We start from the raw sequence: 72089 nt of genomic DNA, 5'->3' as shown, positions 1-72089 counted from the left end.
GTCAAACTTATCCATATTTTCCGTGTTTGATGTCTTTTAATGATTTACTGACCCTGAAATAGTTTGGAGTATTTGTAACTGCTTGGTGTAGATTTGCAGGTTGGTGTTCGAGTGGAATTTCAAAAATCTGCCCATCAAATGTAGCTATTGGGGTTATGCATATGGTGTTTGATTTCCCATCTGCTGTTGGTTTCACAGCAAAATCAAACCTCAATTTTTCCATGTTTCGTGAAATATTTGCAGAAAATGTTGTTTTATAATAATGTTTCACTCTTGGTTAATTGGCAAAATGAAACAAAGACGTAATTGTGTTTCTCTATTCAACGAAAAAAACAACATTTAAAGCCCTTATTTCAGGTTTTTTTCTTCATATTTTTACAAATATAGATATCTAATATTTTCTTCAAGAAAGTATATTGTTCACAATAATCATAACCAACTCTCATTTTTCATTTAATTTGTCACAATATTTAGTAGGCTTTGTTTATAACGCGCCAAAGACAAACTGAAAGAAAAGAGTTCGCACATGAGCGAAATGGTTTTCTTTACAATGTGCGAACTCTTTTCTCTCAGTTTGTCTTTGGCGCGATATAAACAAAGCCTACTAAATATTGTTAAATGATATAAATTGACAAAAATCTTATTTTGCAAATTGAATAATGGAATAATCTTATCAAATTAGTGTATTGTCATCGGTACTCGATAAATCTACAAAGTTTGAATGAAATCTGGCCGTTTAAAGTGGGTCAAAATCGCACCAAAGGAGTCGGTTACAAACATACATACAAACAAACAAACATACAGGTGAAGCTAATATAAAGCGTGTAATAATCAACGTTTCTGTAGATTACTTGGCGTAATATTTGCATCGTCAGGTTTAGTAATGTATGTATCTGAAATTTTTTTAATTGGCATTTTCCTTATTTTCTTTGTTAGTGCATAACTTTTCTAATTTTCATATATATTGATTTTTTTATGTTTGTATTAGATACAAGGACCCATTTAAAACTTTGCAAAACTCAAAGCCAATTCTATCATAACTGGTGATTCGTGGCTTCTCTTTTACTTTAAATGGTACAAAACAAAACCACTATCTGCGCCTGTTCACTTACTTCTTCCAAACTACTCAATAGATTCTGATTTGGTTTTCGCCATCAGTTAGATAATTTCTTTGGAAGATTTATGTGTATAATAAATTCATATTTAATTCAAATATAGTAGAGAAATATCTAAAATTTGTAATCAATGCGTAAAAAGACGCTTTTAGGGCGCTTACATGACCTATAATATCAAATTAACGTACTAAAAAATAATTAAGGTCTTAAAAAGGCCTACAGAAAAGTCTGCGATAGCATAAGTCTATCTTCTTTTCGGCTTCGTTATAGCTTATAATGAAATTTAATTGTTTTGCTGAATGCTGATGAAATTTTTTTACCCTTATAAGTAGGGACACCTGTATTTCGCGATTTCATTTCATGTCAAGGTATTTCACAAAACACTGTAACTTTTTCTAAGAGTCATGGCAAATTGTGAGGGTGCAGCAGTACGGTGACCACATTCTCATTGGCCCCGTCAAGAGCGGGACGACACCTCTCACCGACCTCAGCCAATAACCACGGGAGAAAAGCTACAGTATTTTGTGAAATACCTTGACACGAAATGTATTCGCAAAATACAGGTGTCCCTACTTATAAGTTATAGCCATTTAATATTTAAAATTTTCTCCTGGGAATGAAAACTGTTATAAACATCAGTAGACACTGTTTGTTATATTTATTTTAAATTCTCCCATAATCCTATCTATGCTTTAACGAAAGAAATTTTACAAGAGATAATTCAAAAAATTTCTTATGACATGAAAACTGTTGAAACTTATAAAGCGTACATAACCGTGTTACTCCTGAGAAGAAGAAGCCATTTTTGGTGTTGTGTCAAGGTACTTTCTGTGATTACGAAATAAAAAATAATGGTAATACCATCCCGAAATTACCAACAAAAAAAAAAGCTTTCCTGGGAAGTCTAACTGCGTCAGCGAATAGACGGAAGCTGGCACGGGCTCTCCTTGACTCTTTCGCCATCGCGATGAATGCTCAGTTAACATTGTTATGACCATCAGGAGAACAGAAGGTGCGTCATTAAGGTTGATTATCTCCCCTGTTCACAGCAGCGGAGCGCGTACTCGCGAAGCAAACAACCCGCCTCACAGTTGGCCATCGTGCTTGGATTGATCGCCTCCAGCGTTCCTGATGGTGCACGATGATTAGAGACCGGAAAAATTCGCAGATTCATTTCGCGATAGTCTGAAATTCTTATACACGTACCTATACCTTTAAGCTGCTCTCGCTATTGGCTCACTGTTCGTCTGGGCGACTCTGGGCCAATGAGAAACCCTTCAACCGAAGAAGTGACGAATCTCGGGCAATAACAGTTGAGACGACTCACAAGTCAGCAGCCAACGAACTGGCCGTTATTTGACCGAGTGTAAAGAGGACTGTGTAGACTATCCTGGAGGTCATCGAAACCGCGAATTTTTCAGTTCCCTAACAATGAAGAATGCCACAGTGGTAAATTAGATGACAACTGCCAATTTCACGTTATTTTCTCGTTTCAGGGTACACTCCACACACTTTTATATGGAACATCCTTTTTTTATTGGCTGTTTCCACATGTTTACCTCCTTTCCGAAGTGTATTAGACTGGATAATTTTTTTAAAATTTATTTTAGCTATAATGTCATATATTTAAAAAATTCGAAACAAAATCTGTTAAATTAATTTAACAATTTTAATAAAATATTTTTTATGGTTCAAATATTTTAAAAGTACGTATTAATTTACCTATTTAAATGGTTCTGCATTTCCGTCTTAGCCAACATTTCAATGACAAACGTACCAAGAAAATGTAAACGACGGACGACAGACAAACACACACACCTTATTTATTTTATGATCTAGACTGTCATTAAAGATTGATGTAGGTCCCCGTGGGAATAGTCACACGGTGATTTATTTTCTTTAATTATCACATGTAATAAAAAAGGTTATCACCAATCGTGAAATATTTATTGTTTGTGATAGAATAAATATATAAGATTGTGTATGTGGTACATAGTGGTATTGATAGAAGTGGGTGTTGGTAGAAATGGAAGCTCACCTTGTATTGGTTGCACTTGGTTGTGAACAAAATGTGGTTTCATTGTTATATCTCCGGCTCCAGTCATCGTAACGAAATAAAACATACACCAGTTTTTAATTCTAATCATAAGCTTTTAAACACAAAAAAGGTTTCATCAAAATCGTTCAAGTAGTTTTCGCGAGATCCTCGGACAAACAAGCAGACAAACAGACCAATGTTCAATGATAATATAGAAATTCAATAAGAAAATAATTCAATAATAAACTATTTAAATTCAAACCATATTTTAACTCAAGAACAAAAAAAATCTATAAAATGATACCCGATTTATATGTATTAACTGCTTGGTTTTTGCTAAAAAGGGGTAAACATATTTGAGTTCTTATTGTGTGTGTGTGTGTGTGTGTATATAATGTTATGTGCGTAACCGCGCGACGTTTAGACTTATTACAACACGTGACTCTCGCTCCGCCTCGTCAGGGGCGTATCTGTGTTAGTGAGGCGACGCTTGCTGGTGTAGCAAGCGCGGTATCGCCTCTAAGCGCAAGGCTCTTCTCGTCGTGCACAGGACAACTGTGAAATTTGAGCGGTGACCGTAACATTTTATGACGTAGAAATGAAGATAAAGGTGTAATGCAAGTCCCTTAAGTGCTTTCAAGAATCTGTACCGTTTGTTTTACGCCTAAAAAAATTACTCCGAAAACACGCCTTTTAGCCATTTTAACTCTTCTAAAAAAAAATTATAGTTTGAAAACTTAATCCGAAGTCAGAAGTACTTTTCGGCCCTCAGCGAACTCTTAAAATGCTTTTCGTAAGCAGTCCCCCACTGGGATATCTTGAGTAGTTTTGGAAATCGCGTTGTTTTTTCCTGAAGCTCTGCGCACCGTGTGTGTCCCTGGGAATGAAGCAACCCCCAGCGGTCATTTCCGACTGACCTGACAGGGACATCATCATCGCCGATAGCGGACCCCGGGGGCCGAGCACCCGAACTTGGCATCGAACCTCCGAGACCCGCAATGGAGTACCAGGTCGCTCATCTCGACCCCATAACCTCCTGATCCGGGTCTTAAAAAAACCATAGTTTTGACGGATTTTGTGAATAAACTGACTTTGGAAAATTTTTCCAGAGAAACATTGATGACTGCGACTCTCGCGAAAAGTACGTCTGCCTGAGCCAAATACGGAGTTCGCGGGGAATTTCCGAGCCACTGCGCGCGGCCTGTTCTGGGAAGCAGCCAGAAAACCCACAACAACAAAAAAGAAAAAAAGGGGTTGAGAGGGCGAGCGGATGGAGCAAGGGGAAAAGAAGGGGAAGCGGGGGAGTTGTTCTGGTTCTGCTATCAGGTTCTGAAGTCTCGACCTCCGCCGGCGAGTGGAAACGTACCTCCGCTGCCTTCCCTGTTACACGATTTGTTTCAAAATTGGTTCCAACGAATCGATTATATACACATGACATAATCCCTGAATTGTTTACGCAAATAGCAGGGAGTAGTTTAAATTTTTCACTTTTGAAGCTTTTAAAACTTTCCAAAGCCCCTTTCTTGTTCACACTTAAAATGCAACATCGAATAAAATTATTTATAATTATTAGTACCTACACATACATCATCTACGTAGTACATCTGTTCATATAATTGAATATGCCAGTTTATTTGTTAAAAATTATTACAATATTTAAAATCAAATAAAGCAATAAGAATGTCCAAATAAATATATTTAAAAAAAAATGATAATTTGATTTATGGGTGACTCTTTTATTGCCACATAATATATGTGGTGTGTTGGACAAGCTACAAACAACCACCACATTCTAATTTCTAGAAGTGCAGTCGATGTGACGGTTACACAGAGATTAGGAGAGGATACAGATAGGATTGCAAATCTCATACAATAAACTAAAGACTCTTCATATAGAAAAAAGATCTACAAACAGTGACTTATTAAAGTTATGTACAAAGAAATATGAGAAAATTTACCATAAACTTATATTGGAAGCTAAAAAACAGTACAATAGTAAAAAGCTACTGTATTCCTCTAATAAAAATAAAGAAATGTGGAAATTAATCAATAAGGAAACTAAACAAAGATTAATACATAAAAATATAACTATAAATGTGGATGGCATGGAAATTCGTAATGGTAACCAAATAGCTAATGAATTTAATAATTTTTTTATTACCATACCAAATAAATTAATAAAAGGAGTGAAGACCCCTGATAATCAGCAAAAATTATGTGAAGAATTAAATTTAGAAATGAGGAATACAAATTCCTTATATTTCACCCCAATAACAGAAAAAAATATTTTAGAGACTATTGCAAAATTAAAAAACAAAAACTCTTGTGGTCTTGACGAAATACCAACCTCACTACTAAAAAAAAGTGTTCTCATTTTATAAAACTTCCTTTGACATATGTATTCAATCTGTGCTTAACTGAAGGTGTTTTCCCAGACAGACTTAAATGGACAAAAATAATTCCTGTATATAAAAAAGGTGCAATAACTGATATGAACAATTACAGACCAATAGCATTTCTATCATATTTTTCAAAAATATTTGAAAAAATAATCTCAAAACAACTTATATTATATCTAGATAAAAATAACATTATATCTCATAGTCAATTTGGGTTCCAAAAAGGGAAATCTACAGAACAAGCAGTTTACAAATTCATAGGAAATATTTTAAAAGCTATTGATAAGAAAAACCATATTATGGGCATATTTGCAGATCTTTCCAAAGCATTTGACTGTGTGGACCACTATTTACTATTAAAAAAACTTGAGAGTTATGGTATAAAAGATAAACATTTAAAATTATTTAAATCATATCTACAATATCGGAAACTAGTAACATTAATACGTCAATGTGATGATAAAGGTACATATACAAATGCTATATCAAAACCTATGACTATTTCAATAGGAGTACCGCAAGGCTCGATCTTAGGTCTCATATTATTTATAATTTTTATAAATGATCTTCCTACATCAGTAATAAATGGAGACGCTATCATGTTTGCAGATGACACAAATATATTAGCAATAGCAGAAAATAAAAAAGAACTAATAACTAAAGTAAATTCTATACTAGAGGAAGCAAATAATTGGTTTATAAAAAATAAACTAGTACTAAATTTATCAAAATCCACTATATTATAATTTACACGAGTAAATAGTCTAGCCAGTAAACATGATTTTGCTACTGTAAATGGTAAACAAATTAACATGACTGACCATATTAAATTTTTAGGGCTACAGATAGATAAAAATTTAAATTGGCATATACATATAAATGCCATATACAAAAAATTGTGTTCAATGTGCTATGTTATACATACTATCAAAAAAATCTGCTCTTTAGAAGTTGTAATGGCATTATACTTTGCAAATGTACAGTCTATATTAACATATGGAATTATTTTTTGGGGAAACGCATCACTGTTCGAAAAAGTGTTTAAAATTAAAAAAAAGATAGAATAATAAATGGTAAGACACAAAGGACTCACTGCAAACCATTGTTTAAACAATTAAATATTATGACTTTTCCTTGCCTGTACATTTTTCATACTATACTTTACACAATGCGTAACTCCACAGTAATATCAAATAGTAATATACACAGTTATCAAACTAGAAATAGATGTGATTTACATTTAATCACACATAGAACAAAACTATTTTCACAAGGACCCTACTACAGTAGTATCAAACTAATTAATAAATTACCAACTGAAATTAAGGAAATTGTCCATTTAAATAGGTTTAAACAAGAACTAAAGAAATATTTGGTAAAAAAATCCTTTTATTCAGTTGAAGAATACCTTAGGGTATAAGCATATTAATATGTTGGTTTTTGTATTTCAGCAAGTATGGTGGTTAGGATGTATCAGCAACCTAAATAATATTGCCAAGACAAAGATTGTAGTATCCAGAAGTGTGGTTATGTTTTGTATTTAAGATTTGTGTTTGTCTATATGTTTTAATTTTTTGTTTGTATTTTGTATATTGACAACTCCCTTCTAGTATGTAGTGGAGAAAACAGGAGGCAACCATATAAAAAAAATAGAGCATTAGCCGTCAGACTGAGCCTTTTTTCCCCACGATTTTTGTTCTTCTGATTTGCACATACCAATATGGCGGATATGTTTGTTTGTATTTGTATCAGCTGTTCTAGCCTGATTTTATTAACGACTGTAGTTAAGCTGATCGAAAAGAAAATTGGTTCAAAATATTAACGGTCCAAAGTCCAAAACGAATCTTCCTAATACAAATGTGATGATATGAGTTGACATTCATCTCCAATTTAACCTCCAGTGCAGGTACGGCTGATACATCTGTGAACAAACGACCGCCACATTGGTACGTGCAGCACACTGAAATCCCTCTCCACTTTTGGCTTCACCCCCCTCTCGTCCTGATTAGGACCTTATGCTTCGTCTGTATATTTCCCTAATCTCTGGCATAGCCCCATATGTACCCAATAAGTGTTTAAAATCCGACACGATAGATAGCGCTACTATAGTTGTCTAGTTCTTCCGTTAATACATAGAGAGCGTTGATATTTATAATTAAATAATGATTGAAATATTTATGACGAAATTAAATGTATGACTTAAACAATAAACAGTAGTAAAATACATAAACTATTATTTAATATTACGATTTGTTTTATGAGGTTTTTTTTAATGGTAATGTGTAACTACCTGATCACTTCTTTATTAACTGATGAAATATAAATTGGTAGGTATAAATTTAAAGTTAAAAAAAAAAGTCCTTTCTGCATTCTGAAATTGTATCAAGCATCATGTAAATAAAACAAAACCTGTCGAAAATTCATTCTAAAAACACGCGCTTTAGCCCTTGTCAGTCTCCTAAAAAAAAAAAAAAAAAAAAAAAAAAACGGAAACAGAGAACTACCACCCGTCCTCAATACAATCTTAAGGGGGATTATGCCCCGCCATATTGGATTTTTTTCATATTTTTTTTCCTGTAATTATAATTTTGAACTACGTATCCTAATATTTATCATGTCAAGGCATAAATCATATCTCCCAGAACTTCTACACATTTACCACGTTTACATGTCGGGTTTAAAACGTTTCGGGTATCTAATTTAGTTTGTGTATGATACCCGTTTCCATGCAATAATTAGATCCAGTTAAAAACGACTTCGATTCGATCGATATATTTGCTTGTTTTATGGGTGGCGACATTGAAATTTATGTTGGCTCAAATGAAATAAATAAAGACGTAAGTAAATAAACACAAACAGGTGATTTGTCATTCTGCTACGTCCTAAATACTTTCCGTACGAAAATAGAATGGATAAGCAAAACTAACACTTCTTCTGTTGTCCATACATTCCTACTAACACTCGTCATTTTTAAACAACAACACACTTTGAAGTGTTATAAACAACTGCCGTTGGTAACAAATGCTGTGCGTATTTTCTTTCTATCCGTTTCCAATACGATAACCGTTTCCATGCCATTTTTCCCTCTGCTCAATCCCATTCCATCCCACAATTTTGGTGTATCGACCTTGAAACTCATAACGTTTTGGAACCCGTTTCCATGGACGTTTTAGAATCGGTAAGTGTTCTTAAAACGTTTTAAACCCGATATGGAAACGTGGTAAATGTTGCAACCACGTGTTCAGTAACAGACTCCAGTCCGTAAGCACCGCGAGGATATAACCTATTATTTCACACGGGCGACTACAACTGTATTGATAACCACGTCAGTTCACAAGTGTTTACTTCAACAAGTAGCCAAAGCTAGGTCCTATGCCATGTCAAACCAAAACATTTATCACGGAAGCTTTATTGCAAGCTGTATCAAAATATTTCAAATTCCAAAAGGGAGAGGCCTAATCCCCTTTAAATGCTTTTCTTAAAAAGACACCATCTGGTGGCGGGAGCAGTTTTCACAATTCAAAAGTCTTTATTATACCACATTAGGTACATTACATACATTGGGGAAAGTGGAACTCCAGAACACAGTGCTCTTTTGCCAGTAGAAACAAAATTCAAGACGCTTTACATGATCAACAAATGCACATGTAATATAAAGGATATTTACAAGGTGCTAAGTGTAAATATGAAGGGAAAAAAGGGAGCAGTTGTTAAATGGCGGGATTTTCATCTGAAGCCCTACGCTCCATAGTTGTGTGTGCCTCCCATTTCAGGTCAAGATTTTATATTTACAGTAATTGCATATACACTTGTAGACGTAGTCCCCCCCCCCCAACCCCACCCGAAAAACTAGTTGTCTGCTACATTAATATTGCCGACAAAAATGATTGTTTCTGAAACCAATAAAATATTTTAATATAATTAATGAATTTCTTGTAGAATCATAAAATCTGGTGGTTGGATGTTATTGTGTAGTGTGAGTAGATTAAATACAAATTTAGTAATTTTAAGACTTTTTTTCTCTGGCTATTCTCTGAAATCCTAGAGTGCCCCCCTCCGAGGTGAACCTCTGGATCCGCCACTGGTAACCCTATAATTTAATGGTGGCTACTTACACTTCTTTGTACCAATTCCAACATTAATGTTGTATTTATATCCGTGTAAAACCCCGTTTTAGCGTTTTTAACTTTTCAAAAGTGCATGTTACAGACAAAACCATGCAACGAAACTTGTATACACATTTGCAATGGCTCTTAAATGATTTTGGTAATGAGACACTTTTAATAAGTGTTGAGCTTTTCGCAAATGGCGCCTTTAACACCTCGAGCTCTGCCTTCACATACGGCCACACAGGGCGCTGTGCTCGCTATGTTCGCGAAGTTCGCTACTCGAGTGAAATATAGCCAGCTGCATCTCAGGCGTCACTGGCCGCACCAAGCCCTGTTCGCTATGTTGGCTATGTTGGCGACGTTGCCAGGTGTTTGGTTCTCGGCTAGTTTTTGACGTGACAACGTCTAATAAATCGATGAACGCCGGCTTCACGCACGAAAAAGTGTCCCATTACGCGCGTTGTCCCGTTACGCTGTGTCCCGTTACGCTCATTGTACGCTTGCGCCGCATCTATCTCTCTTCCACTCGATTGGAACAACCATCGATTTGATATTTTCGAGGCACATTAAACTTGAAACACTCCCATTCGTTTCCTACTTTTCCTATCATCGTCCTATCCTTAACAGAATAACACAGATTGGAAGAAGTAAAATAGCAAACATGTATAAAAGTTATAGTTAAAATAATCTGTTCGTTTAAGTAATAAACATATTTGAATTAATGAGTGCAAATAAAAGTAAATTTATCAATTAAATTGTAGATTTCATTTCACTCCTTTGTATCCATACAAAAGTGATAATTCAATAAAAATGATTCAATTTTATTCATAAAAGTATGCAATCATTTCATCAATGTTTTGTTATGACGTTGTCACGTTAAACTATCGTCCGTAAACCGACTTTACCAATTTTTTTCCTTCTAAAACGTCACTGACTTCGCTCATGCGCAGATAAACAATTATTTTGGCGCGCAATTGTGCTGGACTTCTGTGTTTGCTTTAATTTAGTATCATGTCCATGGAAAATTTTTAATTGCAGTACGAAAATATCCATGTTTAGGGAATACATCGGTAGGAGGATATAGAAAGCAGGATATGCGGGATAATGCCTGGGACTTTGAATCCAGCGGGAATGCTATCAAACTGAGTTGTATTTGTTGTGAAATAATCCACGAATTTGGCTTCGTCCTCACGCAACTGCTTCATAAAATGATGAAATTCTTCAAATATATATATTTTTATTCACTTCATGAACACATTTCTTTTTTACGTTTACACACTGTGAGAGCCAGCAGAATGTCATCCTCGTCAACTCGTCGGAATTATCACTGGAATCCCACGGCATGCGTCTCTCCGACATCGCGAACTGGACTATCCTGTCTGGCCACCTGGCGCAGTGAACATCGCCAACATCGCCAACTTAGCGAACATAGCTAACTTAGCGAACATAGCGAACTTAGCTAACTTAGCGAACAAAGCGAACTTAGCTAACTTAGCGAACATAGCTAACTTAGCGAACATAACGAACTTAGCGAACATAGCGAACTTAGCTAACTTAGCGAACAAAGCGAACTTAGCGAACAAAGCTAACTTAGCGAACATAGCTAACTTAGCGAACATAGCGAACATACCGAACTTATCTAACTTACCAAACATAGCGAACATAGCGAAGCTCTCTGCGTAGCCTCGGCTTCAAAAATTAATGCGTCGCGATGAGACACGCTTTATGGGGGCGGGAGTTAATGGGCACGTGACCTTACCGCGAGGTTTAGATCTTCAGTCACACACTCGTCACGGACCAGTTCTCCGTCTGAGAAGTCCATCGTGACAGCGGGGCCACGCAGTCCTTCACCCAGAACGAGACTAAGAGGTAGCTGTCGTCGCGCCAAGTAGAACAGCTGTCATTTCGTTAGTATCGAAGATAAACTCGACATGATTTATAAATGAAATATGTAAAATGCTACTCAAATACACAAAATTATGCTTGAGTTTAAAACGAATCCTATTTAATACATCCGAAAATAAATGAATACATTCATTCTAATTAAAATATAATATATTTATTATATTAAATATAATAATTTATTATATATAAAAAAATAACGTTCTTTTTTATTTCCATGATGCATTTTTTTCCCAATTTTGTAAAGAGAGATCAAAAAATCACTATGCTAATCCCTCGCAAATAATATTTTGTTCAGAAATTGCTTCAGCGTTCTTAAGGGCGCCGTCTGCCCGGGCGCACATGCGGTGCGCAGAGCTTCAGGAAAAACAACGCGATTTCAAAACTACTCGAGATATCCGAGTGGGGTCTGCTTACACAAAGCATTTAAGAATTCGCTGAGGGCCGAAAAGTACTTTTGATTTCGTATTAAGTTTTTAAGCTGTGCTATTATAAAAAGTGAAAATGGCTGAATGGCGTGTTTTCGGAGTAATATTTAGGCGTAGAATAACCGGTACAGATTGTTGAAAGCACTTAAGGGACTTGCATTGCACTTTTATCTTAATTTCTCCCCCATATAACGTAACGGTCACCGCTCAAATTTCATAGTTGTCCTATGGACGACGATAAGACTACGCGCCAGTTCAGAACCTTGCGCTTAGAGGCGATACCGCGCTATTAGCACCAGCTAGCGTCGCACTGATCATTGCGTCTCACTAACACAAATACACCCCTGGCTAGGCGGGCCCCTTAAAAGGGATGTTTCGCCTTCACCTTGGAGTTATCAAATTTAAGCCACAGGTCGCCTTACAATCTCAATTTTACAGTTTATATCTCGACAGGGAAAAGTGTAGGATAATTTTGTGGACACTTGTAATACACCAGTTGTGAAATAGTTATTTCCTCTCAACGAACACAGACTGGGGCCTGCTAGTAAATATCAAACTTAACAACTTATAAAGCTCGGGAAGTTTTAATTTATGTAGTAAATATTTTTGAAAAATAAATACTGAAAAATTTAAACTAGACTGTAACTCAAAATTGAAAACTTCAAGAGAGCAGAAATGTAACTATAATTCCATTATTATTTTTTTCACGCAATTTAGTTAATTATTATTCTAATTTTTTTCAGGAAATTTAAGTCTATCAAAAGTAAGCTTGTATGCGAGTGTTACGCTACGTGCTACGTGTGGTATTTGAACTGTATTAACCAAATAATAAAAAAAATTACACAAAATTAAATATTTACCACAAATACCTTTAATTATTTTAAATTACAATTTTTTTTTAAAAAAAAAAAGCAAATAATAATCTTTTAGAGACACGAAGTATTACATATATTCAACATACATAAGATTAAAAATTACGACTGTCAGGGAAAGTCTCTATACAGTATACAATTTATATTTTCCCATTATTATCTCATGTTACATTTTTTTATTACAGTGTGAAGGTGTAAAATGAAATGTTTCACGATAGTTTTATTTTAAAAATAATTTTAAATGCTCGCAAAATATTTAGAGGCAACTACAAAGAGGGGCGTAAAAAGCACACAAAACTTCCATAATCACAGTTCAAACGCAAGTATAGTGTAAAAACATGTTGCGAAATTAAACCCTCGCTTCTCTTACCGTTCTGCAACCACCCCAGCCGAAAGTTGACGTTGGAAAATTCCCAGTGATTTGCAGAAGGAGGCATCGGCGTGCCAGGCAAGCCAACACACAAACGACGAACAACACACGTATGTGTTCTGAGAAATGAATTACAGAACACACGTGACGCAAAAAAAAAAAAATATTGGCGAAAGAGTCGAACATAACAAAACCTCGTATGCTCATGGAAACATTATTTTCTTTCCTTTTTATTTTTTTCCTGTTACCTTCGCCGGACGTGACGTCAAGGTATGAGTCGCCGATACTCGTACCCCTTCTCTGGTGCGTAATCAAGATCTCGCTGGATGGGGGCATGGTTCGACAGTTCAAATGGGAGAAAGAAAATAAGGGGGAGGGGGGTGGTCAGGGCACTAATGAGTGGTGACGTCAGCGGAATCTCACCGCGAGTAGTCGGAACGAAAACGCAAATGCTCGAAAAACAACGATTAAAAAAAAAAGAAACAGAGAGAAAAGAAAAAAAAAGAGGTTCCTGGCAATCGTGATGGGAATGAACAGGTCTTGGAAGTGTTGAGGTACAGATAGGTGGAGGGAGCGGTTCAAGGTTCGGGTTATTTTGTTTTTTTAATGTTGCTTTTCCTCCTCGTGGGTTTAACAACCTGTTTCTTTTTTTGCCCCTCCCCCCTCTCGCCATCCCGCCCGCGGAGCAACTGCGCGGCGGAGGCTTATAAAAGTCTCGGCGCGGCCGTCCGAGGGCATCACAACTCTCACCCCGCCGACCGACTCAAAGACGAGATGAGGACCTTCGTTGCTCTGCTCGCCGCGTGCTGCCTGGTGGCGCTGTCCGGCGCCGGCCGGGTGGTGCGGGAGGGGGAGAAGTACTCCACCCAGTACGACAACGTGGACCTGAAAGAGATCCTCGAAAACGACCGGCTGTTCACCAGCTACCAGAAGTGCATCATGGACGACGGTCCTTGCACCAACGACGGCCAGCTGCTCAGAGGTAAGAGGATGATGAGGGTTTCCGTCCTTCAGAAAGCCCTTGGGAACTTCCCACTTCGCCGACGAGGTCGCCAGCAACACTTCCGAGGCAGAGCCTTTGCAGTGTTGCAAATGCAAACTGGCCTTGCGGTTTTTTTTTTTTTTTTTTTTTTTTTTATTTTTTTTTTTAAACTGGCGACATCTTCGGCAAATGAGTATTCCAAGGACTTCCCTTTCCAAAAGTACAATTTTTAATTTTACTCTGCAGCCTGGGCTTTTTTTTTTTAAGTCTTGGCCTCACATGCTGAGTTCAATTTATGGGGTTTTCTGCCAATGAGTTTATAGAAGCACTATTTGCATGCGTTACCAAGTTGGTGGAATACCCTAGATGATGAAAAATTCTAATAAGTAGCAACAGGAAATACTCATGAATTCATTTCTGTGCCTGTTACACGACAAACATGTTTACATTTTTCCTGCTTCTGCCAATTGGCTCACAGATTATCAGGGTTATTCGACCAAAGAAGTATCCAATCACATGCTGCCCTGTTCGTACGTCTCACAGGTCAGCAGCCAATGAACATTTTTTACTTTCACCCAAGAGTACAAGGAAAAATATTCTATTGATGAATGTTTGCCTGAACAATAGCTTATAAATGACGAAACATATTTTATATGCAACAAAATAAAATGCATCGCTTAAATTGTGAGAACATTCGAGTATATTCTGCTTGATAAAAATATCACGGCGTGAAAGCGCAACAAACACACCACAGCGGTCGGAGCCATGCCGCAAGCCTCGTGATTTGCCTTTCGATGGTAAAATTTGTAACGATGTATCGTTAACGACTATGACTTTTCTGTCTGCCACCCCCACCCCGTCCTTACAATTCTTTACATAATCATGAGCACGGGAACCGCCACATTGTGTATTCAAACATACTCTAAACTTCGTGCAAGCAACCAAGTATTTGCGACTGCATTGAACTTGCCTCCCATGATATGTCAAAGAGAGACAGATTCATGTCCCATAGTCGAACTCTGTTCGACGAAACTAGGCTTACGTGTTTAAGAGTTTTCCTCGATTCTGCTAAAGGTAAAGAACCATTGCACGTACGTGCATATAATTACTTAAAAATTGATAGAACGACTAAGTAGGTTTCGAACCGTTTAGTAAAACAGTTTTCTGTAATCAGATAATCATCTGGCTGAATAAAACAAAGCCATCTAGGTCCAGAGGCCTGACCACTGGTAAATAAAAAAAAATGCGCATATTTGTCCCAAAGAAAAATAAAATCACTGCATCATGTTCCGAAAGTAATAACTTTAAATAATCGCGGTAGCGCTTTTCCTTCACTCCACGTTCTAGCGGTTTCCTTAGATAGATTTTTGGTATATTTTTTTAATATTTTCGAATATCGATATACAACAATAAAATAAATACTATATTTGTTATTGGGTATAGTATTTAAAACATGTTTATATTTTTTAAGTCAATAAAATTAAAAGCATTAAGTTAAATCATTTCGTACAGAAAAAAAAAGAGACAATAAATATTTAAGGTTAGATTTGGTTTAGGCTGACGGGAAAGTATTAGTCTACGTAATACTTATTTAACCGCTATGGCATACACTCGGGGATTGTTTATTCTGCTGCGCTGAGGGTCACTGCAATCAGGAGTGGGCTCAGTCGATAGGTTAACATCAGTTTCGCACAAAGCTACGTGCAGAAAGGTTCTTTGGTGGCCTTGACAAGACCATTCGTTCCATGTCCGAGTGTGGAAGAGCAGGAAAGGCAGGTTTTCATCCGGCAAGTATCCAAGCGAATGCAAGAGGTGATCAGCTTCTTATGATTACCTACTCCGTAAATCAACGCTGTCCAGCAATAAATATCTTCATAATTTTATTTAGAAATGCAACTAATTCGAATGCAACACGCTCTGAAAGAAGTATGTCTTGTAGGTTTTATATTGCAACCAAATCATAAGATGTCATTCAGGCGTTAATGCTGTAAATTTATTACCAAAATGTTGGCCAACTATAAAATAATAACAATATTTTTTTCTACAACGTTCGTTAGCAAAAAAAACTCTTAGTGCTTCAAACTAAATCAAAGCGTAAAATATGTCAAATTAAATGTATAACTTAGCCATTTATTTATAAAATATCAAACTGTTGCGACACATCTTGCCACTACTTTTTTACCACATTATGTTTTAATTTGTTAGAGTATTTTTTATGACTAATGATGGATGCCTACCGATTATTGTATTACGCGCATGAGACTAGCATTGGCTTTTTTTTTAAAGGAACTATCTAATTCAATTGATGTAAACGTGCACATTGACATTTTTGTCTAAGTTATTCAACGTAAAAGCGTTAATTGATATATTCCAATGACAGCATGATATTCCAAGCACATATGCATACACCAATAAAACTCAGACATACACATGGTTATTTAATTAGTATATCCTTGACAATGTAATGGCTAAACTCCATATGAGACACATTTTTGACGGTTCTCTTGACAAACAAGACATTGCATGTTGGGCGTTGAAGCCCTACTGAGCAGCTTGGATGTTCGATCTAAGTCCATATGCAGTCTACGGCACACAGAGAAAAAGATTTGTTTCATTCAAACAAATAACTATTTTGTATGGCGAAACGAATATTTATTTTTTGTAACAAAATATTAAGTCAGCCTAACCAAATTTTACGTGTTAAAAATTTTATTTTGTACACCAAACAAAAAAAAGTACAATTTTGTAGACAAAACCAAATTTTTTGGTCAAAATATTAATTTAACTGTACATAGTTGTTTCGCCATATAAATCAAATACATTGTTCAGGCTAACAAACATTTTCTCGGTGTAGGTACGTTCTATTGTTTTTTTTAATGAAACAAAAATTCATGTCAAATTGCAGACAGTTGTAAATTTGTACATTTAGATGAAAACAGCTGGATCACTACAAACTATTTGTTCACTGTTATATGTACTGGGTTCGGATTCTTATCGGGGACTTTATGCCTTATGTTGTCCCAGTACATCAAAAACTTAAAATTAATTGTAAACGCTTCCCTGAATTGCTTTCCAGTATTAACAGCGCACATTAATAAGTATGTTACAACAAAATAAAGTCTGATTGTCGAATATTCGATTTTCATTCCCACGGTTTAAAAAAATATATATTAAGCTTGAATGAAACATGAATTAAATTTAAAAAAAAATTGTGCAAATATGTCGTTAAAAGTTACCATAAATGTTTCTTGTAGGATCACAAACTATTTCTTGGAAAATGGTTTCCAAAAGGGAAGCGCAGAAATAAATGTTTCTGCGCACCATGGGCACTGGTTCCTCAAGCCATGTTCCGTCATAAGCACGGGATGTGCACTCATTAGAGAGATGCTTGAACAACGTTTTGTTTGTGTGCACGGCCGTAAGAGCGCTAGTGTGCTCACTGCTCAATGTTTATTTACGATTCGTTGCCAAGGCTCATTTGTAATGGCGGCAATTTTTCTTTCGTATTTTTTTTTAGGACTTTAGGTTATTTGCGTGCTACTTGCTTATTGCTTCGTAGGTGGAAACTGGAAAATATCTGGCGTTTATTTATTCAATTATTTAGTGGTAATATTTTCATTGAGGTAAGATTGTTAAATTGAGTATGAAATTACGTATTAAGTAAAATACAATGCCGCCACGTGTACGAAAATGCCGTGTGCCTGGTTGCGATGATAAATTTTCTGTTAAGTCACCGCTTCCCAGTTTACGAAGAAACGGTATACAATGAATGGATACAGAGAATAAACGTCGAGAAGCTGAAAACTCTCCACCCTCTTAATGCTGTAGATGTGATAGTAAACTTCAATAGTAATGTTATCTTTGTGGTGTTCATACCCTTGTTGACAACAGCAATTGTTTGCTTAATTTTGTGTGTTTTTTGTCTTTTTTTTGGGTATTTTTATTTATTTTATTTATTAGTTTTTCTTCAACAGAAAAAGTTCTTAGCAATGGCGTATGTCCAAAAAATTACATCAAGTTCAATAGTAATGCTAGCTTGTGACATAGGTGGTTTTAGCATAAATAGCTACTTAGGTCATTCTTCCACCAATGTGTGTACGGTTAGTACTGTGCACGGCCACAACAGCGCTGCAAATAGCGTTCTAGCTGTTATTCAGAGTGTGGCCTTTCTGTCCCTCCCTCTGTTTTCTATGGTCACAAGCGCCCCCGACTCATGGCCGTGTGCTTGTTTTTCGCAGACGCCATCCCCGACGCGCTGATCAACTGCTGCGCCAAGTGCAACGACAAGCAGAAGGACGGCGCCAGGACCGTGATCAAGCACCTGCGCGAGAAGAAGCACGACGTGTGGGTCAAGGTCACGGGCAAGTACGACCCCGATGGCAAGTACGAGAAGCAGTACGAGAAGGACATGAAGGAGCCGGAATGTTTGACCAGCACCCGATAAGAGCCCTTCCCCCCTTTTCGGGACCGGCGCGACGTTCCTGAGACGTCGCCGCGACACCGCGACAGCAGCGTGACTGTTCCGTCAGCCGGTTCTGCTGGTGGATTCAGCTGCAAAACAAATAATATGAATCATTATAATATATATATAATTTTTTTGTGAAAATAATTCCAATGGCCTACTACAAATAAAATAAAAAGTTTCTAAAACACAAAATATAACACTGTTTTTATTCCCCCCCCCCCCCTTCATCAAACCTTAAAAGTTGACTGTACTTAACCTTGCTCATGATGTGCAACACAGTCCTACTTTATATATGAATGTGGATTTTTGGATGTTTGTTCCTCAGTCACGTCGTTACAACTGGACCAATTTCGATGATATTTGTAACTGAGGTAGCTTGTTAACTAGATTAACACAAAGGTATACGGAGGTAATTACGGAGTTATACCACTTAAGGGGTGAAAATGAAGAAATTTTGGTTTTATAATGAAAATCCTTCAAAGGTAAAGATATAAAACACAAAAAAGAGATCATGGATTTCCTCTACATCCGCCAAGAAAAACATGTTATTTGCATCCGTCATAAAAAAACTTGTACTTTTTTTTCCATCCATTATTCTAGTTTTCGTATTTATGTTTGCTGCTCGCACAACTAAGCTTCAAAATGCTGGATGATCTTACTAAACAACGCGTTCTATAACTATATGCATTTTTCTTGACGCTTGAAAGACATCTGAAACTATCTCAGAAGCTAAAAGATGTATTAAATACTCAAGATCACACACTTAAGGAATTCCGAAATCGGAAGCTATTTGTTACTAGAATTCTAAGCTGAAACTAGAGATTTACCTGTTCAAATCATGGGGACATTTCCTGTCGATACCATGAAAATACTCTAGTTGTTTTGCTCTATGAACTATAACACAGGCCAACAATAGATTTGGTGCCGGGGCATTTGGGGCTAATTTCATATGAATTCGGTGCCCTTAATTCAAATATGGCATTAGTTTTTGCCTAAGAGATCAAATTTCTAAGATATAACGTTTTAGTAAAATGTACATTTTACGTTATTTTGGGTTAAATCCATTAATCATATCTAAAAATTAAACATGAAATTCTTATAATTAAATTACACAAATATTATTTTACCATACAAATATCATATTATACTAATATAATTATATTATACAAATATTATTAGTATATACCAATATTATTATACATACAAAGATAGTAGTGCGAAGACATAGATGGAACCAACTAGTCACTCAACACTTTGGAAGCGTCTTTTTCGTGAAATTCTTGAATATATCTTGGAATAGTCCCTTTTTAAACTCCAGCAATAATCTGCCATAATGTGCGCAACCCATCTTCTTTGATAACGATCCTCCATTAATTTTAATATCTGATGAAATCTTTCACCTTGCTCCTCACTGCTGTCTCCTAAATTTACAGGAAAACGGTCCAGGTGGCTGTGTAAATAAATAGTGCACCTTAATATTCATGTTGCACCCAAGGGATTTGAAATTTTTAAGCATATCGTTTAGCAGTTCAACATGTTTTCCGCTTTTCGTTGCCCAGAAAATTTGCGACAACTGCAACAAATGAAGTCAAGTGTTTTTCGCTCAGCCTCATTCGTGGAATTTGCGAAGGCTTGGTCCTTAATGAATTTTCTTATTTCTGGGCCGTTAAATATTCCTTCTTGAATTTTTTTTCTTACTCAAGTGAGACATTTGCCCCCCTATAAATGCAAAACATGATCCGTCCTTATTAAGAGTCTTTACAACTTCATAGCCCAGCTTAAACTAAGTGTTCGTTAATAAGGTTTTTTTTCTCTCCAACGACCATGTCTTCTCTCTTAGGCCACTCTTGTCTAACCCAGTGGCGTGTTTTGTCTCTGCTATCCCAGAGGCACAAGAAACAGGGATATTTCGTGTGGTCACTTTGCTGTCCGAGGAGAAAGTTTACCATTTTTTGTCCACACAAATCATCCATTTTCGTTCACGATACCTTATCTTCTCCAAGACCAAAGCTATAAAGCTAGGCCTATGAGTTTCTTTCATTGTCGTTGTTTGAGTGAGAAATTGAAATTGAACCATATTTGTTCCCATTGTGTAGAAGAACACATTTCAAGCTTCGCTTTGGGCTATCAATAAATAGGCGCCAATCATCTGGAAAATGTTCAGGAAGACTCATTTTTTCCAGGAGTCCTCGAACATCGTGACAAAATACAAGATTTTCTTCTTGAGCGAAGAATGGTAAGCAGGCACTTTTCTCTTGTACGGTAAAAAGTAATTTTGGTTCCTTGTTCAAATTTTTTTTTCTTCCTTCAACCTGGAAGTCAGTAATTCAGATGCTTCTTTTGACCGGTTAAGATCTCTGACGAGGTAATTTAACTCATCGTGTTTGAATCGTTGAGTAATTGTTGACATCCCCTCGTAATCACTGTCGCCTTCATTAGTATCAGAAGGGTGGTTATAAGGACAACACTCGTACTCAGAAAGCTCTGGAAGCTGTTGAAATGCTGGGACCGGTACTTCCCCTGAGTGAGGCACCGGGCGTCTTGCCTTGCAGAGACTAAATCAGGTTAAGTCCACTTGTTACGGTTGTTTCGCTTGATTCCATTAATATTTAATAGACATAAATAACAGTCATCGATGTGGTTTTTGTGTGCTCTCCAAACCATCGATACACCGAATTTCACAATTTTTCTTTTTCTTTTCCCGCTAGTCCACTGGCGTAAATGTTCTGTACAAGTTTTACAAACCTGTTGCGGTGCCCAGGATTTACCATTATCACCGAGCTTAACACCTGGGGTATCCCTGTGATGAAGTGGCTTGAGTCAAGCAGGCAGTTTTACTTATTTTTACACACTTATATCAAAGAGTAGAGCTGATAGATAAAAACTAATTTCATATTTAGATTCAGCAACCCAAATATAATTTACAATTTTTTTTTGCCTGTATAATCATTCCCAAATAGTTTTAAAATTTTTTATGTCATAAAAATTTGTTATGGTTTAATATTAAAATTATTGTCTTCATAAAGGCAGGGATTACACAATAAGACATTTACAAAGACCATACCATAGCGTCCATTGGCAGTGTTATTATAGTTGTGGTTATTCCCAAAAATGAATTCAATACTAAACGCCAAACACTTTATTGAGAAAACTATTTGTAGCAGCCAAGTCACTGTTTCTTCAGGCTTTCCACTTAATTATTTACTATACATCAGCGTAGCCAAATGAAACGATATAGAATTGTCATGGTCTAAAACATGCTGAAACCAAATCAAGATGATGTCTTTGTTTATATCTCTCGCCCCCTGTTGCTAGGAAAATAAAGACACATGAAAGGATTTTACCATAGTGTTAAATTGCCAACAAAAAAAATTACTTCCCATAAACTTTTTGTAAATGATAAACCTCGTTGGACAGTGTGTAGACCACTTTAAGTAGGAACTAAAAACAAATCTACATTTGGCAACGACGTATTACTGTTAAACTCGAATATAAAACTAAAGGTAAATGTGCAGGGGTTTCTTTGTAACGATCATATTCGAAGTATATACAAGCAAATGAATTTGGCCAATTAATTATTAAAGTGTTTTTCTTTTATCCATTTACCTACCTCAACTTTCCGTTGAGTACCGGTGTGAGGGTTTGTTATTTACAAAGTAACTCGCCACCCTAGGTTTTTTCCAGATTACTAAAGTGATTTTAAATCACCAATATTTTTTACCAAGTTTATTAAGATTCACACATAAATGATCTTGCAGATTATTATCATTTCACTGTGCCCCATTCTAGCGGCGGGAGTCTACCTGCGACACAAGACAATGGCTACGTAACGGCGGGGGGGGGGGGGGGAGGGGGGGGGGGTAGCCAGGATTTTCCGCAGGAGGGAAACGTGGCGGACGTCGCGAATGTCGCATCCACACAGACATGCGTGGTTTAGTGGAAGCGACAAACAGCAGTCAGTTCGTGCCTGATGACGGGAACAGACGCCAGTTCCCGAAACGGTCGGAACTGCTCTGTCGCAGGAAACCTACTGAGTTCGCGGGTGTTTTCCATGAAACCTGCTTATCTTCATCGTTGCGTTCGTATATCTGCTGCGTTGTCCAGGGTTTTTGACGTGACGTCTAATAAATTGATGAAAGCCGGCTACACGCACGAAAAAGTGTCCCGTTACGCACATTGTCCCGTTACGCTGTGTCCCGTTACGTTCATTGTCCGCTTGCGCCGCATCTATCTCTCTTCCACTCGATTGGAAAAACCATCGATTTGACTTTTTCGAGGCACATTAAACTTGAAAGACTCCCATTCGTTTCCTACTTTTCCTATCATCGTCCTATCCTTAACAGAATAAAACAGATTGGAAGAAGTTAAATAGCAAACATGTATAAAAGTTATAGTTAAAATAATATGTTCGTTAAATTTTAGTAAGCATATTTGAATTAATGAGTGCAAATAAAAGTAAATTTATCAATTAAATTGTAGATTTCATTTCACTCCTTCTTTGTAGCCATACAAAATAGTGATCTTTCAATAAAAAATGATTCAATTTTATTCATAAAAGTATGCAATCATTTCATCAATGTTTTGTTATGACGTCACGTTAAACTATCGTCCGTAAACCGACTTTACAGACAACCAATTTTCTGCAATTAATGTTGTTGTTAAAACTGTCTCGTCATTGTTAGCCGGATGTGTTCGTCTGTGCTGTTATTGTTGTTTTATTTTTCATGTCTAAGTTCCTTCCACTGAATTCTTGTGCTGTCTGATATTTAAGTTTGGATGTATTCGTGTGTGCTGTATTCAACTCGTGTTGTCCACATGGCCGGTGCAGGGTCAATTGGCTTCCTAGGTGAAAAACCTTAATTGCACCCCCAATTCCCCCCCCCCCCCGGGCCGGACACCCCAAAAAAAATTTGCCTCAAAATAGATCATGTAATCCTAAATTTTGTCAACAATCAAATGTAAGCAGGCTTGTATTTTTTTTTAACTTTTTTAGTTATTACAAATCATAAACAGGTCACCGTGGACTTTAAATAATTACTTATATCAATATAAACATTCCAAACTGTTACAAAAATCCATTTTCATCTAGTTTCAATAATCTTTAAACATATTACATCAGCTGTTATGAGTCGTGCTGCGCCGCCCCCAGCTACTTGGCGCCCTGGGCGGTTGCCTAGTTCGCCTATATGGACGCGCCGGCCCTGGTTGTCATAATACATGTTTAGTTCATGTGTTTCGACATCAGCTTATTTTAGGCTTGTTTTCTGTTTACATGTTTTTTTTTTAATTTCTTTTTTTTTTTTTTGCATTTTTGAATCTTTCCCATTAAAAAAAAGCGCAAATTTACAATGCGTATGTTCAATTAGTTGTATTAAATGAAGATTCCTCATTGCATGAACCATTTAAAAGAACGTAGAACCATTATAAAACCTGGGAGGCAGACTACCCGCAACACACCTGTGCTGCGCGTGACACGCCACACAGCTTTCAGGCGCCACGTGTGAGAGACTGGCACCCGTCAGACACCCAACACAACTCCCGGCACATGCTTGGTAACTGACAACTCGTTCCCCCCCAACATCCATGATTCGTGTTGAACGTATGTTGAGCATAAAAAAAAATTAGTTGTCTGTAAAGTCGGTTTACGGACGATAGTTTAACGTGACAACGTCATAACAAAACATTAATGAAATGATTGCATACTTTAAGAATAAAATTTAATCATTTTTATTGAATTATCACTATTTTGTATGGATAAAAAGGAGTGAAATGTAATCTACGATTTAATTTATAAATTTACTTTAATTTGCACTCATTAATTCAAATATGTTTATTACTTTAACGAACAGATTATTTTAACTATAACTTTTATACATGTTTGCTATTTAACTTCTTCCAATATGTGTTATTCAGTTAAGAATAGGACGATGATAGGAAAAGTAGGAAACGAATGGGAGTGTTTCAAGTTTAATGTGCCTCGAAAAAGTCAAATCGATGGTTGTTCCAATCGAGTGGAAAAGAAATAGATGCGGCGCAAGTGTACAATGAGCGTAACGGGACACAGCGCAACGGGACAATGTGCGTTACGGGACACTTTTTCGTGCGTGCAGCAGGCGTTCATCGATTTATTAGACGTTGTCACGTCAAAAACAATCAACAATGGCATCCACCATGTTGTCGACCTTCTTGGCCGCCATATTCAATATCTGTAATTATTAACCTAAAAATTCGGATAAAATTACAAAAAATTCATCAAAAAAATTACGTACTGCGTAAAATTACGTAATTTCGCGAACATCGCAGAATTTAAACCACGCATGGTTATTAAAAAATATAACATAATAGTACAACTATCATTTAATATTTTATTTTAAAATTTATACTCATCAAAATTAATAATGACAACTCAAAAAAAATGCATTACAATTTTGAGAATCCTTCGTTAATATTGAAACATAGATATAGCGCAGCGTTCGTCGTACTGTAAAGACACGTGACATTGTTAGCCTCATATATTCAATGTCATTTTTAATAAAATAGACAATGTGATTAAATTTTTACTGTTAAAACTTAAATGTTGAATCATCTCTACAATGTTAATATTTGTTTGTAGGAAAATAAATTTACTTACGTATACTCAGATTTATAGCTCTATATATATTTTTTGTGGGGGAACTTGCTTACTGTGTTTACAAGCAAAAGGCCCCACTTCTATGGAGACTAAAATATATAACACGTTGGGCTGTGTTGAACTGTGAAAATTCGATATTATTTATGTGGCTCTCCAATGGTATGTGATGATGTTCTGTAGGCCACAGTTAGGTATTAATTGATTAAAAGTACAAATATACATAGACATACACTAGGGCAAATGAAATTAGAAATGACATAACAAAACACTCATAAATAAAATATATAATTATTTATTGAGACGAAAAATGGGTTCGAAATTTACTCTTATTAATAATATTCATTTAATTACTTACTATATTCAAATTCCTAACTGGTACTTGGCATCACAGATCACACATGGATTCCAATCATCAGGAGTTATGATGCGCACATTTAATTCTTAAACAAAAGTCTTTATTTGGGTTCGTCGAAAATACACAGTTTTATTATATGTTTTTAGGGATCTTAATTAATTTTCCTCGGCTAGTAAGGTTCGAAATATGGTCGGTAGAGCTCAGAAACTCTCTATCTGTAGGACCTCTGAGTTGATGTAATAGTGTGTAAAATTATTAAATTTGTATCAAAATATCATTTATATCTATATATATAAAAATGAAACCCGTTTTCCTTGGTCACGGCATCGCGCGTGAACGGCTGGACCGATTTCACTAATTTTTTTTTTGTTGTGTTTGTTATTGTCACGAGAAGGTTCTTATGAAAGAAAAAATTTAACGGAAAATTAGAAAATTTAAGAATACTGAACCACCATATATAAAATTATTTCCAAACTAACCCAACACTTTGTACAATATAAATATTTTTAAAGTAACCTTATGACATTCAGCTTTAAGCGTTTACAGTTTCCAGTGCGGCTTGCATTTGCAATGTCAATAAATAAATCGCAAGGGCAGTCGCTAAGTGTATGTGGCATCAACCTAGAAAATCCATGTTTTTCACATGGCCAATTATATGTCACCTGTTCCCGTGTCGGAAAACCATCAACATTATTTATTTACGCGCCAGAACATAAAACTAAAAATATAGTTTATCAAAAAGCATTAGAGTAGAGAGAAGCAGTGAGGGGTACAGAGACTATTAGTTGATTTATAGAGCGCGCGTGGTATTGAGCTCATTGTTTACTTAAAAATGCCAAGTTGTTCAATAGCAATTTGTAAAAACATTAGTGGAATTATTGAATCCTATGGAATAAACACTATTTTGACAATATATTTTGTTTTTTATTTAATTAAATTAGTAAGGTCCTTTTCAGTTATAGTGATACCAGGGAATTATGGATTCATTTTTATATGGAAGATATTATAGATTCCAGTTCAAATTGAATAGGTACTCATACCTAAGATAGGTCAGCTATACAAAATAAAGTAGTGCATCATTGCTACGCTAAGGCGGTACGAAGTTCGCCGGGTCAGCTAGTCGTAGATAATTTTCAATTAGTTCAAAATATCAATGTTTACAATAGTTTCAGACGACGATGTGACGGAAAACGGGAGTTACGTGGCGATGTGCATAAGTGGAGGAAACAAAATTTTGGCACTTTTAATTACTCACGTTTTACACTCCTAGGTCATTTATCTTTTTAGATAAATCCTAAATTATGTTCTAGACTCCCTAGATTACATAATTAATCATCCTCAGTTCGGGATGCCTACCGCTCATTTGCTAAATTGTAGGATTTATTACCGACGACGTCACAAGCTTCAGCTTTCTTAGCTGGCCATTATAGAACTCTCCTAGCTTCTTAAATTAAGCCAGTTAACTTAACTTTCAAATGGTGGCCTGTGATTGGCCTAAAACCAAAATCAGTTACATATTTTTCTTAATAAATGTGAAATCTGCACGCAACAATAGCGCGGATTACAAAATTTCACGTAAAATTTAAATCAGGAAATATTAAAATAATAATTTATATTACAAAATAACGGCGTTAACTTTACCGTTTACCGTCTTAAAGTTCAATTACTCCCTAGAGGGGTCTCAACAATACACAAATTCAAATTGTCCGAATAAGTCCATAGAGTCACTTTCTCATAGATATACATAAAACTAATTTACCGTTTCTGAAAATAAATAACATATTAGACATAGAGCAAACATTAAATAAATAATAATAAATAATAATAATAATTAATCTGTCAAAACAAATAACATGTTGCAGTACTATATATGTGTGTGTATATGTATGTATATATATATATATATATATATATATATATATATATATATGAAGTCAATGTGCGCTAAAACAGAGCTGAGAATGTGTCCTAGTGTAGATGTGCATAAACCGGGGAAATGTACTTACATTAATACACCTCAAGGTACGATATTTTTTTTAAATACTGTCCTGCACTATCACTATGCGCTATTTACATATTCAATTAACGGGTATAGACGTCCCAATGTTTTATAATATGGCTAAAACTTTATAATACGTTTTTTTACTTCATTTAGGCGCTATTTACGACCAGGCCACCATTGTTAGAAGGAAAAAAAAAACAGAATTTCTATAGTTAATCAAAAGTCGTTATAATTGGGATTCCGGCCTATGATTGGCTGGAGGTCCATGCAGAACGACTTAAAATCCTGCTTACGCACAACAACAAAGCCAACAAAGTCAATGTGATGAAAATGTGCATAGTCACTACTTAAATTATAAAGAAAACACTCGTGAAACATAATATTTAAAATTACAATAAATAACTAGTTATTTGACGGAGTTAACTGGTCCTTAGATGTGTGAGCGAACAGAAGGTGTACTGGACCAATCGAGGCATAGAGTATGTACTCCGTAAATTAGTTTTATGCGCAAAGTCATTAGCGCTGAGTAATAATATGAATAATTTATTTTTTACACTTATTTAAATAATAAACATATTAAATCATCTCAGTGATAACTCGTTTTGTCAAAACTGGATTAATTTAATTTAATTGGAGTAGCTGGTACTATTTGGTTCCAGGGTTCTGTCTACTTTTCGTCTCCGGCGGTCCGTCCTGAGCAACGTGTACCCATCTAACTATGGAGCTAAGTCCATAAGTTTGGCCCTAAAAAAAAGAACATAATTTTAAAGCAGAGGTAGATCCAAAAGGAGGTAGGAGACACAGGTGCAACTGTTCCCCTCCCACACCAGAAGGGGTACATAAAGGTTACAATGGATAAAAATACATATGAAGTAAAATTTTGGTCTTTTTTCATATTAAATAATATTTTTCACAACTTATTCTGGACATAATATCTAGACTAAGTTATAGTATCTAGTTATTAATTCTCGTTCCCCCGATTTCATTGGGGGGTGGGGGGAGACAGACAGACACGGTGCCCCTCGCAGAAGTCGTTCCTGTATTCGCTCTCTGCAACTTGAAGCAAAGTCACTGTCGAGACAACGCGTGTCAAAAACCATAAAAACGAAGAAAGTGCAATTGTGTCGGTGTCACCTCTCTGCTCTGAAGATGTGCTCGACCACGCGATGTTCGCGATGTTCGCCAAAACCGTCACGCTGCGCAAAGGTGATGGAAAAGGTTGGCGAAACACCGCGTAAACCCTCAGTCGTCCGGCCGAAGAATCCTCCAGCGACGATCACGTAACTAGTGGATCCCGGGGATCTCCGCAGAGGTGACCCTCCTCCGATCGTCCGCTGACGTCAGCAGCCGCTGAGGTTGTTCTCTGCCTGCAATTTTCGCGGGGAGACGCCCTCCGGGGAAGGAAGGAAAAATCCCCCAAGGTCCCTCGGCAGACCGCAGAGAGATCTATCGTCGGAAGACGCCTGAAGCGACGCCTCCGAGCGGGTCAGCGCAGTTATAAAGAAGACGGTGTCTCCGTCTCCGCCGACAGTGTTGAGTCCGACGCCCGAATCCTCCTCCTCCTCCCCGTCAGACATGAGGACCTTCGTGCTCGCGTGCCTGCTGGCCTGCCTGCTGGCGGCGGCCGAGTCGCAGGACAAGTACCCGTCGCAGTTCGACAACTTGAACCTGGACGAGATCCTCGGCAACAACCGCACCTTGGACAGCTACATCAAGTGCCTGCTGGGCAAGGGCGGCTGCACCCCCCCGGGCAAGGCGCTCAAAGGTGAGTCGCACCTCCTCCCCGTCACACTCTTGGATTGCAACACAGCCCGGACTGGCTCCGCCCACCCGGACACACACACACACACACGCGCGGTGCGCAGAGCTTCAGTAAAAAAAAAAAAAAAAAAAAAAAAAACGCGATTTGATAACTGCTAAAGACACCCGAGTTGGGGGTCTGCTTACGAAAAGCATCTAAGAGCTCCCTGAGGGCCGAAAAAGTACTTTTGATTTCGGATTAAGTTTTTTAAACTGTAGTTTTAGAAAGAGTTAAAACGGCTAAAACGCGTTTTTTCGGAGCAATTTTTTTTACGCCTAAAACAACCGGTACAGATTCTTGAAAGCACTTAAGGGACTTGCATTACATACTTATCTTCATTTCTCCGTCATATAATGTTACGGTCACCGCTCAGTGCACGACGAGAAGACTGCGCGCCAGTCCAGAGGAGACACCGCGCTAGAAGCACCAGCGAGCGTCGCGCTTATCATCCCGCCTCACTAACATACATACACTCCTGACGAGGCGGGCCCCATATTACTTCTATAGCACCATAAATTAGTGAAATTCAGACGTTTTATTACAGTGCCTGTTATTACTGGAAATTGTTCAGGGAGCGGCTTACAAATAAACTTTAACAATTGGTAGTAATAGGACAACAATAAGCACAAATTCTCAGTGTTATTGCGAACACCATTTTGTAGCGATACAGTTGTTTTCATGCAAACGTGCAAATTAACAAATATCTGTAATTATACGTGAGTATTTCTGTTCCATTAAGAGGAAAAAAAGTAGTAATCATTACAGTGTAACAGCCCGAAGGAAGAACCAGCCATTGTTTAAGACTCTGTCGCGCACTTCATGTCGGTAGTTTCACCTCTAGAAAAGCGAGAGACCAGTTGCGGCCCGCCTGAAAATGTTCCGAAACAGAAATGTTATTCGTTATACGATCGTGTAAGTCGTCGTTGTTTGTGTATGTGTAGATAGCTTGACAGTAGTGTCTACACGCCACAGTGAATAAATTCAGGGTAACGCCTTTATTTACCGCAATATTTTTGTGGCGTATTATAACACATAATTATTTACTGGCAACCTCCCTGACACCTCTCTGGTTGCAGACAACTCTCCTGACGCCTCTCTTGTTGCAGACAACCTCCCTGACGCCTCTATTGTTGCAGACAACTTCCCTGATGGCTCTCTTGTGGCGGACAACCTCCCTGACGCCTCCATTGTTGCAGACAACTTCCCTGACGCCTCTCTTGTTGCAGACAACCTCCCTGACGCTTCCATTGTTGCAGACAACCTCCCTGACGCCTCCATTGTTGCAGACAACCTCCCTCACGCCTCTATTGTTGCAGGCAACCTCCTTGACGCCTCTCTTGTTGCTGACAACCTCCCTGACGCCTCTATTGTTGCAGACAACTTCCCTGACGGCTCTCTTGTTGCGGACAACCTCCTTGACGCCTCCATTGTTGCAGACAACCTCCCTGACGCCTCCATTGTTGCAGACAACTTCCCTGACGCCTCTCTTGTTGCAGACAACCTCCCTGACGCCTCCATTGTTGCAGACAACCTCCATGACGCCTCCATTGTTGCAGACAACCTCCCTGACGGCTCCCTTGTTGCAGACAACCTCCCTGACGCCTCCATTGTTGCAGACAACCTCCCTCACGCCTCTATTGTTGCAGACAACCTCCCTGACGCCTCTCTTGTTGCAGACAACCTCCTTGACGCCTCTCTTGTTGCAGACAACCTCCTTGACGCCTCTCTTGTTCAGACAACCTCCTTGACGCCTCTCTTGTTGCGGACAACCTCCTTGACACCTCTCTTGTTGCAGACAACCTCCTTGACACCTCTCTTGTTGCAGACAACTTCCTTGACGCCTCTCTTTATGCAGACAACCTCCTTGACGCCTCTCTTGTTGCAGACAACCTCCTTGACGCCTCTCTTGTTGCAGACAACCTCCCTCACACCTCTATTTTGCAGACAACCTCCTTGACGCTTCTCTTGTTGCAGACAACCTCCTTGACGCCTCTATTGTTGCAGACAACCTCCCTCACACCTCTATTTTGCAGACAACCTCCTTGACGCCTCTCTTGTTGCAGACAACCTCCTTGACGCCTCTCTTGTTGCAGACAACCTCCCTCACACCTCTATTTTGCAGACAACCTCCTTGACGCTTCTCTTGTTGCAGACAACCTCCTTGACACCTCTCTTGTTGCAGACAACTTCCTTGACGCCTCTCTTTATGCAGACAACCTCCTTGACGCCTCTCTTGTTGCAGACAACCTCCTTGACGCCTCTCTTGTTGCAGACAACCTCCCTCACACCTCTATTTTGCAGACAACCTCCTTGACGCTTCTCTTGTTGCAGACAACCTCCCTGATGCCTCTATTGTTGCAGACAACCTCCCTGACGCCCTGGCCACGGGGTGTGCCGACTGCAGCGACAGCCACCGCAGCATGGTCAAGAAGGTCTTGGCCTTAATGAAGGTCAAGAAGCCCGCCGAGATGAAGCAAGTGATGGACGTGTACGACCCCAACGGAGAGTACAGGGCCAAGTACGGCGAATACCTGGAACGTTTTCCGGACGAGCGTTCCTCTTAATTCTTTGTAAATTTATTCCCACGAACGCTGTAATCGATTTGTAAATTACTTAATGCGAACCGAAGATATTTTAAATACAAAAAAATCAAGCAATGCTTTTGTTTGTTTTATTTTTATGTTTTTTTATTCCAACTTCTTTTTTTTCCATAATTGTTTCACGTGTCTGAAAGAGTACATTACTAAATAACAAACACTCAATATTTATTTTATTTTTCTGTGTTAATTAAAGGTTTAATAACTCTTGGCAAACACTGCTAAAGTCATGTCAGAACTAATGTTTTACTTTTTTTTTTCATTTTGGTCAGTTATATTATGTTTCGTTCTCCATTGCCGCCAGCTTCCGTGTGCATCCATTTGGTGTGATTTATTTAATACACAGTAAACCGAATGTGTTTTTATTCATTCACGGATATGGTTTTGAATCGAGAGACAGTTAATAAAAAAATTCGTCTTCATAGGAGGAGACACCATGTTTCATCCTATCATCCCAGCATTGCCCTGGAAGTTTCCGGAGATCAATAGAGATTAAAAAAATAATAATAATTTCCAGACCGAGAATACGAAATTCTAACTCAGATCATCTGGAATGCGAGCAATACTCGAACGGTGTGCACAATTATGAAAGCGTAAATAGATGGTAAATTAATGGTAAACCAATCATACCTATATACGTGAAACCATCACGTTTGTAACCGCGAATAGTTATGTATTTAGTCTTAAAAAGTGAATTACAATAGCTCGTCCGTTCATTTTTTTTCCCCTTTTCAATGCTGATAACTTAAGATAAAACTGAAATTTTGAAAAAACAAATATATATATATATATATCTCTTTTGTAATTATATTAGTTAAACATTCGTGTAAAATAAGCACATAACTCATCAAACTCAACTTTATTTTTCACTCTTATTTATTTTCACATTTCCAGAGTTAGGCCTACTATTCGTAATTAATTAACTTCTGTGGATTAGACTATAATTGTAAAAAAAACTTTCTAAATGTGTTCAAACGTAAGTTGAAAAATAATTTTGGAAGCAGCTAATCAATTAAACAAACTTTAGGTAATGCCTTCTGATATAATACGATTCGGCACGTATAAACCTATCTGACATTTGGAGGTTATAATTTCACACGTCCGTCCGTCAAAAGTATGAAGTTACAACGCTTTTGACGGACGGATGAATTATTTCTGGCCATCTTATTGGTTGCCGGTCACGTGACTGACGACGGATGACGGACAATTCAATTTCAATTTCAAAGTCTCTATATTTTGTCTTTTCAAATTATTTACGAATACAGTTGCATTGACATACCAGCACTCAGTGCTCTTTTGCCAGAAAATTACATATTTTTCATTTCAGTTACATATACACTCAGATTATTTACAGTTACAATTGTTTCATTTTAGGAAAAAATTTTAAAAACCTTAGAATTATAAGTTTGTTGGAGCATCAACTCAATGTCCCTTACAACGTTATAGAATTTGTCTCTTGTTACATATTTTTGGTTATGAAGAAAATAATACACTTTAACATGTCCCGTAAAAATATTATAATTAGCATGATTATATATAACTAGGTACTATGTATATATACAAGTATTGTGTTTGTTCTTAAAACTACTTAAAACTACTCCTGCAGCGCACTGGTATGTATATTAAATTTATGTACATATTTTTATTATTCTAATTATAAGCACTGGTTTAGTTTTTGTAAGCCGAGTATATATATATATATAAATTTATTACTTCGTAACCTTGAAATGCAATCTCATTGGCTGATATTTGCTACGTCTCTGGGCATTGTGGAAGCAGCAGACGCGATAGTGAAATCACAGAGTATATAAGTGAACCAGAGACGAAATAGAGGCGCGGTCTCTTTGATCTTGGCGAACTCGACAGCAGACAGTCGAAAAGTTGGCCGCCATGTTTGTGGCGTGTGCGCTGCTCATAAACACATGTTGAATGCTACGTTTTCCTGAAGTATGGATCATTATTCCGTAAAATTTCTACTCGACACATAATTATATTCAATTTGCCATTAAGGTTTAATGCGTGGACCATACGTAACGAATGCATTCAGTTACGATTCATGCGTAGATTGGCTAGTGGTGAAGTATTATGAGACGGTGATTTTTTTGTTGTGTTAGAGCGTGTTTAATTAAGTGACGAGCCTATTTGTCCGTGTGTGACGGCGTGTTTGCATAGGCAACTACGAAATATTTTATTTGCGTGAAATCAGAGGTTATACAGCACACAATCCATGACCATATCTGCATACAAGAAAAACTAGTGGGAAAACCTATATCAAATTTGTTGCATTTGATCCTCCAGAAATATTATAAAAAAATACACAAATGACGTGCACAATAATCATTCCTTTCTTTTGGTACGTACCTAAGTGAGTAAAGCATGGGAAGTATTAGGCCTAGTTCTAGGACAGTAGGTAGTCAACCTGTTGCAATAAATTCAAATTATATAGTAAATATCAGGAATAGCTTCTCGTGCAAAAGTCTTGAAAAAAATCCCTGTTTTTACTAAAGAACTAACTTAATCTTATTTGGGTGAAAGTTCCGTGTTGCGTATCCAAGTTAACCCTGTGGTCCTGATGGTACGATTCTGATGGCACGGTCTTGTACAGCTGACCCTGCGGTACATGATGCTTATTTTTTTTTTTAGCAGTGGGAGAGACACGTAGCGCTGAGGCGTAGCGCGAAACCTGATGTAATTTATCTTACAAATAGTTTATTTTTTATATCAGCTTTCACGCTGTAAAATGAGTCGGCGCTACGCTCATCCCCACTGCTAAAAAAAAAGCATCATGTACCACAGGTTCAGTTGTACAGGATCATGCCATCAGGATCAAAGGTATATCTGAATACACCTGGATACGCAATACGGAACATTTACCCTCATTTGTTAAGTATGATAAGGTTAGATTACATTGGGATAAGGTTTATTAGGTTACAATTATGTTTGGTTAGGTTTACCTTAGGTTAGGTAACCGAACTGATTAAGTTTCATGTTAATGAAATCATTACTCAACACTATGTACCCACATGAAAAAAGTACATATAAATGAAAATTTTAGCCCATCACTTATGTTTTAAAGCATTCTGATGGTTTTACTCGAACACTTATAGGTCTATAAGCAGCTATTTTATTTTAACACGCTAGGCCAATTTTAATCGCGATAATTCCTATATTCGTTTACTGTATAAGTTAACAAACCCACATTACACTCTAAAATATTACTGATAATTAAGATAACAAATAGAAGAAGGAAAGAAACAGCCACATTTTGCAAGTTGTGGAATCAACATTGCAGAACTTATAGGTACTAGGTTGACACGTTATTTTTACTTACAGTATTTCATCTAGGAAATCTGAAGAAGCTTCTTTTTTCAGGTTGACCACTGTTGTTTGAACAGTTTGGTGCCGAGCACCAAGTGGCTCCAGAACGTTTACGAAACTCATTCATTTTCATAAAACTGATCTCTGCAGCATCCCAAAGTTTAAAACGCTATACCAACGCCAGAATTATATTTGCCACAAAAATGGCGGCTAGCCTACGATGTGTCAACACGGCGAGTTCGGGTGTGCACAGCTGATTTCGCCTCTGGTTCTTATCTCCTCTGTGGTGAAATGTTCCGTGAGATCCGATTCCGTTTACGTTACGTGGCCTAAAGGCTGGGTTCACAATTGAAAAAATAACAGTAACAGTAACAGTAGGTCGTGTGCATAGGATATGAACGCCATGTTTCCTAACCTAACGATTCACAATAGCAGAAAGTTGGTCGTGTGCATGGGAGCGAGGTCGCGCGCATAGGAGTGAAATGAATATATTTTATTTCGGTCGCGTACGCATGGCACAACAGCCAATGAGAGAAGAGCAGGGTGGTTTTTTGGCGGGACTAGAAATATGTTTATATTTATTAACCATATTGTGGTAAGAAAATGTCGAGATAATAAAAGTATTAACGTTATTTTGCAAGTTAATATGTTTATTTACTAACACTGCTAACAGATGTCGCTTAGTTCGCGAAATTTCATTGGCTGAAATTAACAGTAAGAATTCAATTGTGAACCGATTTCGCAGTTCGCACAGGTCGTGTGCACAGGTCGTGTGCATAGCTTAAAAAATTAAGCGAGTGCATAGCAAGCCCCCGGAATGGCCACCGCATGGGGAGCCCAAGAAAAGATACAGGCTCCCCATTTGGAAGCCACCTGGAAGGTTTTTTTTCTGTTCCACCCACCGTTTCTTTGGTAGCCTGACTTGTTATAAGGGATTGTATTCCTACCAGAGAAAATGCCACCATTTTATCTGGGCAATCCACCTTGAAGGAGCCGGGGCGCGAACCCGGGTCCTACAAGTCACAAGGCAGGCGCTCTACCCCAGAACCAAAGTGGTAGAGCGACAATCGGAAGTATTCTTAACACTGAAATGTTATTCCACGAGTTTACTGTAGTTTCGTGTGACATAACACGTGCAGTAACATCTAACCTCGGTAACGAACAAATTTATATGTTGGTACGTTGTTCGTTCAGCATGAATTATGTAATTTCATAAAAGTGAAATAAAATTTTTATAACTAGTCTGGAAATTTTTTAGTTGATTTTCTGCAAACAAACTTACAGTCCCGCTGTACAATAATTATATTTATATAGAATTATAGACTAGTAAAAAATGTTAGAGCTTGCACTGTCGATGGTAAATTTTTATTTTGAAATAAATATTAGATATTAAAAGAGTGTGTTTAATTAAAATATGTGTGTGCTTACAAGCATGAAGTTATTGTATAACATTTTATTTATTTGGTTTTAAAGCCACAGAAAAGTTGACCTTGTTATTTCACTTTAGGCTTTTTTTGTTTGATTTACCGTGCTTAATATGCGCAGCTATAACTGGAAAGCTATTCAAACAACTGTTTGCAAATAGGCATTTTCAAAATCTTTAATTAAGTACTAAATCAATGATATTGTTGAAGATTACAAATTAAAAGATACATTTCATACTGACATCGCCGGAATTTTAGGTAATGATAGTACTGACCTTAAATCGATCAGTTTCTGAAGACTAAGTTTTTAGATGACACTAGTTTTGTGAGATTTGCTTACTTATTGAGGAATATTCACATTATTTGAATACAGCTATATTTTATTAGAACTTACAGTACTCCTGAGTACAGAATTCTTGGTAAAATCTTAAATGTTGTATTTTATACAATGAAACCCTCAGAAACTTAAATAAATCATCGGGATTATTAAATATGAACTTATTTGAGTACACAACTACAGAAAGTTTTATTTAATATTTGTGCATATTATTTGTAATTTTAATTGTAATAAAAATAGGAATACGGTGTTTTTATTTTGGATGTGTAAAATTTCTACATGTAATAGTATAAAACATGTATAATGTTTTAACTGTTACAGTATCAAAAAATCATTTAATGGTTGTGTATGTTTATTTTCGTCCAAAAAATATTTTGTATGTTAGTTTTACATTATGGCACTATTCCGTCGCCCCCCGGCGGAATTATTCGATTATGGTAGTCTTCCAGTATGGCAGTCTTCCGTCGACCCCCGTCAAAACAGGAGGAAATGTGCCATAATGGAAAACTACCATATTTTTATTTTTACAGATCGTACTTATAAGTATACAGTGCTGCTTCCTATAACACCTTTTTGGAAACATTTGTTTCTATTAGTGCGCGATCTGTTGAGTTAATTTATGACTGGAACTACAGAAAGTCACTGTCAGAAGCGCTATCTGTAACTTTTTAACCCAAGAAACAGCTAGGGGGTTTACGGTGCTACCTAGCGATGTATTCTTCACACTACTTCGAGAGAAAAGTAGCTGTACTCATTCCATGGAGTGTATGACATATGGCAGAATTACGCCTCGTCCTTTAAAATTATGGCAGTTTTCAGTTATGGTACTTTTCCGCCTTTTTCGAAGAGGCCAGGCGGAATACCGCCATTATGGTAGTTTTACAGTATGGTAGTCTTCCGTCGCCCCATACACATGACGGAAATCAAACTTCTTTGGCAAGTTTCAACCTCGAATCGTAACTGTAAGGGGTAAAATGGCAGAGAGATAGAACACATTTTTATAATAATGATTAATCCTCAATAAATATTACTCACTGTTGAAATAGTCACACAATAAAGAAAAACTGCACATGTTACTGTGTCTTCAAACCATTCTGCCATTTGGAACACGCCAACTCTCTGAACGAAATATGGAATTCATAACAGGTAGCGCCATCTATGCGGGAAATGCAGGAACTGTTTCATGAGCGCTCTCTAAGCTGCTGGTTGCACGAGGAGGAACGTGAGCGCGCTGGTAGCAAATTTTAAAATTCAAGGCACTTATAGCTGACTGTAAACCTATCATTGGCGTAGCTGTGTTCATAATGTTGGGGGGGGGGGGGACAAATAATGATTTTGATGTCATGTAAACCCATTCCCATGTTACTAAGACGGGGTGTCCGGGGGTCCTCCACCGGAAAATGTTGATTTTAAAAGTGCAAAATAGCGCTTTTTAAACAGTTTTTGTATCTAACCATTGGATACATCGATGTTAAAATTATTATTGTTTCCTTATGATAAAATTTGATGAGTGAATAAATTACAAATAAAGTTGGGCCGAATAATATTATAAAATAAAAATATCACGGTCTAGAAAGTTGGGGGGGGGGGGGCAGTCCCCTCCACCCAAAAAGTTCAGGGGGACACGTCACCCCTGTCCCCCCCGGTTCCTACGCCCCTGAAACCTATATCTGTTTTCTGAAACAAATAAATGCGCAAACTCTCTGTCTTATTCTTTCGTTTATTTATCTCTCTCTCTCTTTTATTTATTTATTTTTTTTTGGCGGAGGGATGAATCATCGCACAAATAGGGGAACGTAAACGAGCCCAGCAACATTAACAGCATGGTTTATATCTCTTTATTCCAAGTTTCCTTACGCGTCAGAAACGTTCCACAACAATGCTTCACGAAAACGTTGCATCGAAATTCAGCCTTGAAATTGTAATAATAATAATAATAATAATAGCTGGGGGGCCGCAACCAATCGTCTCGCAGGTCGTAATGACGAAGCCGGGTTGGTTCGAGAGCTGCCCAGGAGTGTGCAGCCCCGCATCACCCTGAGGAGCGACCGGAGATTACGTTCATAATTCGTTGGGCCGCGTCTCTCGCAGCCATTGTGTGCGCGGAACGCGAGCGTCGTTACGTAAGGACGAATAAGGAACCGCGGCCCGCAGAGGTCGCGACACAGCGGGTCAGGGGCGTGTGGTTTAAGGCCCGGCTCCACCCGACAAGCTAGGCTGGTGAAATTTCCACGCCTTCATTTCCGACCGAGCGAGCGAAGCGAGGTCTCTGTAACAGGAATATATATACATATATACATATACATATATATATATATATATATATATATATATATATATATACACACACACAATAGTTTTCCAAAAAACAGAAGAGAACGAAAAAACCCCCATAAATGATGACAGCACATACACACACACACACACACACACACACACACACACATATATATATATATATATATTGCTGTGTTGTTGTCTCGTTTCCTCGTTTCAACTGTTGTGCCGAATTTTTTTGGGTTCAATATTTTCCTGCTGTCATCATTGGTGGTTTTTTTTTCGTTCTGTTAGTCCATTTTCTTTGTTTGTTGACCATATTCCTGTTATGGAATATTATGTGGTGTTTATATCCAGTTGACAACAGCAATTTTTTGCTTAATTAGTGTTTTTTTCTAGTTTTCTTCTACAGACATACATGTGTTTTAGCGATGGCGTGTGTCCAAAAGCTTACATCAAGTAGTCATGCACTCCCATTGCACAAATCTTTCAAAGGAGGGACTTGGCTTGCGAGGGCAGTGAAGTCAGGTGACTTGGCGAGCGATGGCCGATGGAGAGAGGCGGACCTCCTGTGCAAAGACGTGTGCATGCGGGTGTTGTGTGCGCCGCGGCGAAAGAGTGAGTAGAGCGAGGCAGTGTGTTAGGACAGTGGCAGGGCCGTATTTACGCGCAGGCTATCCAGGCTGTAGCCTATGGGCCCGCACCACAGATAGGGGCCCGCACCACAAGACACGAAAAAAAAAATTATGCTGCGATTTGGATCTTCTTTAATTATTAAAATACGCGTCGACATAGTGTCCAGTTGTTTACTCTTCTGCATAAATAATTTTCGATGATTTTCATTGATTTTGGTGTCACTTAATTGCTTGAACTCTAAATACTGTTTGGTTAAATCGTCTAGTTTAATAATAAACTATTTTTTTTTTTCGAAATAGAAAATTGATCAAAAATATGAGTTTTGCAGGTCAATTAAAATAAACTACCAGACCCAGGCAAGAGGCACCCACTGTTTCACTGGAAGGGGATACTCAATATACCCACCCTTCCCCTTAGAGAGGGCCCGCACCACAGACTCAGCCTAGGGACCCACAGGCAGTAAATCCGGACCTGGACAGTGGTGCGGGGTAAGGGACGATCAGTAGGAAGAGTTACTGTCGAGCCGAGCTACAGTGGGGAGAGTAGATTGTGGACTCAATGAAAGAAAGATTAATTCGTGGACAATCGAATTGTTCTAACTTAACGAATAGTGTAAATATTAGGTAATAAATACGTAACACTGCGTTTAATTGATCGGTGCTATTGTTTACCGGACCTGTTTACCTAAACGCAACAAAATAAAGTTATTTTTTATTATAACATATTCGATATCCTTGATTCCAATGGTGAACGCAGTGCTCTAAGGAATATATCCCCCCTCCCCACGAAATCCTAAACTATCTAATCATTGCTACCAACAAATGGAAATTATTTAAAACCAAACATAGGGCAAAACGGTTCTATCCCCAAACCTTTTACCAAAAGAACTTCTGAAATCACTCCTTCTGCCTGGCTATATTGGTTATTTACTGTGTATGGTGGTGTGAGCACGTGTGTACTAGCGCTGGCTCGAAAGAGATACAATCTGGCATGGAAAGACTTTAACACACTCCAAACACGTCTTCGGCGGCTAAGGAGAAACAAAAGAGCATTGCCCAACGCCACGCGGTTAAGGGGCCTCCCTAGTAGCATCAGAAGTTAGCGGAACACTATGTTTTTAAAATAATGATGGGACTTTATTAATCGACACTACGAATCTGAAAATTTTTCACCCACGAGAAGATAATACACGAATTGTCTGTATACTTTTACATTTTTGTTTTTTTCTATCAAAATATGAAATAAAAAATCACCAACTTGTCCAACTTTGGGGCCATTTTATACTGCTTAGGAGAATGACAGAAAGAAAGTACAAGTCTAGAAAAAAAGATAATTTTTTTCTGAAGAAATTCATGTATTTAAAACATATAGTCATCGCTTTGAATTCCGAGATATCTTTTCCACAATTTCTGCAAATCCTGAAAGTTTTCCACCGTCTCGTGCTGCCGCTCGGCGAAGCCAGCTCGCCGCCCACGGCTCAGGTAGCGTGGTGGAGGAACCCGTTCCCGGAGGGGAGGCAGGCTACCTGTGTGTGCGTGCGTGCGTGAGAGGGAGACAACCCACAACCGGCACCGGTAAAAGATAATCCCCTGACAGAAAGAAATTCTCAGAATTGCTTTTAGTGTGCCTCGCCTCAGTACCATGTGCTCGACTTACTCTGTGACTATATTCGTGTATCTCTAAAACATTGCTTTTGTTTAAACTACAAATATCCTAAAGCTTACCATACTAGATCATGTATTACGAAATAAAGTATTGAAACTAATCAATCAATACATTGAAAGTTGTCCTACAAACTATTTATTGGTGGCTTTACAGACTCGCTAGCTAATTCGACAAAATTTATATTTAATTTTTAACATGAAAATACACTTCATTGTTTTTCCTTTTATTTTTAATAAAAATTCAAGAAACAATTATTATTCTACCCAATATTTTTTAAAATTTTTTTAGTTTTCCAAAATGATTTTACACATCTTACAACGCCGGGGAAAAATTTTATACTGGTATTAACCAAATGGTTAACTATTTACAAAAGTTTTGATACTTAAAAATGTAGGTTTTATATAAAATGTATCTTAAATTAAAAGAAAAATCGTATTTTGAAAACTAAATGTCATTTTGCTATGCTTTTTGATTAGATAGATATCTGATTGTCTGCACTGTTTTAAAAATGTTCATTGAATGATAAATAAAAAATAAAAACTAGGGAAGTTCTATATTAAATAAGCTAGTCAGAATTATGTAAATGTTCCTCCTGGCGCAGGAATCACGAGGAGGATTGAAGATGAGGTCAGTGACCGATCGCTCACATATGTAGTTATGGATGGTACGTTATTAATTACATAATTCAAAAACCATTTTGAAGTTAAAAAGTATAATTAGTGGCAATGTTTAATAAAGATGACGTAAATTTTCAGATAAACTTATTTCTACAGCTCAATTAATTAATAAGGGCAGGAAATAAATTTTTTACAGCAATTATACAAAATTATTAAAAAAATTTAAACCACAATTAATTTATCCAAAAACCAAAATTAAGTAAATATTGCCCACACATTACAACATCCACGAAAGAACCTTAAAAAATTATTTTTGATAGATGCATTATTTTGCATTCAAGTTCTTTATTTTTTAATACTTCACCTACTTATAATTGTTACATATTTGGCACATGGTCCGTCACGCCCAATTAAAGGGCCTGAATAAGTATCAACTTAAATATTTATGAGTTAAAACAAAACATAACTACCTATATGTAACGGATGATCAAAGAAATTGTGAAATTTTGAAAGCTTGTTCTGTTTTTATATAGTACACAAAGCAGTTAAACCATAAATTATTTGTTGCTGAAAAAAAATAATCCTTAACCTTTCATGCTTTTTTCATTTATTTTTATTACCACATATTTCCGTTGAAGTAATACTTATATATATAACAATACAGCAATCTAGAAAAAAAATTAAGGTAGCCTTATTTCAAATATGTTATGATAGACGTTAGTTAACTAAGAATATAAATTCGCTTTACAACCACAGCTTGTACACAAGTCGTAAAAAAAACATGGTTCTACTTACAGGCCGTATTGAACGTAGGGTAGGTTTATGACAAATACAACAGCAATAAACATATATGGCTGAGTCTGCTTTCATGTACACTTTTTTTTAAGTTATCACTTTTAAAGCGGGTAAAGGGTACCTATCAAGTAGCTTAGCATTACCCAAAGTGAATGTCGTGCTCCAGAAAATGTTCGAACTATGTAATATTTGTATCACTGTTGCGTTACAGACCTGCAACTTTTTTCAGTGCGCGATGTCACTCTCATGTAAAAATATGTCGTGTTTAGCGCAAACGTGTTCGAATGAATCCACATCGAGCTGCCAAAGAATACCTATCGATGTCGGCAACATACATAAGTATACAAACCAACGTTTACAAGTGTATTCATACGTAAGTATAAAACTGGCGGTGGGCCATGATGCAGTTGGTTCTTCGCGTACAGTCCACTGACGGGATAAGAAGCGTCAAAGATCTTATATGGCTATTCTGTAAACTTGTATGTCATTTCACTGCCTGCTTTAGACAAACAACATCCATTACTTTTAGCTTTGGCTTGAAAAGAATTACTCCGGCCGGCTTTCTTATATGACTTATTTCAGCTCCTCGTGCGACCAGTGTGTATAATTTGTCCGCGGCCTTATCTTTGGGTGAAAGTTATTTGTAAGATAATTTGTATCGGTAATGTTCATCATGTATTACATAACAATTCGACTTAGATACGCACATGTGTTTTTAAAATATATGTTTAATAACTTGCAATACAAAGTATGTGTTGAATTTCATGTATTGAATTTTTTTTACATTATGTACGAACATAATAATCACAATATTTCATGAGAAATTTTTAAAACATTTTACAAAGCAATCTCTAATTTCTTCCACACCTCATGGTTAACCTTACTATTTTATTTCATGTTTCAGTTGATTTAAACTGTTTGGAATCATAATATGACGGACATGAAGAATATTAGTTTTAGTAAATTTTATGAGAGGATTTACTTATTACATTAAATATACTTCAATTTTTACCTCAAAGGAAAATAGTTGCATATCATTAAATGATAAATATTTGTTTCCCATTAATATAGTTTATGAACACAACTTATTGTTATAATACCTACATTAGTTAAATTGTGTTTTTGTAATGCTCTCCTATTTCAGTAAAATTTTTGGGCAAATTGAATAGCATATAGTCGATCTTTAACATAAGCTTTTGGAATACATAAATATAATAAATTATGTTCTCGTGATTTTAACAATTAAATATTTCTTCGCATGAAAAAATTTACTAACTAAAAAATATTTCAGTAATTTATACTTAAGGACTAAAAAATTTTATTTTTATAATATAATAATATTGTATGCATGTATACTTTTCTGAAAAAAGTAGATTCAAGAAAACAAATTTTCTTTTTTTAATTTTGTTCTTGAACTTACTTGACAAGCGATATTGAACTTCAACTTTATACTTTCGGTATAGCACTTTTCGATTTATTTTCTCCAAACGGGAATTAAAAGTAAAGAATAAATAACATTTTCCTCTATAATTATTGCAGCCGTATACTGAAAAGTTTAACTTTCCTTTATTTGCATGATGCGGAGCTCCTAACTACACAAAATTTTTGTTATTTATTTTGAACGTTGTATTTATGTTTCCTTACAAACTTAAATGAACCTCTTAACATTTAATTTCATCAAAAGTTATACAATATAAGTATCAAGTTAAAATATTTTTAAGTGTAGTTGTGGCTATTTTGTTGTTGAAAATGACAATCTTAAGTTTGAATGAAAGTGAGATATGATAAAATTATATTTGTAGTTAAAAACATATAATTCATTTCAAATTCAATCTTTTGTTACATGCATATTTCCAAATAAATTTGACAATATATTAAATTCTATGCATTTGAATCTATTCGTATATTCTGCAGCATTAATTCCTATAAGCAAATACTTATTACGTACAATGTACTTTTAGTCCTGTCGTATAGTTATGCAAAACATTGTATCAAAAGTATTGTTTCTTCTATGCGGTTATGGTTGAAAAAGAAAAAAAAGTAATTTAATTTATTTTTAAATTGGGTTGTCAGTAAGAACACGTATTTAGTGTAATATGACATATATTATTCTGTTCATTGAAACATTACTATCGATAACTCTATTTTAGATTTATCTGTCTATGTTATATTTCAAATTGATTCTTTTTCTTCGGCTTATGACAGCAGCAAATTTTGTTTTATCGCATATGTAATGTTTTTATGTTTTGCATATTATAATTAATGAGTTAGTATTGTTGGCGGGTGAGGCTTTTTCACAAATGGACGCGTTCTTGGCGGCTAGCAGGTAGGACGCGTGTATTACGCAGGCTGGATAGGGAAGTACGACTGCGGGCGAGCTCCATGATAGAAGCAACGGGAGAAGTAGCACTCGGCTATTTGTATAGGTTGGGATAGCTGTGCGAATGGTAGAACAGACCACGGGACTATGGTGAGGAAAAAGGTCCCAAGCTCGACATCCCGACGATGAGACCGTTTACGAACTGTCGATGGATCATCAGGAAAGTTAACAACTTCTTCAGAAACTTGAGTCCCTCTTTCAAAATTCAGTTTAATACCTGGAGATGACTATATTCGGTGTTCTACCAAGCGAAGCATACTCTTAATTCATTACTAGTTGATGTTTAATATTTTGACGCAAAATAAAATTGTGAATCAGCTTACTTTGCTCATGCCAGCTTTTACAAGTTTTGTCAAAGTTAATTAAATGAATAAAAATTGTGTCCCTTTGTTGCTGGCTACCCGCAAGAAATTATCATGGTGAATAATAATAATTTTAAGTCGACATGTAATATTATGATTTTTATGGGATTGTGTTTTGGAAATGGTATGTGTAACTGTCTTGTGTATTTTATTACATTCATTTCACGTAACGAATTGTCTGAACGTAATATTATTGTTTGTTTGTTTTAATATTTCGTTTTATTGAACAACGATACATAGTTTGCCGCTTCGAGCGACTACAGAAATGACAATACAATTAGTTTACAGTGTTACAAACATTTTAGTTTCCTCTACTGTACATGGGGCGAAATTTTTTTATGTTATGTTTACTGAAACCATTTTACGCGCTAAGTGAGATGTTGCGATTGAGTAGAAGGGAAAATATGTCTTAAAACCCTGCGTAATGTTATGAATTCCATTCATTCGTTTACTCTGTGATCCGGAGGGTCTAATGTTAAGACTGAATACATGTGCACTTCCTCTATGTAGAGTGGCTTCATTGAGATGAAAGCAAAGCTCACGTTGATGAAATACTTATTAATTAAAAAATAAAAATGTTGTTTTATGCTTCAATTTCTGTTAGTGTCGTACACAGATTAAAAATGTAATGCAGAGTTCCTCAGTTTTATGTATATTGAAATTTGCTCATGTGTAGAGTAGTTATTAAAAGCATAAAAAACATATATGACGAATTGTTGTGTATTATTTCCATTAGGCGTGAGGTGACCATGAAAATAGATAAGATTTTATCATTATGTGAAATCTACATTTTAAATGTTGGCGTTTAAATATTTATGAAAGCGTGTGATCTTAAAGCACTATTTATCTATTTAGGAAGTAGGTAGTTTCTTTGATTTTAGAAGGTTTTTTTTAAACAAACAACTAAATTAATTCAAAAATTTGAACTACTGCAAGCAAAAAATACTTTATTCCATTTTTATTTTAAAATTAGCCATTGTATTCTACCTTGCTTACACTCTATTATCGAAAAAGATTTTTTTTTGACAGAGATGAATACCGTAAATTAATACACAAAACATACATGTTTTCGTATGATACAATAACAGCTAGTGACAGTGACGAAACCAAAATTATTTTGATAGTTTGTATAGAAAATCCCCAACAGTAGTGGTGGTATATTTAGGGATTTCTTTGTAGATGGGTACTATTCCACAATAAAAAGGAGTTATCGTCAATTATCAAAGCAGCCATATTTCGTATCTTCTTTGACAGCCTAAATACAGCACCAAATGACGTACTTGGCTAAAAATTAATTCCAGCTGCATGCGTAGATTCCGGGAGGAGGGGAGAATCTCAGGGTGGCCCGAACCTCCCTGAAATAAAAAAGTCCGTCTGAGGGGGCCCGCTTGCATTTGCAAAATCTTCACGTTATCCCGTGGGCCTCATGGGAATCCTACAAATTTTCGCCCGTGATTCCAGCTATACATTTCACTGACACCTTGAGCACAACAGTCAGTGCACACTGAGTTCTTCCATACCACCCGCACTTGTCTTCGATAAAATCTGAACTCAGGTGGATTCAGCGTGACTGACTAAGCCTGCAGTCTGAATCCACCTGTAGGCCGCTGTTGCAACAGCTAAGAAATTTACACTGCTCGTAGTGAACAGTCTGTATGTAACTCGAAACGGGATTCCAGTTCATTCGTATATACTTATTCATCTTATTATGCAACGTTAAAGTCATTTAAAAAATATGCAAAAATAAAATAAAATGCTAAACATGTAATAAGAGCCAGAAAATAATAATATGCAGTAATATTTAGTGTAACTAAATACGACGTGAACCCTAGAATACAAAGTTGACGATGTGTCGTTGGTGGGAACACTTGTTTGTTCCTGACATTTTTTTTCTTTACAGAATTTAAAAGTGAGTTTGACATGCACTTTTTCTTCAGGAAGTAAGTTAAAAATTTATTTGTCGTTATTGTGATTTAAAAAGTTGATTTGTGTCTAAGAGTAAAAATAAATAATATTATTTTCATCATTTTATTCCCAGTTTTATTACTCAATTATTAGTAGGACGTGATTTCTCGTCGCGGTGCGGAATACTTTTATGAATGAAAGCACATCTGTTCGTGCAAAACCATTCGTCACACAAATGTCAGTTCGAAAGTATAATGTTGGAAATTTTTTAAATGATATAATTTTTGCATTTTTTCCCCCCTGAAAACACAAGCTAACACATCGATTGTTGGTGACAGCATTTTTTGTAGTGTATGTAAATCTCTTAATTATGTAGAACGTTAATTAAAAAATAAAAATACATGTTTTAAACAGAATTGACGATTGTTTGCATTTCATGGATATGGACTGGATCGCAACACTAATTTAATGTTTCGAGTTAATAAACACTGTCAGGAAGCAAGCAAGGCAATGCGAGAACATTATCCTTTTGGTTGAATGTAGCGAAAGGGAAAAACAGTCACCTTTCTTGCCACGATCTTGTTCGCAGATAACGCAGGTATAAGTAGCAAATGGACTCCACACAATGACAACCCTCCCATTATTCCGCCCCCCTCGCTGAAACGCCCTCTCCCCCCTCCACCACGGCGCAGGCGACAAGCTCAGGTATATCGCCCCGCCCAACCACTGGCAGTAGCACGTGGCCAGTGGCCCACCGCGCTAAACATTTTTACTAGGGAGGCCCCTTAAACCCAAACGTGTCCTCAATACCTCCCGATTTCTCCATTCATCACTGCAATCGCCGTCCCGTCGCGAGAAGTGGCTCAGCTGGCAAATCGTGCTGTCGCTGCCATCTGGCGAGCATTTCATGAACTAACCACACACTTGGCCTTTGAAAACCTGCATCGTGCTGCCATCTGTGGAAGGATGTTTGTATTACGAGGTACATTGCGGGATTACGACATCGCTTCGTTACTTGCTGTAGCCTGTCTCACACAAGGAGTGGGACAGACCTAACTGCGAATACGTGAAGCTTGTGCCACGCCCCCAATTATACCCAAAACATTGACAATGACGCTTATTTGAGTAGTAAATAATGTATTGTTTATGAATTGTTTTTATTGTTATTCAAATATGTAAAACAGCCAAGTTATGTGGTTTGATTTACATTTTCCATTTTTAATGTTCAAAAGATAGTTTAATTATGATTAAAACCCACGTAATTGCTAAGGTTTGTGACAAATCTGAGCCAGGAATTGACTCTACATTTTATTAAATATTCGTGATTCAGTTAATTTATATTACACCAAAATTAAATATTTATGCGGGTTTCCTTTGTATGAATTTTTTAATAGACTATGGATACGAGCGGTTCTGAGGAAAACTGGAAAAGCACCAGCTAGCAGATTGTGTTCGGTTCATTTTTTAAACTGATGTGATTGTGAGAAGTATGAAGCAAATCAGATTAAAGGGAAATTCAGTTCATGTGGTTTTTCCTGCGTTTCCAGGTCATTTGCAGCCTGTAGGTTTTTTGCAGAAAAAATATTACTTAAGCCTAGTGTGGTCTATACTCAAACTGGCGAGCACATTGCTTAAAACGAGTCAATTGAGAGATAGGTGATACTAAACTACTAATAGCACTTGATATTCCATGCTGTTTACTCCTATTTAAATGTTTCATTACAGTTTTCTTAAAAACGTAGGCAATACCTATATTTCAATGGATCAAATCCTGTTACAAGTCTCAACTTTGGTAATTATGGAGAAGAGCGGTGCCACGTAAATTAAAAAGATAAAAATGTGATTTTTTTTTTTATTTCCTTACATTATTTCTGATCATTCTGAAGGACGGCATTGCGATATTTCCTCCAGAATATTGCGTATTATTACTGTTTTAACGAATCCATTGTTTAGATGAGCTACATTTGAAATAATGGTAAATCAGGTGAATGGTTATTGGGTTAAAAATATTTGAAAGTGTATGGACGGTTGATTAAGTTAGCTTAGCAACATGCAAAAGTTGTTTTTCACATTTTTTTTTTCGTGGCACCCCTCTCTACCATATTTACCTCTACTTTCCCATACAGTAGCCAACTGAGTTTAAAATTGTAGTTAATATGCTGCTAAAAACTTTCAGACTTTGAACCATTTGGATTATAACATTAAGAATAACTAGTGTTTGAAAGAAAACTGAATATTAAATCAGTTACCACTTCAGTACGATTATTGAGTGTGGTACTGGTTTAAAATTTAAATTATGGAAAATCCCAAGAAAATGCATTTAGTAACACTAAACACAAATAGCTCATCCAACTGATGAAACCTTCAACATTCACGAACTTCTTTCACTTTCAAGATGTGTGTTTAGTTTGAACATAAGCACAGTGCTAAGAATGAGGTCCTGGAGTCATTACTAATCCTTTTTTTTTTTTTTTTAACTCTGTAGGCACATTTGTATTTTTAACTACTGTCAATTCAAAATTCAAAAATAATAACACTCAGTTATGCCAAAGACCAGTATCTTATTTCTCTCAGAAAATAAAATGGTTAGGTTAAATAAAAAAAATAGGCAAAAATTTAAAAAATTTCCGAAAAGGGTTGGGCACAGTAAACTACCAAACGTTTATGTTTTACTTTAAATCGCGCAGTTTTCAAATAAATGTCTTAGGTTATCTTCTAATGTTTCAGGCTAGTTCAAAATCGGTATTACACATAACAGTATACTATGGACTACTGCCTTGAATGTTCAGGTTTGTCTGCATAGGTATATATATGTTGTTATCAACAATAATAAAGCCACGGGGCATAAAAAAAAAAAGGATTACTTGCACTATTGGCTGTGTAATGAACAACAACTCACACTGTTGCTGTAGTGCAATAGGGCCTAAAATGCGTTGGCGTCGCTAGGATTTTCAACAAAGGACTTTTCCAACATGGCCTTACCTTGGTGCTGCCTCTGGACCAGTTACGGATCAGTTCACTGTAGGCGTTCGCGGTAGAATTTCGCTACGATTTTTACCACAATTAGTTTGTGGGAGTGTCGCGGTTCAACACAATATCGCGATCGCGCCCGCACACGCGAATTACACTTTAAATTATACACCGCCGCCAGCACCTCCTGACGGGCAGTCTCACTGGACCAAACGGTCAAAACGTTCCATTTCCCATCCTCCGCACCAGACGCTTCGTTACAGGCCCCGGCAAGCGTCGGCCAATCACGAAGCACCGTCCGAGAAATCAAAAAGAAAGTGAATTTAACGACTGAAAAATGTTCATATAATAATACTTTAAATAAAATGTATAGTGCCAACGTCTCTCAAAAATCATCAAATACGGTTTAAAAATAAAACACAGTTTGTAAACAAACATCATGAGAATGTAAATAGAGCACTTATGACGTTGTTGTCGCTAGGAGACGGTAATGCAAAACGTAAACAAACTTAATCAGCTAGTTACAGTACTCTGTATTAATTGTATTACTGTGATATTACAATACAAAAATACAACTTTTTAATATAAGATTATAAACTTTAAAGATATAAGCATATTTAAAAATAAATCCAAGATTTTTTTAAAAAAAGGCATAAATACTAAATTCAAAATATCATCAAAATATTCCCAGTAATGCAAACTTAATTTCCCAAAATGGGAAATTTTTTTTTACATCGATTTCGTTTAGAGCGAATCTTTCTGAGATACAAGCCTTTTAAGTAATTATAAGCATAGTTTTTCGTAAGGCACCTAAGGCGTCCATTGAAAAATTATGATTACAACAAACACTCTAATTTAATTAGTAAATCGTGTTTCACTTATGTAACTGTATTTCAAATGTTACTCTATTGTTACACTTCCGTTTTCTATTTTATACACATCTCTATGGAGTAGGCTAATATGTGTTCTTAATGATAGGTACGCTTGTCTCCAAGGTATACATACATATCTCTTTGGCGATACAGATTCGGTGAGTCAGTTAACTGTATTGTTACGAGAACGCGAGAGAGCATCCCGCCATGCCAGGCTCGGAGCTGGCTGGCTGCAACGCGCGACCACTGACGTCACGTGGCCTCCACTGACGTAAGACGGGCCGCGCATTCCTGGCCGGATTACTAGGGTCGTCGCTACCCCCTACCCCCTCCACCTCTGCTCCCAAACACATCGTCCGGACAGCCTGGAGAATCCCCGTCGGCCATCGTGCGAGCTGCCGACGCCCTTCTCGACGCTTCGGGCGTCGGGTCGGCACGGGATGACGCGACTGGCCCCAGCTGCGCTCGTCACTTCTAGAAGGGCGCCAGGGTCTATATAAGCTCGGAAGCCGGTCTCCGCGACAGTTGAGGTTTTTTTGGGTGGCGAGAGTGCCGCGGGTCCCGAGCGAAGCGTCGAGCGAAGCGCCGAGCGGATTCTCGGCGACGGGGAAGTGCGACGGGAAGTGCGACGGAGTGCGGCGACGGAGGTCCACGAGGGGTGCTGCGGCGAGAGTTTATGCCAGAGGTGCGGCCCAGCGAGGTGTGCGGTTGTGTAACAACTCGAGACACTTAATTGACTGGGGATGAAATGGCGCATCCATTTCCCCGTGACGCTCTAAGGGAGCTCGTGTTGATGGCGAACCAGCCCTTCCAAGGGAGCAGTCACCGTCAGACACCTGCGGCTGTAGTTGTTTCGTCACGTGTTCACCTCGCACACTGCTGAGAAAGTGTAGGGTGGGGAGTGAATGGTCGGGGGACGCACCACAACGCCGAAATACCACAACGCCGAATGTACAATAACGCCGAATACCATAACGCCGAATGTCAACATTGACCACAACGCCGACAGCTGTGTACCACAATGCCGAAATACATTAACGCCGAAAAATGTCATTGCAGGACTGCCACAAAGGTTACGTTAGGTAAGGTTAGCACACAAATTCATTCAGTTGTTTTTCATTTTGCTCCTGTGGCCCCCCTTCCCCGCAAAAATCATTTTTCGGCGTTGTGGTACACAGCAGTTTTCTAGCTGTCGGCGTTGTGGTCAATTTTGACATTCCGCGTTATGGTATTCGGCGTTATTGTACGTTCGGCGTTGTGGTATTTCGGCGTCGTGGTAACGACCCGAATGGTCGTGTTCCTGCTGCGCCGCGCCGCGCGGACACAGTGTGGAGTCCGGGAGAAAGTTCTCGATAGTTCCTGTCGCGGCCAAACACTCGCTTCCTGTCGCCCGACGAGCGGGACCTCTTTTTCTTCTTCCTCCCCCTCCACGCCCCCGGAAGTCGCGCGGAGCGGGGTTACGCAAGCGACGTCCGGGGCCGCAGCTGGCCGGAAGCAGGCCCCTCCAACTCGAATAGGGCAACGAATTCCTTACCGAATAATTCCGAGGATTCGGTCTAACATGCTGCAAAAGTTGTAATATAAAAAAAATGACCATTATTTTAATTAAAATGTACTACAGAAAGTAAGCAAATGGTGTAATATTAATTAAAACGTGTACAACTTGTTTAATTATTGTATTTTAATATAATTTAATAAATAATTTTTTTTCATGATGGTGGCAGCGATGACAAATCAAATTTTATTTATTTGGTGTGTTTAGCAGTTGGCACAATTGGGGTCCGTACTTCGGGTATGTTCGGCGAACAAATGAGCTAGATAAGGTTCACTCGTAATAACATTGAGTTAAAACTCTTATCCTTTATATACTCTTTGGCCGGAAGCCGCGCTCTACGGACCGGAAGAAGCACGGGCGATCTTACATAGACACAAATTTTCTGTACTTTGACAAAAAAAAATTGCCAATAAATAGTTCGTGATGCCACGAGAAATATATTGTAACTTTGAAAAAAAACATGGATATGGTTTTTTTTTCTTTTCATAATATACGATATATGTTTTCCCAGATAACACTGGGCATTTCTTAAGAAACTAAAACACGTGTGAATAACATCTTGTCAGTGCTAAGAAGACTGCCGATCGTCGCTCTACCGCTCTGGTTCTGGGGTAGAGCGCTTGCCTTGTGACTTGTAGGACCCGGGTTCGCGCCCCGGCTCCTCCAAGGCGGATTGCCCAGATAAAATGGTGGCATTTTCTCTGGTAGGAATACAATCCCTTGTAACAAGTCAGGCTACCAAAAGAAACGGTGGGTGGAACAGAAAAAAACCTTCCAGGTGGCTTCCAAATGGGGAGCCCGTTTCTTTTTCTAGGGCTCCCCATGCGGTGGCCATTCCGGGGGTTTCTCCGGGGGAACGGAGTTTTGCAAAAATATTTGTTATCATCCCAAGACACTGAATTTTATTTAATTAAATTAATTATTTAATTTTTATATTTTTTAACCAGTAAATAAACTGAATGTTTATTCTAATTGAAAAATTCTGGACCTGGTATTTTACAAGGAATTTTTATTAAAATTCAAGCACAATTTGTATCATCCATAATTCTGCATTTTCAACTACCGAGTTTTGAACGCTATAACCACTACGTTACGAAGTCGGAATATTTATTATTTGTAATGCCAGTTTAAATAACTATGTCTATTTTAGTTTACCAACTATATTCCATGGTTCCATGTTCAAAATATCCTTGCACGCACGCAGTGTACAAACTCACACACATATATACAAATATATTTATATATATATATGAATATTAATTTTATGTTTTCTATTATTTTTAACAGTTGTCGGTCTACGCGAGCGACCTACTGCCAGTCATGTAGGGAAGCGAGTAACCAGAGAGCATTTTTTTTGTGTGACTTAGCTTTGAAAATAAAATTATTTCTGCTTTGACAGATTCGTTCGTTAATAAAAAATATCCTTGTTGTTGTTTCTTTACGAGGTGCAACATTGCAAATATCTGTAATTTTTCATGAATATTTCTGTTCCATTAACAACAAAAATACATTTTATGGCATGCTACAGGACTTCAGTGGTTGGGCGGAAAGGGGGGGGGGGGGGCAGATAATGCAAACTCCCCTCGCCCTCTCTTATCCTACCCAAATCATTCCTATCTCATAAAATTTTTTTTAGCATATATCACTTTCATCGCAAGTTAAACATGTTATTTTCTTTTTTAATATTTACCTTTTATAATGCAAATGTAATTCAACAAGTTAGGTTTTTACGAACGCGTTATTATTCTAATTTCCAATAAACTACTTAGGTCTTTACGTATATTACACACACATAACTTTAAAGTACTAAGGGTGCATGCAATTTTTGTAGAATTTCAAACAGATAAATTAATTTTTGTACTTTTACAAAAGACTCTTTGGGAAACCAGTTGCCAAGAAATACTGTTACCAGAAAATTTTTTGTGAACTTGCGCATAATTTTAAATTTTGATCATGTTTCATACATGCATATTCTTTTTTGAAACCACGGACAATATAATTGAATATTTATGGAATGGATGTTATTGTGTTTCATTGTGCTTCTAGACGATAGCACTGACGAACACAAGATTTCCAGGGACGACAGTTGCGACGTTTCGGGAACTGACATCTGTTTTCGTCATCAGGCACAACTGTTGTCACTGTAAATCCTCTGTGTTCGTCAGTGCTATAGTCGTTGTGTTGTCCATAGTACTTGTTTATCTCCATCGTTGTCGTTGTTAGCCTGCTGTGTTCGTCTGTGTTGTTTCATTATTTTTCCCACGACTAAGTTCCTTCAAACGGAATTCTTGTGCTGTATGATATTTAGGTATGTTGAACATTTTTTGTCCGTGTTGTCCTCAATACTTGTTTAGTTTAGTCTTTGGTTCCGTTTGTCTGACATCAGCTGATTCAGTCTTGTTTTCTGTAAAAATTTTTATCTTAATTTTTTTTCCGCAGAATTTTTCCATGACAAACAGTGCGAAACTGAAATAGTGTATGTCCAAAAAAAATGTATTAAATAACAATTCCCCATTGCATGATTCATTTAAAGAACGGGCCATGTTTCATACTGCAGTGTAAGGTACTTCTCACCAATTGCAGGTTTCTCAACTACTTAATGGTTAAAAATAATAAACAATAACAAAAAGTAACAAACGCTTTATTTGAACCAGCCAATAGAAACTATTTACATCTGTTAAGCAAAAAGTCAACAAGTCGGTGGCATCAGACATGTCACTCTTGTCACATAATATTAAAACAATCATAAAAATGCATGAAAACCGTTGAGTTCACATGTGGTCTGAACCAATGTTTAGTAAGCGTTTGTGACGTGAACCACCAGTGCTGGCAAATTTTCAAGGTTGAAAAAAAAAATTCTCGAACAGATTATTCTATTCTTGAGGAATAAAACTATTTTGCAACATCAAACCTTTAGCTTAGAGCAAGATTTCAAACTGAATTCCGTACGTTTGCCAGTTTCTCGTTGGCTACAGAAACAAACAGTAAAACATATAAGACTGGTAAAATGACGTTATTTAATTTCAGCAAGCGTAAATTAAATTCTCAAGAGTATAGTAATGCTTAAAATACTTAAATTCGCACGTTAAACATTTATTTAATCAAAAGTTTCATGGGAAATATTCAGGTTTTGTATCCGAGAATATGAATTTGTAGGATTATCTACCTCTGAGGTAAAAGACACTATATTCACTTTTGGAAAAAAAATTCACTTTTAAGGGGCCCGTCTCGCCAGGTGTGTGTGTGTGTTAGTGAGGCGGGATGATAAGCGCGACGCTCGCTGGTGCTTCTAGCGCGGTGTCTCCTCTGGACTGGCGCGCAGTCTTCTCCCAGTGCACAGGACAACTGTGAGATCTGAGCGGTGACCGTAACATTATATGGCCGAGGAATGAAGACAAAGGTGTAACGCAAGTCCCTTAAGTGCTTTCAAGAATCTCCACCGGTTGTTTTAGGCCTCAAATATACTCTGAAAACATGCGTTTCAGCCATTTTAACTCTTATAAAAATACGGTTTAAAAACATAATCCGAAATCAAAAGTACTTTCCGGCCCTCAGAGAACTCTTAAATGCTTTTCGCAAACAGACCCCTACTCGGATAACTTGAGCAGTTTTGATATCGCGTTGTTTTTCCTGAAGCTCTGCGCACCGTGTGTGTGCCCGGGTAGGCGGAGCCCTTAACTGCAAACTTGACCGTAAGTTGACGTTATTTCTAGTGGCGTTCAGCTGTTAAGTCCTGTGATATGTACGAAATTCACATGTTTTTGGGTGTAAAATAATCGAGAAAAAAAATTATAAGTTTAAGCTCTCTTTGAAAAAATTCTTGAAAACTGGTCCCGTGAAAGATGTGGGATTTTTGTGAGCTCCCGAAGGTGCCACGTAGTACTCTGCAACTGCGCGAGAAGTCACTGGAGTGTCTGCGGCGGGAAGCCTAAGATGTACATCAAGTTGTGTCCCTGCCCGAACACTTCCGAATGAATATTCACCTTCGGCCAACCTCGGGTTTATATATATGTATATTTATATTTCTCTGTTTATTTTTAATGTAGCTATGCTAACCTAAACTAACCGTCCATGGTGTTTTAAAGTGTTTCAATGTAGCTAACCTAACCGACCGCTTTTAATATTTGAATTCGTTTTTTTTCCTGCGCAAAAAATAAAAATAAAATCGCGAGGGTTGGCCGGAAGGTGAATATACGGGCCCCGTGTTCGGGCAGGGACAGAACTTGATGGACATCTTTAGGGGAAGCCTACAACTCACGTAGTTTCGGTTCCCTGCAAGAATTTCCCAAGATTTCCGAAGTTTTTGCGTTTTGGTATTAACGCCACTTCAGACGCTAAATCAGAAGTTCAATCATGTTGTGACTGACCTAACCTAACCTAACCCTTCGATATATATATTTTTTTAAATTTCAATTTTTTGAGAGAAATCCGAAGTTTGCACGAACGTGGTAGGGAACCGAAACTACGCGAGTTGTAGGCTACCGCATCTTTGGGCTTGTCGTCTGCGGCGGTTACACCTCGCAGGCGGCTGGCTGGTCGGCTGAGGGGGGGGGGGGGGGGGAGTTGGGCTGGACTGCTCGTGTTTCTCCGGCCGGCCCGCTCGTGTTTCTCCGGCCGGCTCGTGTTTCCCCGCCCGGCCGCTAGGGGCGCGCGGTGGTCAGGCGGCTCCTGTACTTGGCGTGGTACGTCCCCTGCGGGTCGAACTTGGCCTCGAGCTGGCGCCACAGCTCCGGCTTCTTCTCGATCAGGAAGTTGATGACCTTCTCGGCGCCGGCCTTCTGCTTCTCGCTGCACTTGGAGCACTCGGACAGCAGCGCGTCGGGCAGGTTGGCTGCGGACAAACACGTTCCACCGACGGCTCTTAAACGGATGGCGACGATGTATCGATACATCGGAAATATCGATAATTGATCGATTATCGATCGATACTATCGAGTTTTAACAAAAAATATATTTTTCAAGTAAAAAAAACAATTGAATTAAAATTATTTGTAAATAAATAATAAAATTATGAACCAAAGGCTTCGAAAAAAAAAGTTATTATTTAAAAGGAGCGAAGAAAGGGGAAATATCGATGTTTAATTGAATTTAAAAAAAACTATTTTTCAAGTAAAAAAAAAACAATTGTATTAAAATTATCTGTAAATTTGTCAGAAAAAAAATAATAAAATAATGGGCCGAAGGCTTTGGGGAAAATAAAGGCGAAATATTGGAGTTCACAGTAGGGAATTTCATAGGTTTTGGTAAGTTGAAGCACTGCATATCAAGAACTCAATATAACATACCTACACTTGAATAATAATTTTATAATGAGTAAAACATGTGAAAAAGTTTTTATATAAATAATAGACCGATGTATCGAAAATATCGTTTTTATCAGGGCGATATTTTATCGGCATCGATATAATTCAAAGCGATATATCGAAGAATCGATAATACGTTGTTAAGTTTTTTTGTTCCGAAAGGGAATGAAACACAAATAAACATTACAGTTGCTATAAAATCACCAATTTAAATTCATACAAATTTGAATCATCACCTTCTGCAGTTTTGTTTCAAAATGGAAACTCGATTTGATGTAATCCAAGCAAATGTTCTGTTATAAGCCGTTACCATGGGTCGTTACCACAACGCCGAAATACCATAACGCCGAATGTCAAAGTTGACCACAACGCCGACACCTAGAAAACTGCTGTGTACCACAACGCCGAAATAACAACTGAATGAATTTGTGTGTGTTTCTTAAATGTACCTTAACGCCGAAATACCACAATCAAACCTAACCTAACCTAACCTAACCTAGAGTAATATAACCTAAACTAACTTAGCCTAGCCTAGCCTAGCCTAACCTAGTCTAACCTAACCTAACCAGTGGCGTAGCCCGAATTTGTGTATGGGGGGTGTTAAGCATGTCCCCTCCGTATTAAAACGGGGGGGTCCTCCCCCGGTAAAATTTGGATTTTAAGGTGTAAAATAGTGCTATTTTAGCAATTTTCGGTACTTAAATTTAAATATTGTAATGGTAAAAATTTTATTAATTTTAATATGAAATTTGTTTGAGTGATGAATAAGAAATTAATTAAAGATTTGGTGCTAAGGGGGGTGGGGGGGTTGAACCCCTAAACCCCGCCCCCCTACCCCTGGCTACGCCCCTGAACCTAACCTTTGTGGCAGTCCTGCAATGACATTTTTCGGCGTTAGTGTATTAACTTGGCATTTCGGCGTTGTGGTGCGTCCCCCGTTACCATCACGAAATCACTTCGTCTGATGTCGAGTTCAAACACGATGGACCACGGAATGAAGCCACACGTGGCGTGGACAGCAGGCGGCGGACGATACGCCTTCAAGGTCTACGACGAGCGGAAAGTCACGTAAGCATGTTTACCGGGAGCAGCCGGCGAAGAAAAACACACGAGGATCGGAATCTGCAGCCTGGGGCAAGAGGACCAGACAAACACGTGGACTTGTGCTCAAGTTATCTTACGTGGCGGGAGTAAAATTTCAAGGCCGAATTTTAATTAAACCTTTTCGTGAAACATTGATTTTATTGACGTGACAACGTCTAATAATACGATGAAAGCCGGCTGCACGCACGAAAAAGTGTCCCGATACGCACATTGTTCCGTTACGCTCATTGTACGCTTGCGCCGCATCTATCTCTCTTCCACTCGACTGTTTATAAAGTGAAGTGAAAAGTTAATGTGGGTTTCAGTGCTTGTTACAACAACAATTTCGGCAATAAAGGTTAATTATTCTTGCATTTTAAAAATATGATTACTAGTATAATTTCAAGTATTTATTCTTTTATTATTAAAATAAAAAATGATTTTATTTTATTCATAAAGTATGCAATCATTTCATCAATGATTTGTTATGACGTTGTCACGTTAAACTATCGTCCGTAAACCGATTTTACAGAGAAACAATTTTTTTCCCTAACCTAACTAAAAACTAAGTGTATTTGGGAGGGTTCCAGGTTAGGGAGGGAGTCTAAGTGCGTCTCAGGCCGAAGCCCATACGCTCTACTCATGCAGGGTGTTAAGCCAACCAGGAAAGGTAGCATGCATCATGTGCTAGGAGGGGATTGGCCAGCCATGGCAGCGATTGGCGCCATGACTAACTCCCCCTCACTTGACTATACTAGACTAAAACTAGATAAGTAGGGCCCAGGTAAAACCAGCATAGACGCAGGGGAAACAAGCGGGATGCAAATTTTCAGAAATTAACTTTCAAGCAGGTTGGTTACGGGAAACCGAGGGATGGTTCAAGAAAGAAAGTAAACCTGGACCATTCTTAGCCCCAAGCCCTCCGGGGAATTTTTATGCTTTATATTTAGAAATAATGTCAGATATACCACGACGAACAGCTACCAGCAATACTTAGTACTCCAACGTCGGATTTTTTTTGACGTGATAACGTCTTATAAATCGATGAACGCCGGCTGCACGCACGAAATATTGTCACGTTCCGCCTGAACCGTGCGTGCAAGAACCGGCCAACCACCGTGCGAGAAAATCTTCTATAATATCAAACATGTTAAGGTGGGCTTTTTAGTTTAATTGTTCGTGATTATATTTAAACAAATTATTTAAATTAAAATTGCAAAAACGGTAAATAATATTTGAAAATTAAAAAGTATGCAAATTTTTCTTCAATGTTTTTCTTATGACGTTATCACGTAAAATTATCGTCCGTAAACAGACTTTACAGGCAACAACCATCCCCCTCCCCCCTTTTTTTTGTAGTGGGACGTCGGATTATACAGATTGTTTGATGAGGGTTGAAGGAGGGACGGAGGGGAAAACGAGACTATCGACTATCGATCACCGCCTATCGACACGGACGGGAGTTGGCGAGTGGCCATTGCCCGAGTGAGGACCAGGGAGGGGCTGAAGGGGGGGGGGGGGGGTAATCTGTGCCGAGCTGAGAGGTTACGCAAGTGAAAGTAATACCTCGCGACCGCGTCTGGAGCTTGATGACAAAGGGGAGTGCAGGAGGGGGGGGGGACATCACGACCAGACTGCTCGCACCAGGGCGACGCGGCACGGCGCAGCACCGAATACCAGTAAAGAATATGCAGGGACTGGAAAAATTCGCGTGTTAAACGACCTCCAGGATAGACTCCACGATCTTGTGCAAACTCGGGCAAACGTCACCTGTTCATTGGCTGCTGACTCGTGAGGCGTCTCAACTGGGAGACTCGTGATTCGATACTGCTTCGACTGAGGGTCTATAGTTGACCCACACTCCTCCAGGTCAACAGTGAACCAATAGAAGTTGCTCAAAGGTACAATTGTTTGCATTTCAGCCTGTCGCGAAACGAATCCACGAATTTTTCCGGTCTCTAAGAATATGAGTATGAGTAGTCGCAAGCTGGGATGCAAACCGTTCGTGATTGGACCGTAGTTTTCTGGACACGCCCCATCCACCACCGGCTGGGAAGTAGTGCCGATTAACAACAACAACGAAACGTTTCTGGGAAATCAGCTCATGTAAAAGCAAACGTTTGGCAGATCAAGCATAAGGCATTGGATTTCAGCCTGACGCCAAACGAATTAGCGAAATTTTCTTTGTCTGTAATCATGAGGTGGTACAAAACAGTCTCTCCTGAATTGGCACGCAGTCTCCCAGTCATGCAGTAAACATCATGGAGATCAGAATGGTAACGTAATTATTTTAATCATGCTAAGAACAATTAATGTGTAATACTTAGATACCGGAAAAATTCGCAAATTCATTTCGCGATAGGCTAAAATATAAATCTTTGTACCTCAGTGCTGCCTCTGCTATTGGCTCACAACTCACCTGGATGACTCTGGGCCAATGAAAAACACCCAACCAAAGCTTTATCGAATAACAGGCTGCTACGCTGGAACGTCTCACAAGACAGCAGCCAATGAGTGGGTGGCATTTGACCGAGTGGACGTAGAACTATGGAGTTTATCCTGCAGGTCATTGTACCCGCGAATTTTTCCGGTCCCTAGTAATACTTAGGGAATGAAAAAAATAAAACTTCGGGTTACATTCCACGTGTCATTGGCTGTTGACTTGTTGGCCGTCCCGCGGGGATAGTCTGTGATTCGATACGTCTGTGGTTAGTACTTTATTTTTGGCCGTAAGGACGCTGTCTGCCCGGGCACACACACGGTGCGCAGAGCTTCAGGAAAAACAACGCGATTACAATACTACTCAAGATATCACAGTGAGATATGCTTACGAAAAGCATTTAAGAATTCGCCGGTGCAACATTTTATCCGCTAGAATTATTTGGAACCAATTTATAGCCTCACGCAGGACACCGTTCATAAAAAAAAGTTTTGCCGATTTGTTCCTTTACTGGTATTCGATTTAGACACGTCCTGGAATACGGCCCGCGAGTTAAGTCACGGTCTTCCCAACAAGGACCCGAACGTCTTGGAATAACGACTTTTTTTTAGATTCAGCGGAAAAGTTATTGTATACAAATTAACTAGCCAACGCCAGGCATGCGTTGCAATGCCTCGGCAATTTTTTTTTTTTTTTGTAATTTGTTTGAAGTAGGTTATACACACAAAGCCACTCTATATATCTCTCTCAAAAATCTATGTTTTTACCTATCCTTTTATCTTCCACAGGTGTGACGTAGGTATATGAAATCACGCGCGTAATCGATTGCAAGGTTGCGTCAAAATTTGAAAGTAATCGGTATAGAAGTTTTCTGAGACATTAAGATTTCAATGAACGAATATTTACGTGTTTATTTACGACCGCTGAACAGGAATGCAGGGACGGGAAAACACACGCTGAGCAGGTGTGCTGGGACAGGGAGACAGACGCGCTGAACAGGAGTTCTGGGACGGGGAGACAGACGCGCTGAACAGGAGTGCTGGGACGGGGAGACGGACACGCTGAGCAGGAGTGCTGGGACGGGGAGACAGACGCGCTGAACAGGAGTTCTGGGACGGGGAGACGGACGCACTGAACAGGAGTGCTGGGACGGGGAGACGGACGCGCTGAACAGGAGTGCTGACGCGCTGAACAGGAGTGCTGGGACGGGGAGACAGACGCGCTGAACAGGAGTGCTGGGACGGGGAGACAGACGCGCTGAACAGGAGTGCTGGGACGGAGAGACAGACGCGCTGAACAGGAGTGCAGGGACGGGGAGATGGACACGCTGAACAGGAGTGCTGGGACGGGGAGACAGACGCGCTGAACAGGAGTGCTGGGACGGGGAGACAGACGCGCTGAACAGGAGTGCTGGGACGGGGAGACAGACGCGCTGAACAGGAGTGCAGGGACGGGGAGATGGACACGCTGAACAGGAGTGCAGGGACGGGGAGACAGACGCGCTGAGCTGGAGTGCTGGGACGGGGAGACAGACGCGCTGAGCTGGAGTGCTGGGACGGGGAGACAGACGCGCTGAACAGGAGTGCTGGGACGGGGAGACGGACGCGCTGAACAGGAGTGCTGGGACGGGGAGACAGACGCGCTGAACAGGAGTGCTGGAACGGGGAGACAGACGCGCTGAGCAGGAGTGCTGGGACGGGGAGACAGACGCGCTGAGCAGGAGTGCTGGGACGGGGAGACGGACGCGCTGAACAGGAGTGCTGGGACGGGGAGACAGACGCGCTGAACAGGAGTGCTGACGCGCTGAACAGGAGTGCTGGGACGGGGAGACGAACGCGCTGAACAGGAGTGCTGGGACGGGGAGACAGACGCGCTGAACAGGAGTGCTGGGACGGGGAGACAGACGCGCTGAACAGGAGTGCAGGGACGGGGAGATGGACACGCTGAACAGGAGTGCTGGGACAGGGAGACAGATGCGCTGAACAGGAGTGCTGGGACGGGGAGACAGACGCGCTCACCTTTGAGCTCCTTGGCGTCGGGCGAGCAGCGGTTGGTCTTGCCCAGCAGGCAGTCCACGTAGAAGGTGAGCAGGCGGTTGCTGTTGAGGATCTCGTCCAGGTCCACGTTGTCGTACTTGGTGGTGTACTTGTTGTCGGCGAGGCCGGAGCCCATCACCGCCAGCACCACTAGCACCACCAGCACCATCGGGGTCTCCATCTTCCTCGCCGGGAGGTTCTTCTGGTCGCGGCGGGTCGCGGCGCCGCCGATTTATACCGCGAAGAAAGTTTACCCCTACCTCCCGCCACCCCCACCACACCACCTCACCCGCTCAACGAGGGGAACGAGCGTTTGGCAACCGCCCGCTAAACTATCCTACGAATAATAAAAAAAAACAACAACGTAGTTCCTCCTTGCCCATTCCTCCTCCTTCTTCTTCCTCTTCTCTCTCTTCCTCTCTGTGCCCCAAGAGATGTTAGGCTCGGTTCACAATTTAGAAAAAGAAGGGAAAAAAAAGAGAAGTAAATAGAGCGCCATGCACGCGACCGCGCACACAAACCCGTGCGAAATCACGGACGTGAGTAGACTAGCTCCCACCCGGGGCAATAACTCATCTATGGCGCCTTCACAACACATCTCCCGACAACACACGCCGATTACACTATTCAAAATATTTCCTTTTTTTGACGTGACACGAAAAAGTGTCCCGTTACGTACATGGTTCCGTTACTCTGTGTCCCGTTACGTTGTGTCCCGTTACGCTGTCGGCAAGTGCCGTAATAATAGGTAATGTTAAAATTGACTAAAAAATTATCGTGATTCATATAATTGATGATATATATTTGATTACACTTTACTTATATGAAAACTTGTTCATAATTATATTTAAACTCTATAGCTAAACGCCAGTTTTTAAAATTAATTACAAGTCATCTACACGTGAACTGTTTCGTCGACTGTTTATAAAGTGAAGTGAAAAGTTAATGTGGTTTTCATTGCTTATTACAACAACAATTTCGGCAATAAAGGTTAATTATTCTTGCATTTTAAAAATCTGATTACTAGTATAATTTCAAGTATTTATTCTTTTATTATTAAAATAAAAATGATTCAATTTTATTCATAAAAGTATGCAATCATTTCATCAATGTTTTGTTATGACGTTGTCACGTTAAACTATCGTCCGTAAACCGACTTTACAGACAATCAATTTTTTAATAATGTTCGCAGGCTTTCACGGTTCACTGTCTGAAGTAGCTCGGCTTCTGGGTTGTAGCCGCGTCCTCGGCGAATAATTCAACCGACGGTTTCTGTCGACATTGCAGTAGCCATCGTTCAGTAGGTAAACTGCTCCCTGATGATGGCGACTGCAATGTCGACCGAAACGTTGGTTTAATTATTCGCCAAGGACACGGCTACAACCCAGAAGCCAAGCTACTTCTATTTCTTTTTTATTTATCTTAGATTGTAAATAAATATATTTATTTGTAGTCATTTAATTTTTTTTTAATAATGCAAGTAGGGTAGTGCGCGAAAAAAAAAACTTTTTTTTTTTTAATATTTGACGATGTCATTCAATGCAAATAATTCAATTCATCTACCTTCCATAATTTTTTTTTCTGTGTTCAAACACCAAGATGTTCTAGTAAATATCTATATTAACATTTAATCTGCCAGTTTAGCTCCCCTTACCCCCACCACCCAAAATTTGGGTGCCCGTGGGAATAGTCTTTTCTGCCCTATATGGTTATGTCCCTGTGTGAAATCGGTCCACAATTAAAATGTTATTGTTGATTTTAGCATATTAAAATGAATCCGACATGTCTTGGCAGTGTTAGTAAATGACTGTCGTAACGCTATAAATGCTATAAAAGTATAACTTTAACGTGTGCACCTAAGGACACACGCCCTTTTCTTGTACACAATATTTTTCTCTAAAGTTTTCGATAATAATTACAGACTTTCAAAATGGTGGTCGTAACGATAAGTGTAATAGTGATTTCAAAATGGCGGTAAAACAAATTGGTGGGAAAACATAGTGGTAAAATTTAAAAAAAAATATTGCCGTATTAAACATCACCACTGGGGTCAAGGTCAACAAAGATGGCCACCGTGACGTCATAATGAAAGATGGCTTCCGTAACTGGCTTTATAATTTACGTGGAAATGTTTGTTATGTTCTAAGGGTAAAAGAAGGTTAAAATGCCAATAAAGTTTGTAAAGACGGTGGGAAGTGCCAATAAGGTTTTTTATGACGTTTTGAACGTAGGATAAGGAAAGGTGAAAAATCATGTTTGCGGGTATTGAGGTAAGTATGCCAAGTAGAACGTAAATGACGAGAAAATATACGGGCTAAGGAGTTTAGGTTTAGTTCATGTTGCCCATCACAAATGATGTTTAGACTGACAAGCAATGGTGATTTTCTTTCTACAATGCAGTACAATTGTGTGAGTATAATTAAAATGTTGACGTCTGTTGCTGATGAATTGCTTGGTGAAGACAGTGTTCTGTACCAGGGAATTTATTATGTGTAATTTCTTTCACCATAGAATCATGATTGTGATATTCTTTAATATTTTTTCAAACATATATAAGGGTGAGTTATGAACTCCTCTACTAAATCTAACCAGTATTACAAACACTACTGCTTATTTTAGGCAATTATATATAGGTATTATTTTGGGTTTATCGCAGAACCTACTTATTGTTATAAATGCGAGAGTGTGTTTGTTTGTCCTTCTTTCACGCAGCAACGGTACAACGGATCGACATGATTTTTGACGTGACAGCGTCTAATAAATCGATGAACGCCGGCTGCACGCACGAAAAAGGATGACTCATTGTCCCGTTACGCTCATTATCCCGTTACGCTTTGTCCCGTTACGCTCATTGTACGCTTACGCCGCATCTATCTCTCTTCCACTCGATTGGAACAACCATTGATTTGACTTTTTCAAGGCACATTAAACTTGAAACACTCCCATTCGTTTCCTACTTTTCCTATCATCGTCCTATCCTTAACAGAATAACACAGATTGGAAGAAGTTAAATAGCAAACATGTATAAAAGTTATAGTTAAAATAATCTGCTCGTTAAAGTAATAAACATATTTGAATTAATGAGTGCAAATAAAAGTAAATTTATCAATTAAATTATAGATTTCATTTCACTCCTTCTTTGTATCCATACAAAATAGTGATAATTGAATAAAAATGATTCAATTTTATTCATAAAAGTATTCAATCATTTCATCAATGTTTTGTTATGACGTTGTCACATTAAACTATCGTCCGTAAACCGACTTTACAAACAACCAATTTTTTCAAAAAAATTTAAGGGTGAGTTATGAACTCCTCTACTAAATCTAACCAGTATTACAAATAACTGCTGTTTATTTTAGGCAATTATATATAGGTATTATTTTGGGTTTATCGCAGAACCTACTATTATTATAAATACGAAAGTGTGTTTGTTTGTCCTTCTTTCACGCAGCAACGGAGTAACGGATAGACAAGTTTTTTTTGCATAGAGATAGTTTAAAGGGCCGGAGAGTGACATAGACTGCATATAAATATTAAAGTCCTTTCCTAAGGAAGTGTAAAAGGGGTAAATTCAGTTTTATAATAGAAAATCACAGTAGATAGGTCATAGGCGCACAAACAGCGAGTTTGTGCCATTTCTCTATGTCCGCCACACGGTCATATAGTAAGGTCTGGCAAACTTCCTATCCTTCTCCGTGGCGAAACCCTTCCTCTTAGTGAAGCTCGCAGCTGCCAGCGAACCAAAAGGCGCTAATGACAGTTTAGTTTAGAACATCGTCAATAGATGGCGTTGTCTTGGATTTGTAACGCGCTATATTTTGATGCGTCCGTCACGTCTTGTCTAGGGGTTACCTGCCTTCCCACAGAATTGGCGTCCCGGTTTTTTGTTGATGGGTAGCCCGATGCACCGAGATTGTGCAATCAACGGGGTTACAAAATCAAAATTTCCCGTTTTTCAAGTGTAATGTCCTACTGACTTGAAACCCGGTGGTGATGTTCCTTGTAACGTGATGTGTTCAGCCCGGGCAACTCCGGGTGATACACCGCAAAGGGTCGTTACCACAACGCCGAATGTCAAAATTGACCACAACGCCGACAGCTAGAAAACTGCTGAGTACCACAACGCCGAAATAACCACTGAATGAATTTGTGTGTGTTTCTTAAATGTACCTTAACGCCGAAATACCACAATAAAACCTAACCTTACCTAACCTAACCTAGCGTAATATAACCTAACCTAACTTAACCTAGCCTATCCTAGCCTAGCCTAACCTAACCTAGTCTAACCTAACCTAGTCTAAACTAACCTAGTCTGACCTAACCTAGTCTAACCTAACCTAGTCTAACCTAACCTAGTCTAACCTAACCTAACCTTTGTGGCAGTCCTGCAATGACATTTTTCGGCGTTAGTGTATTTCGGCGTTGTAGTACACAGCAGTTTTCTAGCTGTCGGCGTTGTGGTCAATTTGGCATTTCGGCGTTGTGGCATTTCGGCGTTGTGGCATTTCGGCGTTGTGGTGCGTCCCCCACCGCAAAGTCTTGTCCCGGACTGGAACAAGACCGCTTCTTCGAGCGTCGCGAACCCTCAGACGAGCGCCGCGGTATTTGCGTCGACCGCGTCACGTTGGCTGGCGCACCTCGACGCAGTGTTGACAGAGGCGACGAGCGGACGAGCTGCCCGGCGGTTTGCTCAACGTGTTTGCGTCGTTAGACCCTCCGCGCGCGTCGGCGAAGAAACCGCATCCATAAACCACTTTTACGACTCTTCCGAGGAATCGATTACATCGATTACTATGAAACGAGAAATGTTTACTGGCTTTTTTTTTCTGAACTGCGTATTTGACTAGAGCGAAACACAACGAATTTAATATCTGCAGGCTTATAGCTAGAGACCTTGAAATTTCGCGGATTCATTTAGTCGCAAGCTAGAATGCAAACCTTCACACTCTCGCACTGTGTTCATGATTGGCACGCAGTTGTTTGGACACGCCCTTCTACGACCGTGAGCCAATGATGCCCAGCTAGGAGAGAAGTAAGCAAATCAGGTAGTGCCAAATAACAAGGATAAAAATGTTCTCGCTAAGAAATCAACCAATAGGAAAGTAAACATAGGTCGAGCACACCTATAACTTTGAATTCTATCCTGAGGCCAGAAGAATATGCGAAATTTCCGGGTCTCTACTTATAGCATTTTCGAAACTAAAACTTAGTAGTTCGTTATATAACTACTTCCACACACACCTTTTTTTTTACTGTCTAATTGTTACGCATTTCACTAAATTTGTATGGAATAAATTTGTTTCCAATACTAATGATCAAGATTTTTTTTTACGTCTGGAATGAAAAAGTACGCATCAACTATGAAGATGAAACGATCGTTGTGTGGCAAAGTAGACTTGAAGCACATTTACTTCTTCTTGACACGTCGTTGTCGACGCTGAGTCAGTTGTAAACAAGGAGAAGATGTGCGTCACCCGTAGGGGCAGGCATTATTCGCGAAAATATCTGAACACTTATTAGACTGCAACAAGGTATATCCGCACCTGTGGTTTCTTCCTTGTGATTGGCGGCCGTCTGCGAGAAAAGTCGTTGCCTCATTTGACCGAGCCACTCAGGACGCGTTTACTTCCGCAATGAATCACTGTGATTGGTGTTGTTACAATCATCATGTGCCTGAAAGAACTTCACCCAATCATGAAACACAGACGGTGCTACAATGTTTTAACGTTCATCTAGTCTCGAAATCTTTTCGCGAAATCTGCTTGTCCCTACAATAACGCGTTACCCGCAACGTTATGTGATTTTTTTAAATCGCCCAACGAGCGCTCAAAACGTTATTTTGGCCGTGTAAAGACCTGGAGTGAAATGAATCCGCGAAAATAAGTATTCGTTCACTCTATTCGTGAGTTGTTACACAACAGCGAAAAGGCTTGGGGGGGGGGGGGGCTTTAGTCATTCGGGTGAAGATGCACTCAAATGAAGTGTGTAGCTCGACCTTATGGTTATCTTCGCCAGAAAAAAGTTCACGCGGAAACCCCACCGCCTCCTAACCTTTTGGTTCATTAAGGGAAAATACGTCTCACATCTTGCAATTTCAAATATTTTGATACCCCTTTGCAATGAAGCATTGTGCTACATTTGTTTTTGACGTTATCGAGTTGAAGACATATATATGCGGCGCAAGCGTACAATGAGCGTAACGGGACACTGCGTAACGGAACAATGTGAGTAACGGGACACTTTTTCGTGCGTGCAGCCGACGTTCATAGATTTATTAGACGTTGTCACGTCAAAAAAAAAAAGAACTCTTATTAGTCTGCAATAATGTATCCCCGCGCCAACTGTTTCGTCGTTGTTAGTGTACGCCGTATGCAAGATAAACCATCGCCTTGTTTCAAATGGCCAATCAGGACGCGTTTGCTTCAACACAAGAGTTTCTGTGATTCGTCGGCCGACATACGTGCGCCTGAAATGGCGCACAGACGACGCTACAGTATTCTAACTCTACGTCTGTTTTCCGAATATCTCTCCGCGGGGAAATGCATGCTCCCATGTTGCGCGGAGTGATTTCGCAATCCAAGCGAAGCTCCGAGAAAAACATTAAAATTTTTCTTTGAACGGAAAGCGGTCGGCAGTTTTCAGAAGTAGAGTCCTTGTTCAGAGCTTGCGCAAGCGAAGTCACCGCGGCGAGCCATGTTTGGTCGCGTGGTTAGCGCGAGTTACGAGACACACACACTCCAATCTTAGGTTGCCATGGTGCGACGCATGGGAAATATTTATACAGTTCTGCGTTTCATGGTCCGAATACCCCAAAACCATCGTCAACTCACAAGTTTATATGTATGTATGTGTACTTATAAATAAATATATATATACAAGGAGTCGGTTGTATGGAATTACGTGGAACTCTTCGTTCAATTCAAGCGAAGTCTTCGCTGAAAAGTCCGAAAAAATATACTGTAGTACTTAAATAATGTTCGCAGGCTTTCACGGTTCATTTTCTGAAGTAGATTGGCTTCTGTGTTGTAGATGCGTCCTTGGCGAATAATCCACCCGACGTTTCGGTCGACATTTGCAGTCGCCATAATCAGGGAGCAGTTAGGCCTACCTACTCAGTATGTAACTGTAGGTAACTGCCCACTGATGATGGCGACTGCAAATGTCGACCGGAACGTCGGTGGATTATTCGCCAAGGACACGGCTACAACCCAGAAGCCAAGCTACTACTATCTAAGAGTGAAGTTTCGGCTCTGGAACTTGCTCCTTTCACAGGGATTTGTGGCGGGGGCGGGCGAGGGAGGGGTGGCGGGGGGGGGGGGGGTGTTGGAACTGTTCGTGCGCTTCTGTAATGCATCTCGCTCTGTGGCGCAGACGGTGGAGATAAGACTTTCGCCTCACGAGTCTGTGGATCGAGTCCCCGCCCGCGCGCTGCAAGAGAAATCGGCGCCGAACCAGAAGTATGTCGTTCTTCTCTGTGGTCCCTGCGTTTCTGTTTCACTTTTACCTTCTGCCGGCGAGCACGATTATCTGTTTTATTCCCTCTTTTCTCTTCTGTTTCTCTCTCTCTGTGTTCTGTCTCATCACACCACACTCCCGCGAAAAAAGGTTCTCTTTTCTCTTCTCAATGCTATCCGTCTCCCAATTATTTGGATGATCATTCCTATGTTTCTTCGTTTAACAAATGGGCAGTATTTAAAAAAAAATCCATATTGAAAATCAGATCCAAAGCCGGGTAAAGTATTTTTTTTTTTTAAGTTTTTTTAAAGCAGCCGTTTTATTGAATAGTTTGGAATTCTTGTCTGCCAAAACGAATTTTCCGACGTAGTTTAAAATAAAATTTTCATATATTTATCACACTCGCCACTATTTTAAAGAATTTTTTGTTAAATTTTTGTGTTTCGAACTCCTTTTTACAACGAATTAGCAACATGAGAACACGTGGATTTTCTTGTTATCGATGTTAGATGTTACACATCAGTAAGGAATACTGAAAGATTAGCTCACTTAAAAATAAAATAAAAATATTTTAGCAATTTTGCAATTTT

General features: G+C 38.6%; 3 protein-coding genes across 3 annotated transcripts; 2 read left to right on the top strand and 1 right to left on the bottom strand.

Annotated features, from left to right (window-relative positions):
• The first annotated feature begins 13958 nt into the window (after window positions 1-13958).
• On the top strand, window positions 13959-18871 carry LOC134540117 (allergen Tha p 1-like). Its single transcript, XM_063382625.1, has 2 exons — window positions 13959-14215; window positions 18454-18871. The coding sequence occupies exons 1-2, from the start codon at window positions 14008-14010 to the stop codon at window positions 18657-18659; spliced, it is 414 nt and encodes a 137-aa protein (XP_063238695.1). The 5' UTR covers window positions 13959-14007; the 3' UTR covers window positions 18660-18871.
• A 10247-nt stretch (window positions 18872-29118) lies between these two features.
• On the top strand, window positions 29119-32488 carry LOC134540119 (ejaculatory bulb-specific protein 3-like). The gene is made up of 2 exons (XM_063382631.1): window positions 29119-29433; window positions 31831-32488. The coding sequence occupies exons 1-2, from the start codon at window positions 29244-29246 to the stop codon at window positions 32031-32033; spliced, it is 393 nt and encodes a 130-aa protein (XP_063238701.1). The 5' UTR covers window positions 29119-29243; the 3' UTR covers window positions 32034-32488.
• Window positions 32489-55804: 23316 nt separating this feature from the next.
• Window positions 55805-64348, bottom strand: LOC134540115 (ejaculatory bulb-specific protein 3-like). The gene is made up of 2 exons (XM_063382623.1): window positions 64024-64348; window positions 55805-58010 (listed from the first exon to the last, which is right to left on the bottom strand). The coding sequence occupies exons 1-2, from the start codon at window positions 64220-64222 to the stop codon at window positions 57820-57822; spliced, it is 390 nt and encodes a 129-aa protein (XP_063238693.1). The 5' UTR covers window positions 64223-64348; the 3' UTR covers window positions 55805-57819.
• Window positions 64349-72089: the final 7741 nt, after the last annotated feature.

The sequence above is a fragment of the Bacillus rossius genome, chromosome 16 (genome assembly GCF_032445375.1).
Source record: "Bacillus rossius redtenbacheri isolate Brsri chromosome 16, Brsri_v3, whole genome shotgun sequence".
Classification (NCBI taxonomy): Eukaryota; Metazoa; Arthropoda; class Insecta; order Phasmatodea; family Bacillidae; genus Bacillus; species Bacillus rossius.
The sequence above is the reverse complement of the archived record's forward strand: the minus strand, read 5'-3'. Positions and strand labels throughout refer to the sequence as shown.

Coding starts and splice junctions, on each gene's coding strand:
- LOC134540117 (XM_063382625.1), top strand. CDS start 14,008: ATGAGGACCTTCGTTGCTCTGCTCGCCGCGTGCTGCCTGGTGGCGCTG. Junction 14,216..18,453: donor CGACGGCCAGCTGCTCAGAG/GTAAGAGGATGA, acceptor TGTTTTTCGCAG/ACGCCATCCCCGACGCGCTG.
- LOC134540119 (XM_063382631.1), top strand. CDS start 29,244: ATGAGGACCTTCGTGCTCGCGTGCCTGCTGGCCTGCCTGCTGGCGGCG. Junction 29,434..31,830: donor CCCGGGCAAGGCGCTCAAAG/GTGAGTCGCACC, acceptor CTATTGTTGCAG/ACAACCTCCCTGACGCCCTG.
- LOC134540115 (XM_063382623.1), bottom strand. CDS start 64,222: ATGGAGACCCCGATGGTGCTGGTGGTGCTAGTGGTGCTGGCGGTGATG. Junction 58,011..64,023: donor CGACGCCAAGGAGCTCAAAG/GTGAGCGCGTCT, acceptor GTTTGTCCGCAG/CCAACCTGCCCGACGCGCTG.